Source organism: Elephas maximus, chromosome 22, assembly GCF_024166365.1.
Source record: "Elephas maximus indicus isolate mEleMax1 chromosome 22, mEleMax1 primary haplotype, whole genome shotgun sequence".
NCBI classification, from domain to species: Eukaryota; Metazoa; Chordata; class Mammalia; order Proboscidea; family Elephantidae; genus Elephas; species Elephas maximus.
In genome coordinates, this window is record NC_064840.1 from 55,264,162 (window position 1) to 55,336,250 (window position 72,089).

Below are 72,089 nucleotides of genomic sequence, written 5' to 3' on the forward strand. Positions count from 1 at the left end.
ACACACACGCACGCAAACTATAATTTACAACTTTTTGTTGTTAGCCAGAATGGCAGATACAGAGAAATTGAGTTTGGAGTAGAATGGGATCTTATGATGTATTACCTGGGTGTTACATTATTACTAGACTAACGGATAGTAGTAGGATTTGACTCAATGGCAATTTTTTTTTTTTTTTTTTTAATGGACAGTAGCAGGGAAACCAGAGGGAGATGATCCCAATAATCCAGGCGAGACATGAGGGCTGTAGCTTTGGAAAAGGTAAGAAGGGGTTGGGTTCTGAATCTATTTGAAGCATTGCTGATAGGCTTTCTTAACAGATCAAATATGTATTGTGGAAGAAAGAAATGATTCAAGGATGGATTCCAAGTCTTTCTTCCTGAGAAACTGGAAGAATGAAGTTGTCTTTAATTGGGAGGGAAAACTGGAGAAGGAGTAGATTTTGATATCCGTAGTTAAGTTTTGGACAGGATGGGTTCTAAATACCTATTAAAAAAAAAAAAAAAACTAATTTTTTTTTTTTTTTTTATTAAAAAGCCAAGTGAAAATACTTAACAGGCAATTGGATACATACAGGTCTGGAGTTTAGAAGCAAGGTACAAGCTGGAGATCTAAATTTTAGATTCATCAGCATATAGATGGTCTTTAAAGTCATGGAGTGAAATAGGATCACCTTGTGAATGAATACAGATGAAGGGAAGAGGGCTAAGAATTTTACCGTAAAGCTTCAAGTACTGAGGGAGGCGCCAGGTGTTCTTACTGCAGCAAATGAAGCTTTGCGAAAACCCTCTTCAGTTGTGACTCTTTGGCATCAGGATTAAGGGGATCTTTGTGGAAAACGAATGGACCTGTAATAGGTTCATGGTTAAATATCATCTACCTTCTTATTCTCTTTTATTTTAAAAGCTTGTTGAGGTGTAATTGACATACAATAAATTGTACATATTTAAAGTCTACAACTTAAATCTTCGTGTGTGTGTGCGCGCGTGCGTGCGTGCACCAGTCAAGCCATCACCTCCATCCGGATAATCAACATATCCACCCCTTCCTCACAAATGTTTCCTTGTGTTCTTTTATAATCTCTCCGTTTTGCTCCTCCTGAATCAACAGTGTATTGCTTTTTTATTGCTGAAAAGTATCGATATACCACAATTTGTTTCTCCATCTATATGTCGATGGACATTTGGGTTCTTTCCATTGTTGAGCTATTACAAATGGTGCTGCTATGAACATTCACCTACAAGTCTGTGCGGACATACACTCCTGTTTCTGTTACCTAGGAGTGGAATGGCTGAATCGCATGGTGGGTGTGTGATTAACCTTCTAAGCAACTGTCAACAGTTTTCCAAGGTGATTGTGTCATTTCACTTTCCCACCAGCAGCGTGTAAGTGTGACAGTTGGTCTACATCCTTGTCTACACTTGGTATCGTCAATCTTTTAAATTTTAGAAATCCTGATAGATGTGTGTGATCATTGTTAATTGCTATCAAGTCGATTCTAACTCCTGGAGACCTCACGTGTGCAGGATAGAACTGCCCCATAGGAGTTTCAAGGCTGTGACCTTTCAGAAGCAGAGCACCAGGTCTGTCTTCCAAGGCGCCTTTGGGAGGTTTTGAACTACCAACCTTTTGGCTAGTAGTCAAATGCTTAATGGTTTGTGCCACCCAGGGATTCCTAATAGGTGTGTACTGGTATCTTATTGTGGTTTAAATTTGCAAATGCCTAATGACTATTGATTTTGACCCTCTTTTCTTATACTTATTTGCCATGTTCTTTGAGGAATTTCCTTCTCAAATCTTTTATTTATTGAAGTTTTATTATTATTGTTTTGACACTTTTAAAATACATTCTGGATATGTCTTTTATGAGATATATTTCTGATATATTTTCTCCTAGGTTGTGGCTAGACTTTTCATTTTCCTAACTATCTTTCGAAGGGCAGAAGTTTTTAATTTTGATGATGTCAAATGTATCCATTTAAGGGATCATATTTTTTTGGTCATAGTTATGAAATTTTGCCTAACCCAAGATGACAAAAATTTCTCTTATATTTATAGTCATAGGTTTTACATTTAGGATCGTGGCCCATATTGAGTTTATTTTTTATATGCCACAAGGTATGAATAAAAGTACTTCTTTTTTTTTCTTATTGATATGACTTTCAGCACCATTTATTGAAAAGACTATCATTCTTAACTAAATTGAGTTTGTACCTTTGTTGAAAACCAGTTGTGAATATACACGTGCGTCTATTTCTGGATTCTCTATTCTGCTCCAGTAGTGGCAGAGTTGTTAAGTACTTGGCTGCAAACCAGAAAGTTGGCAGTTTGAATTCACCAGGTGCTCTGGGGGAGAAAGATGTGGCAGCCTGCTTCTATAAAGATGACAGCCCTGGAAACCCTATGCAACAATTCTACTCTGTCCTATGGTGTCGCTATGAGTTGGAATCGACCAGATGGTAATGGGTATACTCCTTCATTACTTATCGTTATAATAATAGTTATCGAAGTGAAGTAGTTTTAATCCTTCAACATTGTTCTTATTCAAAGTTGTTTTGTTTATTCAAGGGCTTCTCATTCTATATAAAATTTCAAATCAGCTTCTCAAATTCTACCTAAGCATTTTGCTGGGATTGTGTTAAACCTACAGATTGATTTGAGAAGAATTAATATCTTAATACTATTGAGTCTTCCAATAGATAAGCGTGATACAGGGTCTCTATGAGTCGGCATCGACTCAACCCCCACAGGTTATTCCCATTTATTTTGGACTTGAATTTCTCTCTACAATGTTTTGTAGTTTTCAGTATACAGGTCTTGCACACTTTTTTTCAGACTTATCCCTAAGTATTTCGTGTTTTTGATCCTATTTTAAATGGTATTATTGGTTTTGAAAATTCAATTTCTGATTGTTGCTAGTATAGAGAATACAACTGAATTTTGAATGTTTATTTTTATCCTGCAACCTGGTTAAATTTTCTTGTTAGTTCTAGTAGCTTATCTATAGGTGCTATCAGAGTTTCGCTTAGAAATGTAGACTTCGTGTGACCTACAAATAAAGATTATTTTACCGATTATTCTAGAATCTAGAAGCCTTTTAATTTCTTTTTCCTTTTCTTGCCTCATTGCACATGGCTAGAAACTCGAGTACAATATCAGATAGAAGTGAGGAGATGAGATATTCTTGTCTTGTTCCTGACCTTAGGGGAAAACTATCAGTCTTTCACCATTAAGTACGATATTAGCTGTAGGTTTATCATCTTGAGGAAGTTTCCTTCTGTTCCTGGATTGCTTAGAGATTTATAAATGCTGGGTTGTGTCAGATGTTTTTTCTATCTAAGGAGATGATCACATGGTTTTTCTTTTTCAGTTTGTTAATATGTAATATTACATTGATTCATTTTTGAATGTTAAATCGACCTTGCATTCCTGAGATACACTTGGTCATGAAGTATCCTTTTTATACACATTTGGATTCAATTTATTAAAATTTTGTTTAAAAGTTTTCCGTCTCTTTTCCCAAGGGATTATGGTCCATAGTTTAATTTTTTGGTAATGTCTTTATCAGGTTTGGGTAATGGTGATCTCATAGAATGAGTTGGGCAGTTCCCTTTTCTTCAATTTTTTGGACTGGTTTGTGTAGAACTGATATTATTACTTCCTTCAGTGTTAGGTGGAATTCCCCAGTGAAGTCACTTGGGACTGGAGCTTTCTTTGTGAGAGCGTTTTAGCAACAAACGCAATTTATTTAATAAATATGTGTCTGTCGTGGACTGCATTATGTCTACCCAAAAATGTATGTATCATTTTGGCTGGGCCATAATTCCCCGTGTTGTGTGGTTGTCCTCTATTTTGTGACTGTAATTTTATGTTAGAGAGGATTAGGGTGGAATTGTAATTTTATGTTAAAAAGGATTAGGGTGGGATTGTAACTCTGATCCAATGTAAAGGGAGTTTCCCTGGGGTGTGGCCTGCACCACCTTTTATCTGTCAAGAGATAAAAGGAAAGGGAAGCAAGCAGAGAGTTGGGATTCTCATACCACCAAGAAAGGAGCAGTGGGAGCAGAGTGCTTCATTTGGACCTGAGGTTCCTATGCTGAGGTGCTCCCAGACCAAGGGAAGATGGATGACAAGGACCTCCCTTCTGAGGCGACAGAGAAAGAAAGAGTTCCTCTGGAGCTGACACCCTGATTTTGGACTTTTCAGCCTGCTTTACTGTGAGGAGTGGTTAAGCATTTGGCTGCTAACCAAAAGGTCGGCAGTTAGATTCCACTAGCTGCTCCTTGGAAACCCTATGGGGCAGTTCTACTCTGTCCTATAGGGCTGTTACGAGTCAGAATCGACTCAGTGGCAATGGGCTTTTTTTTGGTTTTACTATGAGGAAATAAATTTCTCTTTGTTAAATCCTTCCTCTTGTGGTATTCTTTTATAGCAGCACTAGATGGCTAGGAGAGCATCTATTCTAACTATATATTTTTTCTTAAGGTATTTGGTGATTTCTGTCATTCATAGAATTGGACCATTTTGTCTAAGCTGTCATAGAATTTTTAATAATGTTCCCTGATTATCATTGTAATGTCTGTAGGATCTGTAGTAATATTTTTTGTTTTGTTTTGTTTTTTTAATTGTACCTTAGATGAAAGTTTACAGAACTAACTAGTTTCTCATCAAACAGTCAGTACACACATTGTCTTATGACGTTGGTTAACAGCCCCACAGCACATCAACACTCTCCCCTCTCAACTCTGGGTTCCGCATTACCAGCTTTCCTGTTCCCTTCTTCGTTCCAGTCTCTACCCCAGGGCTGGTATGCCCTGCCCCTTCGGTCTTGATTTGTTCCCTGGGCCTGTTCAATTTTTGGCTGAAGGGTGAACCTCAGGAGTGACCTTATTATTGAGCTGAAAGGATGTCTGGGGGCCATATTCTCAGGGTTTCTCCAGTCTCTGTCAGGCCAGCAAGTCTGGTCTTTCTTTTTGAGTTTGAATTTTGTTCTACATTTTTTCTCCAGCTCTGTCCAGGACCCTCTATTGTAATCCCTGTCAGAGCAGTCAGTGGTGGTAGCGGGGCATCATCTCATTGTTCTGGACTCCATCTGGTGGAGGCTGTGGTAGATGTTGGCCATTAGTCCTTTGAACTAATCTTTTCCTTGTATCTTTAGTTTTCTTCATTCTTTCTTGCTCCCAAAGGGGCGAGACAAGTGGAGAATCCTAGATGGCTGCTCACAGGCTTTTAAAACCCCAGATGCTACTAACCAAAGTAGAATGTAAAACATATTCTTTATAAACTATGTTATGCCAATTGAGCTAGATATTCCCCGAGATCATGGTCCCACAGATCTCAGCCCAGCAATTCGGTCCCTCAGGGAATTTGCGTGTGTCTGTGGAGCTGCCATGAGTATGCCTTGTACCGGTTGTGCTGGCTTCCCCCAGTATTGTGTGCCGTCTTACCCTTCACCAAAGTTTCCACTTACCTATTGTCTATTAAGTGTTTTTCCATCCCCACTCTCTCCTCTCTCATAACCATCAAAGATTGTTTCTTTTTGTATGTAAACATTTTCATGAGTATTTACAGTAGTGGTCTCATACAGTATTTGTCATTTCATGATGGACTTATTTCCCTCAGCATAATATCCTCCAGATTTATCCTTGTTATGAGATGCTTCACAGATTCATCATTGTTCTTTATTGTTGCGTAATACTCCATTGTGTGTATGTACCACAGTTTGTTTATCCATTCATATGTTGATGGGCATCTAGGTTGTTTCCATATTTTTGCTATCATGAACAATGCTGCAATGAACATGGATGTGCATATGTCTGTCCGTGTGATGACTCTTATTTCTCTAGGATATATTCCTAGGAATGGGATGGCTGGATCATATGGTATTTCTATTTCTAGCTTTCTAAGGAAGCAGCATATCATTTTCCAAAATGATTACATCATTTTGCATTCCCACCAGCAGTGCTTAAGAGTACCAATCTCACTGCAGCTTCTCCAGCATATTATTTCCTGTTTTATTGATTTGTGCCGGTAATGCTGGGGTGACACGGTTTCTCATTGTGGTTTTGATTTGCATTTCTCTGATGGCTAGAGATTGTGAGCATTTCCTTATACGTCTGTTAGCCACTTGAATGTCTTCTTCGGTGAAGTGTCTGTTCATTTCCTTTGCCCATTTTTTAATTGGATTATTCGTCTTTTTGTTCTAGAAGTGTTGGATTTTCTTGTAGATTTTAGAGAATAGGCTTTTGTCTGATTTGTAATAGCCAAATTTTTTTTCCCAGTCTGTAGGTTCTCTTCTTACTCTTTTGGTGAAGTCTTTTGATGAGCATAACTGTTTAGTTTTTAGAAGATCGCAGTTATCTGATTTATCCTCTGGAGCTTGTGTGTTGTTGGTTGTGGCTTTTATCCTGTTAATGCCCTGTATTAGGACATCTAGTGTTGATCCTATTCTTTCTTATACGAACTTCATGGTTTTTGGCTTTATGTTTAGGTCTTTGATCCATTTTGAGTTAATTTTTGTATATAGTTTGAGATGTGGGTCCTGTTTCATTTTTTTTGCAGATGAACATCCAGTTTTGCCAGCACCAGTCCTTTCCCTATTTGATGGACTTTGGGCACTTGTCGAAGATCAGGTGACCATAGGTGGATGAATTTACACTTGGGTTCTCAGTTCTGTTCCATTGGTCAATGTATCTGACGTTGTACAGCACCAGGCTGTTTTGACTACCGTAGCTGTATAGTAGGTTCTGAGGTCAGGTAGTGTGAGTCCTCCTACTTTATTGTTCTTCTTCAAAAGTGCTTTACTTATCTGTGGCTTCTTCCCTTTCCATATAAAGTTAATGATATTTTTTCCCATCTCTTTAAAGAATGTTGTTGGTATTTGGATCGAGATTGCATTGTATTTGTGAATTGCTTTGGGTAGAATTGCCATTTGCACAATGTTGAGTGTACTTATCCGGGAGCGTGGTATATTTTTCCATTTATGTAGATCTCTTTTGGTTTCTTGCAGCAGCGTCTTGTAGTGTTCTTTGTACGGGTCTTTTAATCCCTGGTTAGATTTATTCCCAAGTATTTTATTTTTTTAGGGGCTATTATAAATGGTGTTGTTTTCCTGCTTTCCTTTTCATCATTCTTTTTATTGGTGTATAGGAATCCAGCTGATTTTTGTATGTTTATCTTGTATTCTGCTGCTCTGCTGAGTCTTTCTATTAGTTCCAGTAGTTTTCTCATGGAGTCTTTTGGGTTTTCTACATGCAGTATCATATCATCCGCAGACAGGGAGAGTTTAACTTCTTCATTACCAATTTTGATGCCCTTTATTTCTGTTTCTTGCTTTATTGCTCTAGCTAGGACTTCAACACAATGTTAAATAGGAGTGGTGATAAAGGGCACCTCTGTCTTGTTCCTGTTCTCAAGGGGAATGTTTTCAGTGTCTTTCCATTAAGAATGATGTTGGTCATTGGTTTTGCATATATGCCCTTAATTATATTGAGAAATTTTCCTTTTATACCTTTTTATTGAAAGTTTTTATCGGGAACGGGTGTTGGACTTTGTTGGATGCCTTTTCTGCATCGATTGAAATGATCATGTGATTCTTTTGTTTCTTTTTATTTATGTGTTGGATTACATTGATTGATTTTCTAATGCATACTTGGTATGAATCCTACTTGATCATGGTGTATTATTTTTTTGATATGTTGCTGAATTCTACTGGCTAGAATTTTGTTGAGAATTTTTGCATCTATATTCATGAGAGACATTGGTCCGTAGTTTTCTTTTTTTGTGGTGTCTTTGCCTGTTTTTGGTATCAAGGTTATGCTGGTTTCACAGAATGAATTCGGAAATATCACTTCTTTTTCTATGCTCTGAAATAGTTTGAGTAGTACTGGTGTAAGCTCTACTCTGAATGTTTGGTAGAATTCTCAGTAAAGCCACCTGGGCCAGGGCTTTTTTGTTGTTGTTTTTGGGAAGTTTTTTTAAATTACCTTTTCAATCTCTTTTCTTGTTATGGGTCTGTTCAGATTTTGAACATCATTTTGTGTTAGTTTGAGTAGGTAGTGTCTTTCTAGAAATTTGTCCATTTCCTCTAGGTTTTCAAATTTGTTGGAGTATAGTTTTTCGTAATAATTTGTTACAATCCTTTTTATTTCAGTTGGGTCTGTTGTAATGTCCCCCATTTCATTTCTCATTTGGGTTATTTGTGTCCTCTCCTATTTTTCTTTTGTCAGTTTGGCCAGTGGTTTGTCGATTTTGTTGACCCTTCCAAAGAACCAGCTTTTGGTTTTGTTGATTCTTTGTATTGTTTTTCTATTTTCTATGTCACTTATTTCTCCTCTGATCTGTATTATTTCCTTTATTCTGGTGGCTGTGGGCTTCTTTTGCTGTTCTCTTTCTATTTGTTCAAGTTGTGTAGCTACTGTTTTGGTTTTGTCCCTTTCTTTTTTGATGTGTTCATCTATTGCTATAAACTGACTTTGGAGGACTGCCTCTACTGTGTCCCAAAGGTTTTGGTATGATGTGTGTTTTCATTCTCGTTTGATTCTAGGAATTTTTTGACTCCATCTCTGTTTTCTTCTATTACCCAGTGGTTTTTAAGCAGAGTGTTATTCAGTTTCCATGTAATTGATTTTTTTCCTTATTCTTCCTGCTGTTAATTTCTGTTTTGATTGCATTGTGGCCAGAGAAGATACTTTGTATTATCTCAGTGTTTTGGGTTTTGTTGAGGGTTGCTCTGTGGCCTAAGCTGTGGTCTATTCTGGAGAACCTTCCATGTTCGTTGGAAAAGAATGTGTAATTTGCAGCTGTTGGGTGAAGTGTTTTATACATGTCTATGAGGTCAAGTTGGCTGATTGTGCTTTTTAGCTCTTTTGTATCTTTGTTGAGTTTCTTTCTAGATGTTCTGTCCTTTACTGAGAGTGGTATGTTGAAGTCTCCTACTATTATTGTGGAACTGTCAATTTCTGTTTTCGGTGCTGTTAGAGTTTGTTTTATGTATTTTGGAGCCCTGTCATTGGGTGTGCAGATGTTTATTATGGTTAAGTCTTCATGATGGATTGTCTCTTTAATCATTATATAGTTCCTTCTTTGTCTTTTATGGTGGATTTTGTTTTAAAGTCTGTTTTATCTGAGTTTAGTATTAACATTCCTGCTCTTTTTTGGTAGCTATTTGCTTGATTTTTTTTCCCCATCCTTTGCTTTTTAATAAATTTGCATCTTTGTTTCTGGGTTGAGTCTCTTGTAGACAGCATGTTGATAGATCCTGTTTTTTTAATCCATTCTGTCACTCTGTGTCTCTTTATGGGTGCATTAGGCCATTTCCATTGAGTGTAATTAATGATAGGTGTGAGTTTATTGCTGTCATTTTGTAGTGATTTTTTCTTTTGTGGCGCTAACATTTTCTTTGTCCCTCTTACTCTCCTGTGCTGAGTTCCTTTTGTCTGTGGATTTCTTTTGTTTTTGTAGATTTTATTTTTATTGAGACTTTATGTTTTTCTTCTTTAATTTGATGAATATGTTTGTTAACTTTCTTTGTGGTTTCCTTGAAATTTACCCTTATCTTACTAGGTTTGAGCCAGTCTATTATTACTTGGTATTGCCCTGCCTTCCTCTCCATTAGAAAGTTCTATACCTATACCGTTTATTCCCTCTTTTATTGTTGTGACATTGTTGTCATTTACAGATTAACCTCTCTGGCTCCCTGTTGCAATTCTTTTGGTTTTTGATAGTCCTTGAGAGTTCATTTCCTACATTGATATCTGGCTGGTACAATCTTCTGTCCTAGATTCAGGATGTGGTCTGATGTTTTTTCTCAGACCAAAGGACTCCCTTTAATAATTCTTGTAGTTTTGGTTTGGTTTTTACATATTCCCTTAATTTCTGTTTATCTGGAAACATCCTAATTTCACCATCATATGTGAACAAAAGCTTTGCAGGATATATTATTCGTGGTTGGCAATGTTTTTCTTTCAAGGTTTTATGTATATCATCCCATTGCCTTCTTGCCTGCATGGTTTCTGCTGGATAATCAGAGTTTAGTCTTATAGTTTCTCATCTGTAAATGACTTTTTTTTTTCTCCATCTGCTCGCTGGATATTTTCTTTGTCTTTGGTTTTAGCGAGTGTGATTTTGATATGCCTTGGTGTTTTTCTTTTGGGGTCTATCCTATATGGGGTTCGTTGAGCCCGGATGGTCAGCTTTTCATCATTTATGGCATTAGGGAAGTTTTCTGTCAGCAATTCTTCAATGGATCCTCTCTGTGTTTTCCATTTTCTTTCCCTGTTCTAGAACTCAGATCACTCACAATTTTTTGCTTTTGATTATATCCCACATAATTCTCAGGGTTTCCTTGTTTTTCTCCATTCTTTTTTTCTGATTTTTCCTCAAACAGAGTTGTATCCAAGTGTTTGTCTTCAATTTCATTGATCCATCATTTCAAACCTCCTCCCCAGTCCTTCTATGACATTGTCCATTTCGGAAATCTTGTTGTTTATCTTTTGGATTTCGAATTGTTGCTTTTGTATGATTTCTAGCTGTGAATTTATGTTGGCATTTTGTTCCTGTATTATTTTACTGGATTCTTCCATTTTTTGTCTCAATTTTCCATAAATTTGTCTGCCTTTTCCATAAATTTGTCTATTTTTTCCTCATTTTTGTCTGCTTTTTGCTTTAACTCTTAGATAGCTCTGAATAGTAAATATTTGAATTCCCTGCCACGTAGTTCTAATGTCTTTTCTTCTACTGGAAACTCATCCAGTGTTTTATTTTTGATGCCTATTGGAGCCATTCTCTCCTTTTTTTTTTTTTTTTTTTTAAATATGTTTTGAAATCGTCTGCTGTCTTTGGGACATTCAGTAGTTATTTTCTTCATATCTTGATTTTAGAGTTGCTTGTTTCATCCTGGTTTTTTGTTTTATTTGGTTATGTTTGAGCAGTCAGGCTGTGTGTTCTTTGTTATTTGCTCATCTGTAGTCATGATACTTTTCACCTCCTTGTGCAATGGGTGGGACCAGTCACTTACCTGTGGTGCAGCAAGGCAGGTCCAGCTGAAGGGGAGGGTCTGGGATGGGTTGTTTGTGGCACGTACTAGGGTCAACACAGTGGGCCAGGAATCAGTGCTGGGCAGGTTCCAGTAGGCTGTGCCTGTGCTGCTTGAAGATGTGATGATTGGCGCTTGGTGCAGGTAGGCAGTAAAGAGGGGGAAGTTGTGATGTATGGAGCTAGTATGGGTATGGGACAGAGAAGAGAGAAACAGGAGCCAAAAACAAAGGAAAAAAATAAAAGAGAGAAACAGGAGCCAAAAACAAAGGAAAAAAAAAATATGCCCCCCCCAAAAAAAAATAAAGTGCAAAGGGAGCTTTCCATTTGAGTGGAGAGAAGAAAGTGCAATAAATTGGGAGAAGAACAACGAAAAAGAAAAAAAAAAAACCTACATAAAAACTTGGGGGAAAAAGTAGAAAAGAAAACCCCCTAGGGGTCCCACCAGTGCAGCAGTGAAGTTCTGGGCAGTCTCCCAGGTTGCGCAGTACAGACTGGCTAGAAGGGGTATAGATGTCACACCGCACCAGGTATTCAGGAGACTGGAAAAGAAGGTAGGCATAGACAGACGAGAACTGAGAAATGAAGAAAGAAAGGGAAAAAGAGAGAAGGAAAAAAGAAGAAGAAAGAAAAAAAAAAAAAGACAAGAAATGCCCCCAGGGATCCTGTCTATGCAGGTGCGCAGGTTGGGGGAGTGGCTCCTAGGCCATGCAGTGCAGCCTGGCTAGAAGGGGCTCCCAAGTGGGAAAAGAGAAAAACAAACGAAACAAAACAGAACAAAGCAAAGGAAAACAAAAGAAGGAAAAAAAAAAAAAGCCCCAGGGATCCCACCAGTGTGGTGTTGCCGGCTGGGGGAGTACATCCCCAGTCAAGCAGGACTTCACAGCCTTTCAAGAAGAAGCATAGATGGCACATGGAACCAGGTGTTTGAGAGAAAGGAGGGGGAGGTGGTGGATGGCATGGAAGAAACCGAAAGAGATGGAAAGAAGCTTCACCAGCTCAGGGCCCCAGCCAGTGTGGATGGTGCGAATTCAAATGGCCTGGGGTGGAAGCACTTGCCTCCTGGCCATGAGACTATGGCTGGCTGGAAGCAGAGGAGGCCGAAGGGTCCAGTGGGGGGAGAAGGGTTGGGGTTAAGAAAGTGTGTATCGCTCATTACCGAGTGCTCTGTCTCCTGCTGGGAGCTTCATGAAGCAGCTTTCCCATACTCCCTGTCCACCCATCTATGATGTGGGTGGGACAAATCCAAGCATGGACACTGCACTTCGCAGCTGGCCAAGCCACTGCAGCCAGCCAGCAAGCTCGGAGGTAGAGTAGCAGGAAGAGGATGGGGGTGGGAAAGCGTGTATCGCTAGTCACTGGGTGCTCTGTCTCCCTCTGGGAGCTCTGTGAAGCTGCTTTCCCGTGCTTCCCATCAGCCAATCTCCAACAGGAGTCCAAGATGGCGAATCTGTGCTGTGTTAGCTGATAAAGAACCTCAGCAAGTATCTCTCTTTGCTCTCAGTCCTTTGTCAGTTTCTTATTCCATTTGGCTGAGTTCTTTATCTCTTTGGTTGACACTTCACCTTCCAGGAATGACGTTTGTCTCTGTTGCGGTTACTTTTTTTGGATCTTTACTGTGGAGGGACAGCATAGTGCTTCTGTCTATGGCATCATGTTGGCTGGAAGTCCCCCTCTCTCTCATTTTTGATATCAGTAATTTATGTTTTTTCTATTTAACAGTCTGGTGATAAATTTATTAATTTTATTGATACACTAAAAACAAACAAATAACAATATGAAACATGTTTTGGTTTTAATGATTTTTCTGCTGTTATTCTGTTCTGTATTTCACTGATTTCCAATTTGGGCTTTATTATTTGTTTCTTCTGCTCACTTTGGATTTTTTTTACTCTTATTTTTTTACTTTCTTAAGGAGTTAACTGATGTTATTGGCTTGAGACCTTTCTTCTTTTTTAAATATAAGTGTATGGTGTTCTGAATGCCTCCAAACTTATATTGTATATTCATTTTATTTGGTTTAAATAATTGCCAATTTTCCTCTTGGTTTCTTCTTTGATCACTAAATTAATTAGAAATATGTCATTGAGGATTTTCTAGATACAGTGTTATTGATTTTTAATTTAATTACACTGTGGTCAGGGACATATTTTATATATCTTGAGTTCTTTGTGTAGATCATAATAAATTACGGATAACATTGCAAAGAATGGGAATTCCAGATCACTTAATTGTGCTCATGAGGACCCTATACATAGATCAAGAGACAGTTGTTTGAACGGAACAAGGGGATACTGTATGGTTTAAAGTCAGGAAAGGTGTGTATCAGGGTTGTATCCTTTCACCATACTTATTCAATCTGTATGCTGAGCAAATAATCTGAGAAGCTGGACTATATGAAGAAGAACGGGGCATCAAGATCAGAGGAAGACTCATTAATAACCTGTGTTATGTAGTTGACACAACCTTGCTTGCTGAAAGTAAAGAGGACTTAAAGCACTTACTGATGAAGGCCAAAGACTACAGCCTTCAGTGCGGATTACACCTCAACATAAAGAAAACAAAACTCCTCAAGACTGGACCAATGGGCAACATCATGATAAACAGAGAAAAGATTGAAGTTGTGAAGAATTTCATTTTACTTGGCTCCACAATCAATGCCTATGAAAGCAGCAGTCAGAAAATCAAACAACGTATTGCATTGGGAAAATTTGATGGAAAAGATCTCTTTCAAAGTGTTAAAAAGTAAAGATGTCACTTTGAGGACTAAGGTGCACCCGACCCAAGCCGTGGTGTTTTCCATCGCCTCACATGCATGCAAAAGCTGAACAATGAATAGGGAAGACCAAAGGAGAATTGATCCCTTTGAATTATGGTGTTGGCAAAGAATATTGAATATACCATGGACTGCCTGAAGAATGAACAAATCTCTCTTGGAAGAAGTACAGCCAGAATGCTCCTTAGAAGCGAAGATGGCAAGACTTTGTCTCATGTCCTTAGGACACGTTATCAAGAGAGACCAGTCCCTGGAAGACATCATGCTTGATAAAGTAGAAAGTCAGCAAAAGGAAGGAAGACCCTTAAGGAGATGGATTGACACAGTTGCTGCAATGGTGAGCTCAAATGTAGCAACAATTGTGAGGATGACACAGGACTAGAAAGGGTTTCCTTCTGTTGCACATACGGTTGTATGAGTCAGGACCGACTCAATGGCACCTAACAACAATACCCCTGAGTTCTTTTCAGTTTGTTGAGACTTGTTTATGGCCCAGTTGTCTACCTTGGTGAATATTCTGTACGTACTTGAAAAGAAAATGTATTATGATGATATTGGATAGAGTATTTTATAAATGTCAATTAGGTCAAATTAATTTATAGTGTTGTTTCAGTCTATTGTATTCTTGCTGGTTTTCTGTCCATATGTTATATATGTATTGGGAGAAGAATATTGAGATCTCCAACCATAATTATGGATTTTTCTATTTCTCTTTGCTTTTCTATCAAATCTTCATGTATTTTGATGCTCTATTATCAGGCATATAAATGTTAAAATTGTTATATCCTCTGGGTGAATTGGCTCCTTTATCATTATAAAATATCTTTATCTTTGGTAATATTCTTTGCTCCGAAATCTATATTTTGGTTAGTGTTAGTATGGTGTATCTATTCCATTTTTTAATTTTTTAAATATTTTTATATCTTTATAAAGGCATTATATAGTTGAGTCTTGCTTTTTTAATTCTATCTAATAATCTCTGACTTTTATTTGTGGGAGGGGATGTGATGTCATTTACAGTAATATGATTACTCTAAACTTAACCTGGTTAAGTTTACATATATCATCTTGTTATTACTTTTCTACTAATCTCATCTGTTGTTTGTCCCTTTTATCCTGCCTTTTTTGGAGTGAGCATTTTTAATGATTATATCTTATCCCTCTTTCTCTCTTTTTGGGTTTATTAGCTCAAATACTTTGTTATTTTAGTTGTTTGCCATTTATGGTATACACCTTTAACTTATTACAGCCTTCATTCTGATACCGTTATGCTACTTCATTTTTATAACATAGGAACCTTACAGTAGAATACTTCCATTTCTGCCTTCCTGGCCTTTGGAATTTGTTGCCATCAATTTTCCATCAATATGTGTTAGAAATCCTGTAATACATTGTTGTTACTTTTGCTTTAAACAGTCAATTATCTTTTAAACAAATTTAAAAATAAAAAAAATCGTATATTTACCCACATTCGCACCATTTCCAGTGTTCTTTGTTACTTTTTGTGAATTCATATTTGCATTTGGTATTGATTTCCTTTCCCTTGAAGGACATCTTTTAACATTTCCTGTAGCGTGCACATGATGGTGATTTATTCTTTCAGTTTTTTTTTTTTTTAATTAACTTTTATTGAGCTTCAAGTGAACACTTACAAATCAAGTCAGTCTGTCACATATAAGTTAATATACATCTTACTCCTTACTCCCACTTGCTCTCCCCCTAATGAGTCAGCCCTTCCAGTCTCTCCTTTCGTGAAAACTTTGGCAGCCTCCAACTCTCTCTATCCTCCCATCCCCCCTCCAGACAGGAGATGCCAACACAGTCTCAAGTGTCCACCTGATATAATTAGCTCACTCTTCATCAGCATTTTTTTTTCATCAGCATCTGTCTCCCACCCACTATCCAGTGCCTTTCACGTCTGATGAATTGTCTTCGGGGATGGTTCCCGTCCTATGCCAACAGAAGGTTTGGGGACCATGACCGCCGGGATTCCTCTAGTCACATCCAGACCATTAAGTATGGTCTTTTTATGAGAATTTGGGGTCTGCATCCCACTGATCTCCTGCTCCCTCAGGTGTTCTGTGTTGTGCTCCCTGTCAGGGCAGCCATCGATTGTGGCCGGGCACCAACTAGTTCTTCTGTTCTCAGGATAATGTAGGTCTCTGGTTCATGTGGCCCTCTCTGTCTCTTGGGCTCTTAGTTGTCGTGTGACCTTGGTGTTCTTCATTCTCCTTTGATCCAGGTGGGTTGAGACCAATTGATGCATCTTAGATGGCCGCTTGTTAGCTTTTAAGACCCCAGATGCCACATTTCAAAGTGGGATGCAGAATGTTTTCATAATAGAATTATTTTGCCAATTGACTTAGAAGTCCCCTTAAACCATGGTTCCCAAACCCCTGCCCTTGCTCCGCTGACCTTTGAAGTATTCCGTTTATCCCGGAAGCTTCTTTGCTTTTGGTCCAGTCCAGTCCAGTTGAGCTGACCTTCCATGTATTGAGTGTTGTCCTTCCCTTCACCTAAAGCAGTTCTTTTCAACTAATTAATCAGTTAAAAAACCCTCTCCCTCCCTCCCTCCCTCCCCCCCTTGTAACCACAAAAGTATGTGCTCTTCTCAGTTTATACTATTTCTCAAGATCTTATAATAGTGGTCTTATACAATATTTGTCCTTTTACCTCTGACTGATTTCGCTCAGCATAATGCCTTCCAGGTTCCTCCATGTTATGAAATGTTTCACAGAGTCGTCACTGTTCTTTATCGCTGCGTAGTATTCCATTGTGTGAATACACCACAATTTATTTACCCATTCATCCGTTGATGGACACCTTGGTTGCTTCCAGCTTTTTGCTATTGTAAACAGAGCTGCAATAAACATGGGTGTGCATATATCTGTTTGTGTGAAGACTCTTGTTTCTCTAGGGTATATTCCGAGGAGTGGAATTTCTGGGTTGTATGGTAGTTCTATTTCTAACTGTTTAAGATAACGCCAGATAGATTTCCAAAGTGGTTGTACCATTTTACATTCCCACCAGCAGTGTATAAGAATTCCAATCTCTCCGCAGCCTCTCCAACATTTATTATTTTGTGTTTCTTGGATTAATGCCAGCCTTGTTGGAGTGAGATGGAATCTCATCGTAGGTTTAATCTGCATTTCTCTAATGGCTAATGATCGAGAGCATTTTCTCATGTATCTGTTAGCTGCCTGAATATCTTCTTTAGTGAAGTGCGTGTTCATATCCTTTGCCCACTTCTTGATTGGGTTGTTTGTCTTTTTGTGGTTGAGTTTTGACAGAATCATGTAGATTTTAGAGATCAGGCGCTGGTCGGAGATGTCATAGCTGAAAATTCTTTCCCAGTCTGTAGGTGGTCTTTTTACTCTTTTGGTGAAGTCTTTAGATGAACATAGGTGTTTTATTTTTAGGAGTTCCCAGTTATCGGGTTTCTCTTCATCATTTTTGGTAATGTTTTGTATTCTGTTTATGCCTTGTATTAGGGCTGCTAAGGTTGTCCCTATTTTTTCTTCCATGATCTTTATCGTTTTAATCTTTATGTTTAGGTCTTTGATCCACTTGGAGTTAGTTTTTGTGCATGGTGTGAGGTATGGGTCCTGTTTCATTTTTTTGCAAATGGATATCCAGTTATGCCAGCACCATTTGTTAAAAAGACTGTTTTCCCCAGTTAGCGGACACTGGGCCTTTGTCAAATATCAGCTGCTCATACGTGGATGGATTTATATCTGGGTTCTCAATTCTGTTCCATTGGTCTATGTGCCTGTTGTTGTACCAGTACCAGGCTGTTTTGACTACTGTGGCTGTATAATAGGTTCTGAAATCAGGTAGAGTGAGGCCTCCCACTTTCTTCTTCTCTTTCCGTAATGCTTTGCTTATTCGAGGCTTCTTTCCCTTCCATATGAAATTGGTGATTTGTTTCTCTATCCCCTTAAAAAATGACATTGGAATTTGGATCAGAAGTGCATTGTATGTATAGATGGCTTTTGGTAGAATAGACATTTTTACTATGTTAATTCTTCCTATCCATGAGCAAGATATGTTTTTCCACTTAAGTAAGTCCTTTTGAATTTCTTGTAGTAGAGCTTTGTAGTTTTCTTTTGAATTTCCTTTTGAATTTCTTGTAGTAGAGCTTTGTAGTTTTCTTTGTATAGGTCTTTTACATCCTTGGTAAGATTTATTCCTAAGTATTTTATCTTCTTGGGAGCTACTGTGAATGGTATTGATTTGGTTATTTCCTCTTTGATGTTCTTTTTGTTGCTGTAGAGGAGTCCAAGTGATTTTTGTATGATTATTTTATAACCTGAGACTCTGCCAAACTCTTCTATTAGTTTCAGTAGTTTTCTGGAGGATTCCTTAGGGTTTTCTGTGTATAAGATCATGTCCTCTGCAAATAGAGAGAATTTTACTTCCTCCTTGCCAATCTGGATGCCTTTTATTTCTTTGTCTAGCCTAATTGCCCTGGCTAGGACTTCTAGCACGATGTTGAATAAGAGCGGTGATAAAGGGCGTCCTTGCCTGGTTCCCATTCTCAAGGGAAATGCTTTCAGGTTCTCTCCATTTAGAGTGATATTGGCTGTTGGCTTTGCATAGATGCCCTTTATTATGTTGAGGAATTTTCCTTCAATTCCTATTTTGGTGAGAGTTTTTATCATAAATGGGTGTTGGACTTTGTCAAATGCCTTTTCTGCATCAATTGATAAGATCATGTGGTTTTTGTCTTTTGTTTTATTTATGTGATGGATTACATTAATGGTTTTTCAGATATTAAACCAGCCTTGCATACCTGGTATAAATTCCACTTGATCGTGGTGAATTATTTTTTTGATATGTTGTTGAATTCTATTGGCTAGAATTTTGTTCAGGATTTTTGCATCTATGTTCATGAGGGATATAGGTCTATAATTTTCTTTTTTTGTAATGTCTTTACCTGGTTTTGGTATCAGGGAGATGGTGGCTTCATAGAATGAGTTGGGTAGTATTCCGTCATTTTCTATGCTTTGAAATACCTTTAGTAGTAGTGGTGTTAACTCTTCTCTGAAAGTTTGGTAGAACTCTGCAGTGAAGCCATCCGGACCAGGGCTTTTTTTTGTTGGGAGTTTTTTGATTACCGTTTCAATCTCTTCTTTTGTTATGGGTCTGTTTAGTTGTTCTACTTCTGAATGTGTTAATTTAGGTAGGTAGTGTTTTTCCAGGAATTCATCCATTTCTTCTAGGTTTTCAAATTTCTTAGAGTACAATTTTTCGTAGTAATCTGAAATGATTCTTTTAATTTCATTTGGTTCTGTTGTGATGTGTTCCTTCTCGTTTCTTATACGGGTTATTTGTTTCCTTTCCTGTATTTCTTTAGTCAGTCTAGCCAATGGTTTATCAATTTTGTTAATTTTTTCAAAGAACCAGCTTTTGGCTTTGTTAATTCTTTCAATTGTTTTTCTGTTCTCTAATTCATTTAGTTCTGCTCTAATTTTTATTATTTGTTTTCTTCTGGTGCCTGATGGATTCTTTTGTTGCTCACTTTCTATTTGTTCAAGTTGTAGGGACAGTTCTCTGATTTTGGCTCTTTCTTCTTTTTGTATGTGTGCATTTATCGATATAAATTGGCCTCTGAGCACTGTTTTTGCTGTGTCCTAGAGGTTTTGATAGGAAGTATTTTCATTCTCGTTGCATTCTATGAATTTCCTTATTCCCTCCCTGATGTCTTCTATAACCCAGTCTTTTTTCAGGAGGGTATTGTTCATTTTCCAAGTATTTGATTTCTTTTCCCTAGTTTTTCTGTTATTGATTTCTAGTTTTATTGCCTTGTGGTCTGAGAAGATGCTTTGTAATATTTCAATGTTTTGGACTCTGCAAAGGTTTGTTTTATGACCTAATATGTGGTCTATTCTAGAGAATGTTCCATGTGCACTAGAAAAAAAAGTATACTTTGCAGCAGTTGGGTGGAGAGTTCTGTATAAGTCAATGAGGTCAAGTTTGTTGATTGTTGTAATTAGGTCTTCCGTGTCTCTATTGAGCTTCTTACTGGATGTCCTGTCCTTCTCCGAAAGTGGTGTGTTGAAGTCTCCTACTATAATTGTGGAGGTGTCTATCTCACTTTTCAGTTCTGTTAAAATTTGATTTATGTATCTTGCAGCCCTGTCATTGGGTGCATAAGTATTTAATATGGTTATGTCTTCCTGATCAATTGTCCCTTTTATCATTATGTAGTGTCCTTCTTTATCCTTTGTGGTGGATTTAAGTCTGAAGTCTATTTTGTCAGAAATTAATATTGCTACTCCTCTTCTTTTTTGCTTACTGTTTGCTTGATATATTTGTTTCCATCCTTTGAGTTTTAGTTTGTTTGTGTCTCTAAGTCTAAGGTGTGTCTCTTTTAGGCAGCATATAGACGGATTGTGTTTCTTTATCCAATCCGAGACTCTCTGTCTCTTTATTGGTGCATTTAGTCCATTTACATTCAGCGTAATTATAGATAATTAAGTGTTTAGTGTTGTCATTTTGATGCCTTTTTATGTGTGTTGTTGACAATTTCATTTTTCCACATACTTTTTTGTGCTGAGACGTTTTTCTTAGTAAATTGTGAGATCCTCATTTTCATAGTGTTTGACTTTATGTTTGTTGAGTCGTTACGTTTTTCTTGGCTTTTATTTTGAGTTATGGAGTTGTTATACCTCTTTGTCGTTACCTTATTATTTACCCCTATTTTTCTAAGTAAAAACCTAACTTGTATTGTTCTATGTCGCCTTGTATCACTCTCCATATGGCAGTTCTATGCCTCCTGTATTTAGTCCCTCTTTTTGATTATTGTGATCTTTTACGTATTGACTTCAGTGATTCCCTGTTATGAGCATTTTTTTTTTTCATTAATCTTAATTTGTTTTTGTGATTTCCCTATCTGAGTTGATATCAGGACGTTCTGTTTTGTGACCTTGTGTTGTGCTGGTACCTAATGTTATTGGTTTTCTGACCAAACAATATCCTTTAGTATTTCTTGTAGCTTTGGTTTGGTTTTTGCAAATTCTCTAAGCTTGTGTTTATCTGTAAATATCTTAATTTCGCCTTCATATTTCAGAGAGAGTTTTGCTGGATATATGATCCTTGGCTGGCAGTTTTTCTCCTTCAGTGCTCTGTATATGTCGTCCCATTCCCTTCTTGCCTGCATGGTTTCTGCTGAGTAGTCTGAACTTATTGTTATTGATTCTCCCTTGAAGGAAACCTTTCTTTTCTCCCTGGCTGCTTTTAAAATTTTCTGTTTATCTTTGGTTTTGGTGAGTTTGATGATAATATGTCTTGGTGTTTTTCTTTTTGGATCAATCTTAAATGGGGTTCGATGAGCATCTTGGATAGATATCCTTTTGTCTTTCATGATGTCAGGGAAGTTTTCTGTCAGGAGATCTTCAACTATTTTCTCTGTGTTTTCTGTCCGCTCTCCCTGTTCTGGGACTCCAGTCACATGCAAGTTATCCATCTTGATAGAGTCCCACATGATTCTTAGGGTTTCTTCATTTTTTTTAATTCTTTTATCCGATTTTTTTTCAGTTATGTTGGTGTTAATTTCCTGGTCCTCCAGATGTCCCAGTCTGCATTCTAGTTGCTTGAGTCTGCTCCTCTGACTTCCTATTGCGTTGTCTAATTCTGTAATTTTATTGTTAATCTTTTGGATTTCTACATGCTGTCTCTCTACGGATTCTTGCAACTTATTAATTTTTCCACTATGTTCTTGAATAATCTTTTTGAGTTCTTCTACTGTTTTATCAATGTCTTCCTTGGCTTTTTCTGCAGTTTGCCTTATTTCGTTTGTGATGTCTTGAAGCATTCTGTAAATTAGTTTTTTATATTCTGTATCTGATAATTCCAGAATTGTATCTTCATTTGGGAAAGATTTTGATTCTTTTGTTTGGGGGGTTGTAGAAGCTGTCATGGTCTGCTTCTTTATGTGGTTTGATATGGACTGCTGTCTCTGAGCCATCACTGGGAAACTAGTTTTTCCAGAAAATCCCCCCCCCAAAAATGTAGTCAGATCCCTATCAGAACTGCCTTTGGATTATAACCGCCACCTTGTTCCCTGTAAGGATGAAAGTCTGAGATTTGGATCATATATGCTTGGCTGTAGCTGGTTCTGTGTTTTTAGTCCAATTAGGGGTGGATTTTTGGTCCCTGGGTTTTTTGTGTTTCCTTCTCTCAGGCCGGAAGAGTGGGTTAGGAAAAGACCAAAAGAAAAAAAAAAAGGGGGGGGGGAAGCAAAGCCACCACGGAGCCGGAGCCGTTCTCCCTCTGGCTCAGGAATTTCCAATGTTAATGAAGCTGCCTGGGGAGGGTGGGGGAGGGATCAGAGAGATAGGAGAGTAGCACCTCAGAATATAGCCAGAGTTGTTTGTCTTGCTTGGAATGACTATTTTATCTGAGATTCCCGAGGGGTGTGTCGCCTATGTGTGCTGGCTGTGTGGAGATTGCCCCCGGGGATCTGGCCCACTGAAGCCACGGTCAGATCCTCCGCTGCCAGTACCACGCCCAACGTCAAGGTTCCCCTGCTGGGACGGTGCACTCCCGACTCCAAAATCAGTCGCTGCCTCCCGGGGACTTCTCCTCCCACCCGCCGCGTCGTCGCGTCACTCCCGTGGACCTGCTGGGCCCCCTCCCAGGGTTAGTTTAGGGGAGTGGAGCAGCACCCTGTGCTTGTGCCATGACAGCGCCCAGTCAAAAGCCCATCGGCAAGTTTCCCCGGCTGGGACGCTGCTCTCCCAGCTCCAAGACCAGTCACTTCCTCCCGGGGACTTCTCCCACCGGCTGCGTCGCCACACCGCCCACGTGGACCGGCTGGGCCCCCCCCCGGGGTGAGTTCAGGGTGGTAGGGCTGTGCCCCTTGTTTGCGCCGTCAGCTCCCCTGGGCCCTGCCCTAAATCGGGCGCCAAAGGTTACCTGGCTGGGACGCTGGCTCCAGGCTCCGAAAACAATTGCTGCTTCCCCCGTATTTGTTTGTTTTCCATCTCTAAATCTGTGTTTGTTGTTCAGGGTTCGTAGATTGTTATGTATGTGATCGATTCACTTGTTTTTCCGAGTCTTTGTTGCAAGAGGGATCCGAGGTAGCGTCTACCTAGTCCACCATCTTGGCCCCCTTCCCCTCTTTCAGTTTTTGTATGTCTAAATGTGTCTTAATTTCACATCTCACAACGTGGATGAATCTGTAGGGCATTATGCTGAGTGAAATAAGTCGATCACAAAAGGACAAATACTGTATAAGACCCCTATTATAAAAACGCATGAAAAGGTTTACACAGAGAAAGAAACAATCTTTGATGGTTACAAGGGAGGGGAGGTGTGGGGATGGAAAAACACTAAATAGACAATAGTTTAGTGGTAACTTTGGTAAAGGAGAAGACAGTACACAATGCTAGGGAAGTCAGCACAACTTGTACAAGGCAAGGTCATGGGAGCTCCATAGATAACATTCAAACTCTGTGAGGGACAAAATATCTGGGCTGAGAGCTGGGAATCATAGCCTGGGGGGACATCTAGCTCAATTGGCAAAACACAGTTTATAAAGAAAATGTTCTACATTCTACTTTGGTGTGTAGTGTTTGGGGTCTTAAAAGCTTGTGAGCTGCCATTAAAGATATATCTACTGATCCCACCCTGTCTGGAGCAAGGGAGAATGAAGAAAACCAAAGACATGAGGGAAAGATTAGTCCAAAAGACTACGGACCACAACTACCACAGCCTTTACCTGTGGCGACTGAGTCCAGCACAACTAGATGGTGCCTGGCTACCACCGCTGAGTGCTCTGAGAGGGATCACAATACAGATAGGGTCCCGGACAGAGCTGGAGAAAAACGTAGAACAAAATTCTAACTCACAAAAAAAGACCAGACTTACTGGTCTGACAGAGACTGGAGACATGGCCCCTAGAGACCCTTTTAACTCAGTGCTGAAGTCACTCCTGAGGTTCCCCCCTCAGCCAAAGATTAGACAGGCCCATGAAACAGAAGGAGTCTAAATGGGCATACCAGCCCAGGGGCAAGGACAAGAAGGCAGGAGGAGACAGGAAAACTGGTAGTGGAAAGTCGAGAAGGGGAGAGTGTTGACATGTTGTGGGGTTGGTGACCAATGTCACAAAACAATATGTGTATTAACTGTTTAATAAGAAGCTAATTTGCTGTATAAACCTTCATCATCTAAAGTACAGTAAAAAAAAGTCTTAATTTCACCTTTGTTTTTAAGAAATTTTTTTCACAGGGCATAGAGTTCTAGGTGACAGTTTTTTCTTTCAGTACTTTAAAGATGTTGCTCACATGCAAGAAATATGCTGCCATCCTTATCTTTCTTCCTTTGGATATGTCTTTTTTTTTTTCTAGATGATTTTAAGAACTTTTTCTTTATCACTTGTTTTGAGCAACTTGAGCACGATGTGCCTTGGTGTAATTTTCTTGTGCTTGGGTTTCACTGAGTTTCTTGGATCTGTTTATAGTTTTCATAAAATTTGAAAAATTTTCCACCATTTTCTCATCGTACATTTTTTTCGATTCCACTGTTTCCATATTTCATTTAAGGGTTAGACCACTTAAATTGTCCCAACAGCCACTGATGCTTTAATTTTTTATCTTCTCCCCTCCCTTTTTTTTCATTTTGTATAATTTCTATTGCTATATCTTCAAATCCACTAATCTTCTGCGATGTATACTTTGCTGTTAATTTCATCCAGTTTATTTTTCATCCCAGACATTATAGTTTTCATCTCTTCAAATCCACTAATCTTCTGCGATGTATACTTTGCTATTAATTTCATCCAGTTTATTTTTCATCCCAGACATTATAGTTTTCATCTCTAGATATTTGAGTATTTTTTAAGTAACTTCCACATTTCCACTTAACATATTAAGTCTTATCTCTAGCTCTTTGAACAGATGGAATGTGGTCATTATAACTGTTTTTAATGTCATAGTACACTAATTCTATAATCTGCGACATTTCTAAATTGATTTTTTTTGTCCTCATTATGGGTCATCTTTTTATACTTTTTTTTTTTTTTTGCACGCCTGTAATTTTCTAACTATGGGGCAGTTCTACTCTGTCCTATAGGGTTGCTATGAGTTGGAATCAACTTGACGGCAGTGGGTTTGGTTTTAATTTTCTAACTGGATACCAATCAATATGAATTTAGCTTTGTTCTGAGCTGTGGTTTCTTAGAAACAGGTTTGTCCTTTTAGGTCTTGCTTTTAAGCTGTGTTTGTTGGGACTAGTGTAGTATTTATTTTGCAGATAAGTTTGCCCCACTGCTGAGGCAGGATCATTATGTGTGTTTTATCTGATGAACCACAAATTATCAGAATTTCTAGTTTGTGAGTTAGGGAAAGGCACTGTTTCAGTCCTGTGTGAGCTACAGCTACTGCTCCTTCTATATTTTAGTTGGTTGTTTTTCTAACCTTGGGTAGTTTTCTCTCTCACACACACAGGCTCAGCCAAAAAACTCCAGGGGACCCTATCCAGAGCTCCAGAGTCTTTTTCTGTCTCTCTCTCTCTCTCCTCCAGTACTCTGCCCGGCAAGCTCTGTCTACCTTGTCTTCTCCAGATTCTCAGCTCTGTCTCTTCAACTCAGGGAGACCGATGAGTTCCATCCGGGTCTGTTGACCTACACCAAGGCCTTAAAGCTCTTTCTAGGCAGTCAGCTTGGGTAATTGCAGGGCTTAAACCATGTCTTCCCTTCTTTCAGGGATCGCGGACCTTTGTTGCCTAATGCCCTTTGTCTTGAAAACCACTGTTCCATATATTTTGCCTTTTTTTTTTTTTTTTTTAGTTATTTTATTTGGAAGGGCAAATCCTGTCCCTGTTACTTCGCCTTGGTTGGAAGTGGAAGTCTCTAGAGCTTCTTTTTATAGCAAGGTCCATGTTTCAAAATTTATTAATGTATTTCTGGTAGTCAAATTTCAGTCCCCTTGAGGAAGATGTTGTCTACAAATTACAGTGGCCTTTCAGGGTCACTAGGGTCACCCTCTCTGAAATCTGATTTCATGGATGAAGAAACTGACCCAGAGGGATTAATTGCCCAACATTATGCAAGTAATAAGGGGCAGGTACTTAATCCAAACCCAGATGTGTCTTTTGCTAAACTGCACATTCTTTTCCACATACTTCTTGGGGGACAAAATTCAAGTCACAACATTCATCATTATTCTCACTACTCCATAATTCTTCTTATATATGAAAGCAAGTTGGTCAGACCAAAGTTAGTATCTAAGACTAAATAAGTGACTACAGTTCTACAAAAACTCTGACATTATAAATTTCAAAGGCCAAAAAGCAGGGAAGTTCCCTCAACTGAGGATAAAATTGACCTCTACAACCCGGAAATGTGACTTTGATGCACTTGAGGTGCCACTTCTACTAACCTAGCTAGCCCCTCCCCCCACCATAACCCAATGCCTAGAATTTTCATGTGAGTGGGAGCAGGCGTGCATGCGCACACACACACACACAAAACACTACTTGAAGTCACCACCAGTTTTTATGCTTCCCCAAAGGCAATGAGAGAGATCTGAAAGGATTTGGAGCCTAAAGACCTAGATTGGAGTCATGACACTGGCCTCTACTGAGATGCAAAAAGACTTGATAATTTACTTCAGGAAACACAGCTGGGAAGTGGTTGAGTTATGTTTCAAGCCCAGGTCTTCTTGTGTCTAAACCCTTTGCAAATATGACTATTTCCAAAGAGAGCTTTTATACCTGGATAAATCTGTGGTGGATGGTTTGCCATTCAAAGCCTTAAGACAACATATTTTCTTGTGAGAAGACTGAAAAGAAAATCAATTGGAAGACAATTTTTGTTGTTGTTGTTGAAAACCTGCTTTGGAGAATATATTATTATCAGGCTTGACCAAATCCCAGTATGCCAGACCAGGATGTATTAGGGTTCCAAAGCAGCCATAAGTGGTTTGAAGAGTGGTGAAGAGAATAGCCAGGCACAGATGCTGCATTTCTTAAATTCAGTGGGCACAGTTTGAATGCTGATAAAATGGGTTAGAGGCTTGGAGAAGCCCAGAAATGCTGATAGAAATGACTTATTAGTTTCATTCAGTTATACTGACTTCCAAAAGTCTTCCCTAATGAACAAGAAGGGGGCTGTTTATAGAAGATTCATAACTAGCTGTCTCTAAATGTCTTAAGGGGTCACTACAGATTTTTAAAAGCCATATTCATTTCAGTTTAAGATAACTAACCCAGTGCCATCGAGTCAATTCTGACTCATAGCGACCTAAGATAACTAGGAAAATAAAGTACATGACCCATAACACTTTAAAGGAAGGAGGTGTGGGCTGGGAAATCAAACCCATGATAAGCTATTCTGAGCCCGAAGGAGGGAAATCACTGGGCTAGAAATTGTTCAGGAGTCAGCAAGCTCTCCCATGCTTGGCAAAGGGGCACATGTTATGATTTGTTTAATGGCACAGAGGCCAGAGCATTGGAGAGTCATGTGCGATCATGTGCATGGGCATGGGCATGGGGGAATTAGCCTGCCCTGACAGTGAACCAATTTTTAAGTTGATTTCTTCTTACTCCTTCCGTTTACATCTCAAATCTTTCAGGTTTCTGGATAGCTGAGAGTCTGAGGCCCAGCTCAGCTTTTCTCTAGGTTGTTCCTGATCTCTGGGGCAACCAGCCTCTAAATATGCCAGAGATTTGCCACATCTAGAATAGTGCCTGGAACACAGGAAGGTATTCAATAGGCACGGCTAGCACTTGTGAGGGAAATGCCGACTGGCTTTTCTGTCGCTTCACTTTGACCTCCTTGTAGAGATCTCAGTGAGAACTCAGGATGCCTCTCAGAAAGCTCTCAGCCCCTGAATGAAAGAGTGTAACAGTACAATTGACTATAAAACCAAAAAACAGTTGTTGTTGAGTCAATTCTGACTTGTAGGGACCCTATGCATGTCAGAGTAGAACTGGGCTCCATAGGGTTTTCAATCGTTGATTTTTTAGAAGTAGATTGCCAGACTTTTCTTTTGAGGAGCCTTTGGGTGGACTTGACCCTCCATTCTTTCAGTTAACAGTGAGCATGTTAATCATTTGCACCACCCAGGGGCTCTACAATTGACTGTGTCCCTTAATAGTAAAACAGGAGCCCTGTCTAGTGACTTGCAATCATGCTACTAGATAAGGCTTGGTATGTTCAGGTGAAGACAGCAAACTCAAACACAAAGAATTTGTAAACCACAGGAAGCTCATGAGATTTTTGTGTGTAACCCCAGTTTCTGGATGGCAGTGCTGTCGGAAGGAAGGAAGGAATTTAATTTGTAAGTTGATCAATTATTCTTAGCCCTAAATCTCATTGACTGTAATTCTAACTCTTTATAAATTCTATTATGTATTATTTGTAAAAACAAAAACAAAACAACAAAAGTAGAAACCAAGAAGCTAATGATCCATTCCTTTCACCTTATAAAAGGCAATGTGGGGAAACTAGGATGGGGTGGGGGGAGAAGTTTCCTTCAAAATGTAGCCTTCCTTGATTCTTTTAAAATATGTTTTTTGAAACATTTAATCTGTAAGAAGACATTGAAGTCTCATCTATCGAGTAAGGCAAACTCTGCTTATAAGTTATCTATCGCTATGTAACCAACTACCCCAAAATTTAGCAGATTAAAACAAGACACATTTACTCTCACAGTTTCTGCGGGTCAAGAATCTGGAAGTGTTTTTAGGGCTGCTGTTTCTGAGGTGTGACAGGGTCTGGAGTGTCCACTTGGCAAGCTCAGTTGTGTGTTTGTTGATAGGAGGCCTCAGTTCCTTACCACACAGGCCTCCCCATTGGCCCTGCACATAACATAGTTTTTCCCAGAATGGGTGACCCAAGAGAGAGATGTCATGAGAGAGCAACCAAAATGGAAGCCGTAATAACCTAATTTTGGAAGTGACATATCATCATCACTTCTGCCACATACAATTGGTCACACAGATCGGTTAGGAGGGGGTTATGCAAGATATGAAGACCAGGAGGCAGGAACCATTGAGGCCAACACGAAGGCTGGTTACTACCCTATCCCATTTGTTCTACATACACGTGGGCCATGCAGACAGGGAGTTCATCTGTCTAGAATACTGTAGTAAAATAAAGATTTGATGTGTAATGGACTGGTTGGTATCCATGGTACAGGGTGCACTTACTGGGAAGCTTTACTGCCTCTGGGATAGACAAGGCTTGTGTTAGAGGATGGATCATGTCTGCAATTTATAACTGTGTCTATCCCCATAGGCCTATGCGTATATATTTATAAGAGCTTTATTGAGGTACAATTCACATACCATAAAACTCACCGATTTTATGCATATAATTCAATGATTTTTAGTAAATTTACAGAGTTGTGCAATCATCACCGTATCTAATATCTATCATACTAAAAAGATCCCTTGTGTCAATCCCTATCCCAACTCCTAGCCCAGATAACCACTAATCTACTTTCTGTCTCTACAGATTTGCCATTTCTGGACATTTCATATAAATGGAACCAGGCAACACTGTGGTCTTTTGAATCTGGCTTCTTTCTCATAACATAAGCTTTTCCAAGTTCATCCATGTTGTAATATACATCTGTAGTTTCTTTTTATTTTGGAAGAATATGGCATCCTATGACGATAAAAAAAAAAAAAAAAATGACGATGCCACGTTTTATTTATCTATTCACCAGTTAATGGACATTTAGGTTGTTTCTACTTTGGGGGCTTTCATGAATAATGCTGATATGAACATTTCAGTACAAATCTTTTCATTTTTCATATGTTCTCATTTCTCTTGGGTAGACACTGAGAAGTGGCAAACGTTTCCAGAGTGGCTGCACCATTTTACATTCCTAACAGTAATGTGTGAGGGTTCACATTTCTCCACATCCCCACCAACACTTGTTATTGTCTATCTTTTTTATTATTTTATTATTCTGACAGGCCTATATTAAGCATTCAGGGCAAGGGGGCAAGGCATAAAATGGGGAGTCCCCTCCTGACAGATAGGTGGGACCCTAGCCCCAGGCCCTATGCTGAACTGACAATCAGTGTTTGGGCCAGTGGGTACTGAGACAACTGTTTTCTGGACTAAATTCCTCTTGACTGAACTAAGGAGCAATGCCTACTTAGTTGCATAAAAGAGCTGTACATTATTCTTTTTAATTTTCAAGCAAACCAAAGTTCTAAAAAACACCCCCTTCATCCCAAATAGTTCATGTTATCAGACAGATGCCACTTACTTAGCACCTAACTAATCGACCCCAGAAACTCCAGAAGACGGTCAAAGATATTTTATATTACCTAACATTTTACTTGTGGAAAGGCACATGAGGAAAATTCTGTATATTTTATTCAGAGAAAATTCTGTATCATTTTCTTCTGTAGTTAGTTTAAAGAATGCAAGATTTCTGCTAGGCTGTATATAGACATTAAACTTTATCTAAGGCTTTGTAATACAACGGGCACTGCAATTTTTAGAAGCTATGTTGTTGTTTAGAAGCTATATTATTTACTAAATAGTTACTCAGTAAATATTTGCTGAATGAATCTGCCCTAAATGGGGGAGGGAGGAGACTAAAATGATACAAAATAATGGCTTAGTGTTGTGATAAAAGTCTGTCAATTTTATTAAAAGCAGATTCCATTTCTTCACATAGTTAAGAAAAAAATTTTTTAAAAAAGATCCCATTTCATCAAATTATTTCATAAGCATTGAGTCAGTGAGACTGTCACTGATAAAGACATGTACAAAGTTAGCACCACACTTGTATAAATGCAGATAGCCACAATGACCTTCCCAGTATGTACATACTCCCTTGACACACACTCACACACACACATACACATATATTTAACGGCTAATAAATAACATTTAAAGCCAAAGCGTCTTTTACATATATAGCGAAGTCTTTAGAAGCCAGAGTTCCCAATGCCACACACTGATCTGATCAGTCTTGTCTCAAATTTATGCATCTTTTGTTAAAACTCAAATGCAAAAGAAATTAATGAATTAACAATAAAGGGGGATGCCAACCACAAATCACACATCATTTTATTTTTTGAGAAAATTCATTCCATGTCAGCTAGTATCGATTATATTTGTCCTACACATTATATAGGCAGGACCATATTTCTCAGATAAAAAGCTGCAGCTCTGGCACCTCGGAAACTATTTCTCCCCCAACGTGTTACAATACATCTCTTGATTGTTTGCCTTCCAAATCATGCAGAACGATGATAAGCATGTGAGAATCTTTATATATGAGTATGGGCTCAGATATCCACCCACTTTCACAGTTCAGGTTCCCAACAATAGCCTCTGAGATATTTGACTTCTTTATCATTTGATATTAACATATAGAAAAACATTCTGAAAATGAGATCTAGTTTATAAATAATTGTTCACTCACTCTCAATTAGTAGTTAAAAACAGTAACAGTCCTTCTGGCACTTTCATGTAGCTATAGCAATTGAGGACTCTGTGAGTTGCACATAATGGTTTATACATGCGGTCTAGGAATATAGCCCAGTAACTTTTCTACCTCTTTATTTTGTAAAAATGGTCCGTGTGTAAAATTTGTCGGAATTGAGACGACACAAAATTTGACTTTGAGCACACATTTTCTTGTTAAAAACCAGAAAAAAAAAAAGACAGGCTTGAAGTATGACTAAAGTAAACCTAACTGAATAATAATTATTGAATATGAAATGCCTTCAAGTTGATAAATACAATTTTAAATGTCTGATAATAAAACTATGGTACCATTTTCCTTCGCTACAGTTCAAATTATATGTCAGCTGAGGGTTACAGGTATGTTTTAAATATCTACCCAGAGAACATGATTAAAGTGTTAAAGCATAATCCTGAGACAAAGAAAAGAAAAGGGGAGGGGGGAGGGATTAGGCAATAAACTGTAAAACCTATTAAGAATTCATTGATCTAAGTGTTACATCTTCTTTAATTGTTAAGGTAATTGCGACATAAGCCAGCTGCAGGGAGTGTTTAAAGGTTCAGTGCTTTATCAACCACGTCCTCAGTCCCTCTCTCCCAGTCACTGGTTAACTGGTTAATTTCTGGAACACATCCCAGTGGCAGGAGGAGGAGAGCCAATCCAAAAAAAAATCAGGTATTTTTACTGGTAAGTAAATGGCCAGTCTCATGGCCATTTCTGACTCATGCCACAGAAAACAATTCTCTGTATCCAGACTTGAAGAAAACTTTGGGAAGGCATCAGTTCAGAAAATCTACAATTCCAATTAAAATATGATGTTCTAATCAATTTTAGGCTTTGTTTAAATATGCCTTGTGAAGGAATCTTATTTTTTCATGGGCCCAAACAATTTTTATTTCTTAATGTAGGAAGATGCGCTATTTGACCACCATATTCCTCAAACTGAATTAACCACCTTTTAGTATTTGAGACTGTCTCCTAAAGAACTAATAAAGGTAGAGCTGGCATTAATACTCAGGAAAATCCACTTTCAAACACCCAAAACACTGCGCATCTTCTGTAAAAGTTACTTCATTCACTTCATTCTTCACAGAATTCATGCTCTGTTCTTCTTTCTGTGGGCTTGCCCAGTTTCTGAGAAAAAGCAGGAGAAGAAGGGCAATTTATTTCCTGCTTATTGTTTTACAATCCCTTCTCCTCCCCCACCACTTTTATGATGAAAAAGTACTCAACTGGAAGTTCAGAACAAAGGTTGTGAGAGTAAGCCCAGGGAGATGGGGATAGTAGGCCAGAGAAAGTGGCAGGTTTCTAGGAATGAGAGACGCGCTAACATCTATACGCTCAAGTCCCAATATGGAGTGCCATTTTCAGAAAAAAAAAAAATTGGATCCAAATGGTTTCAAAATTTAGGAGGGTTTCTTACTTCTAACTTATCAAAATAAATGTTTCTTTTCTCATGGTATGTATAAGACTACTACTAAGGAGATAATAGAAGATGAGAATGAGAACCTTTGATTAATTTACTCTGGTCACAGAGAAGAAAAACTACAGGTTAGTCTGATTCATAATTACCTCCTAGATTATATTCAGATGCATAAAAAAAGGCTGACTTTTTTATGCAAAAAGTACTGTTGTCTCAGTACTGTATTTTTATGCAAGTATTTTTAATGTGTGTTATGCATTTTTTTGCCAACCACACAACCCGTCATGCATTATTCTCCTAGGTGTGTAGGTGCACTGTTTGCAAAAATATGGTAACCTTATGATCAGATCAAGAATGTATCATTAGACTTTCTCAAATGAATTCTTATAACATATAAATAATATGACTAGAAATACTTTAGAAACAGCCACAGTTTTCCCTAATTTTCTGGTTTTGCTTTTACCTTCATATACAGATTTGGTTTTGGGTTTATACAGATTTAAAGGTGTGGATAATTTTGGAAGAATGTTTGTACACGTGTTTGTATATGGTTGTTGTAATGTGAATACATACGTATGAAACTTCATATAGAGGTACTAAAGCGAAGGTGGAACTGCCTCGGATTTGTAATAAGGAAAAACAAAGCAATGGACCTCTTAACAGAAAAGTCTCCACTTAGATAAGAGTTTAATTATTTGGCCTGGCTCAATACCAGTAACAATGCTCCATTTCAATTCTATCTTGAGTGACCTTATATTAATGTATTTTTGTTTTGTTTTGTTTTTGGTCTAGAAGACCTCATCTTGTCATTCAAAGTATATATGCCTTAATTTCCTTTTTTAAAAAAATGAAAAAGATATAAATATTACATATGTATAGATAAAACCTGGAAAGATATAAACCAGAATGTTATTTGTGGTTGTCCCTGGGTGATAGTGTCACAGTAATTTTATTTTCTTTGAGTCTATTTATTTGTCCTAATCTATCCATGCAGCCCTGGTGGCGCAGTGGGTAAAGAGCTTGGCTGCTAACCAGAAGGTCAGCAGTTCAAATCCACCGGCTGCTCCTTGGAAGCCCTATGGGGCAGTTCTACTCTGTCCTGTAGACTAGCTATGAGTTAGAATAGACTTGCCGGTAATGGGTTTTGATATATCCATAGTGGATCTGCACAAATTATATTATAAATAGAAATGAAAAAATTGAGATAGTCCACATAGGGTCTTTAATATACTTTTCCTGAATATGCAGGTTTATAAATATAACTAGGAGAAGAGGACAGGCTTAAAAAAAAAAAAAAAAAAAGGCTTAAAGCAATTGCTTTTTCCATTTCCAGATGATGCTGTGACCAGCCTTCCCCATTGTTCCTTGTGTCACTGGCTTATATTACATGATGTAAGCTCTCTCTCCTTCATACCTATAACCCATTAGCACTTGGCATCTGGCAGAGGAACGAGTGGAGGTATGAAACTGCCATATCCAGGGAATTCAGCAGGGGAGTAGAGAAGGTCACATGCTTAGTCTCCACTTAGTACTGACGCTCTGGAAAGATTCAGCTGCCAGCTGCCATGTGGATTAGCCTTAAAGGTCAGGTAGGAAAGAGCCAAGCAGTTGTTTTGAGATGGAAAAGAGAACAGTTTCCTATACTCTAACTCCGTGAGCTGCCATCTTCGGCAGTTTTGAGATGGGTACTTTGTGGTTGCCCCTTTGGCTTCCTGTCCTGGGATCTACTGACTCTTGGATCATCAATGCTGCTGCAGCTGGTGACATGAGATATTTTACTCCCCTGGATCTATCCTGGGTAGAGTAGCACCCCTGGCCACATGACAATTGCTAAACTTGTGTCATAGCCCAGATGCATCAGTGAAAGGCAAAAATGACGATTTAGTGGTAGTTCAAAAAATAAAATCTAAAAAGTGGACCTGGGATGGAAGGGAGTAGGCTGAGAAAAGAGACAGGAAAAAACAGAAAATAAAAGGAAGCACTGCAAAAAGCAAACGGTGGTTTTGATGGCGCCCATGTGGAAAGACCATCTGCAGGATCTGATCACAAATGACAGTGTAGTGATGAGGCTGGGTCCCCACCCCCTCTAAGCGCAGGCTCAGGATGCCAGGAGAGGTTGGCCCCTGACGCTTACCAGCAGACTTTCTATTCAGAGACCTGTCATAGCATTTCACAAACACCGCTGGTGCCTTTCCTTTTTCCAAATAAGACACTTTGTTCCGGGAACAGAAGATCACCCTGTAGAAGAAACTGGATGTGAGCATCACATGTGGAATCACAGAAATGACTTTTTGAAAATGTGTGCTTCGAGAGGGGAGACAGCGCCTGCCTGGTCTTCTTGGGGCACCGGCTCTTAGGACCCAGCCACCATGCTGAGAGGAGCCCCAGGCCACAGGAAGAGGTCATGTGTCAGGGACTCAGCCACAGCCTCAGCTGGGGTTCCACCTAACAGCCAGCCGCAATTTGTCAGCCAAGCAATTGAGCCAGTTGGGAAGTGGACTCTTGAGCCCCAGTTGAGCCACTTCAGCTGACGCTGCATGGAGTAAGAGGGAACCTTTCCTCCTGAGCTTTGCCCAAATTGTAGATATGTGAGATAAATAAATTTGTATGGTTGCTTCATGGTACTAAAAAAAAAAAAGTGTGGTGGTTTGTTGGGGTGTGTTTAAATCCTACATAATTGTTCTAGTTAATTTTTTCCCCCACGACATTGGTTTCATTCCCCAGAACGTATCCGCACTCTCCCCATTTCTGCCTTAGGTTCACCATTTCCTTTTGTCCTGATTTTCTACCCCTTCCCGCCTTCTTATCTTTGCTTTTGGTCAAATGTTACCTTTTTGATCACATTTGATTGTTCATTCTAAGGAGCGCGTTCCTCTCGGATGTTATTGTTTACTTCCTCGGCTGTTCTATGGTTTGGCTGAAATCTAGCTAATTTTTTGATATCTCCAATAATTAACAGCCAAGCGATTCTGGTCAGCAACACAGCTGAATCAGAAGGGCCATTTGAGGGTCTGACCCATTGCTCAGCAACAGACTTAGTTACTCAAGCTAGACAGGCATAGATAGACAGGCTGAAGCAGCCTGAACATCATAAGGCTTTCACCAAGAGATGTCAAGGATCAAATGTACCAGCTCTTAGTATCTGCATTAGGGAATCAGCCATCAACTGGCCCTGCTACAGGAACAAACGTTCTACGCAGCCTTTCCGTTCACAACATGTCTTTTTGGCCATAAGCAAATGACTAAAGAGATAGTATTTATCAATACTAATTTAAGGAGTCATTTTTATTAACAATGAAGCCATGCTAAAGTTTGCAAAATCCATGTACAGCTAGTATAGAAGTTTTAAGTCCTATAAAGCTCTCTATGAAATTCATTTTATAGATATATGTGGCATGGGCCGGGGGTGGGGTAAGGAGAGACAGGAAGAGATGAGCTTGGTTTTAATATTTGAATGTCAAAATAACACTTCTGAGGTTTGCTCCATAACAGTTTTGTGCATGCAGAAACTGCTCAGTGAGCAACCAGAGAGGCCTGACTTTTAATCCCAGCTCTCCCTCTGAACAACTTCAGAGCTTAGGTTTTCCTTCCATCATATGTAGAAATACTATTATTTCCCAGTATCCTAAGAAAAGAGTAACAAAAAAACAAAACCAAACCCACTGCCGTCAAGTCGATTCCGACTCAGTGACCCTATAGGACAGAGTAGAACAGCCCAATAGTTTCCAAGGAGTGCCTGGAGGATTCAAACTGCTGACTTCTTGGTTAGCAGCTGTAGCACTTAACCACTACACCACCAGGGTTTCCAAGAAAAGAGTAGTCCTAGCAAATTCTAGATGTAATTATCTAGGTCATCTGGTATTAAAGTCAAGACTGACTTCAAATTCCCCCTGAATGTTGAAGGCTCCTGAAATGGCATCCCTCAATACGGCCAGTAATGAGAGTTTAAAGTGAATGGAGACCAAAAAAATGAAATTAATTACTTTTTTTGAGTCTCTCCTGCTTTGACTCTGATCTTGTCAATAGCAAATGTAGGGCTGCTCCACCAGCGTGACCAGCTGAAGTATGAATCACTGTTCCATTTGAGTTTCATCATAAGCAATTCTCCAACATCCACCTCAGTGTAAATCAGGAAGGAGTAGGTCTTATTTGTGGACACTTCAGGCCTGAAAAAACAGTCAACATGTTTGGTTAGTTCTGAAAATCTTTTTTTTTTTCTACCAAGATGTCAAGAGCTTTATTGTTTGGGAGCTATTTAAAAAATGCAAAACATGTCCAACAAAACACTTGAGATGAATGTCAGTGGCATTTAGTGTATTTTACAAGACATTCACCTCCTTTTAATCTACTCCAACTTGCATTCTAACAATGTGAACTATTAAGTACAATTTTTAAAAGAGAAAACAATCCGCAAGCCATCATTCAGAGGCATTATTTTCATTTTTGTGTATTCCTTTTCAATTTGTACCAATATGTGAACATATTTTTACTTGATTGCATGCAGTCCATACTCAGAGTCTCTTATTCTTTGTTTACTTTATATTTTATCTTGCACATTTTGCCAGGCTTTTACCTAAACCAAAAAAACACCAGTGCCATCGAGTCAATTCTGAGTCATAGTGACCCTACAGGACAGGGTAGAACTGCCCCATAGAGTTTCCAAGGAGCTTCTGGCAGATTCGAACTGCCGACCCTTTGGTTAGCAGCCATAGCACTTACCCACTACATCACCAGGGTTTCTGGCTTTTACCTAGCCTTTAATAACTTAAAATAATAATAATAGTATATATATATTTTAATAATTATCACTTTGAAAGGCTAAACTGATTTTATTGGCTTGATAAACCACAGTTTACTATTGCCTTTATTGGATACTTACTTTGTTTATAATTTTTGCTATTACATGTACCACGGCAATGAACATCTGTTGCCACACCGCTTTTTAAAATTTTTTCTGTTCATTAGATTAGCTTATATGTAATAACATTTGATAGTCATTGAAAGCTGTAGCCATATTGCCTTCCTTACCTAGAGGGTTCTGTTAATTCATGATGCCTCTAGTGGTGTGTGAAGGTACCTGCTTCACAGCCTCATTTCAAACCAAAAAATACCCAAACCCCTTGCCTTTGAGTTAATTCCGCCCCATAGCAAATCTGTTGGGCAGGGTAGAGCTCCCCTGTGGGGTTTCCAAGGAACCGCTGGCAGATTTGAACTGCCGACCTTTTGGTTAGCAGCTGAGCTCTTAACAAGTGTGCCACCAGAGCTCCTTAGCACTGGGTATTTTAAAAGGTTTGTTCATTTAGTAATGATAACATGGCATCTTAAAGTTGTCTTAATTTTGTATTCCTGTGATCAACAGTATGCGGCAGTTCCACTCTGTCTTATAGGGTCGCTACGAGTCGGAATCGACTCGACGGCTCTGCTCGACGGCACTGGGTTTGGTTTTTTGATCAACAGTGAAGAGTAACACTTTATCCTGGGCTTTTTACTATTTATATCCTCTATACACATTGCAGGAAACCCTGGTGGCACAGTGGTTAAGAGCTACCGGTGCTAACTGAAAGGTTGGCAGTTCGAATCCACCAGGTGCTCCTTGGAAACTCTATAGGGCAGTTCTACTCTGTCCTATAGGGTCGCTACGAGTCAGAATCGACTCAATGGCAACGGGGTTTTTTATTCACATTGCAAGGAGCTCTGGTGGCACAGTGGTGAGCACTTGGCTGCTAACTGAAAGGTTGGTGGTTCGAACCCACCATCTGCTCCGTGGGAGAAAGCTGTGACAGTTACTTCCATAAAGATCACAGCCTAGGAAACCCTATGGGGCAGTTGTACTGTGTCCTATAGGGTTGCGATAAGCCAGAATTGACTTGATGCTAATGGGTTTCAGGTATACACATTGTGTTTATAACTATAGAGGGATTTCTTATTACTGTTTATTTTTTTAAATGTCAGACTTTTCAGGGAATTGAATTGTTGTTTTGTTTAAAAAGAGGAGCAGTGGTGAAGGCGTTCAGCTGCTAACTGAAAGATTGGTGATTCAAACCCACCCGTTGCTCTGCGGGAGAAAGATATGGCAGTTGGCTTCCGTAAAGCTTTACAGCTTTAGAAACCCTATGGGGCAGTTCTACCCTGTCCCACAGGGCAGCTATGAGTTGGAATCAACTCAATGGCAGTGGGTTTTTGGTTTTGATTTGTTTAAAAACTGTACAAAGGAAATAAGCAGATATAAAATAACGAGAAAAGCAAAATGGATAGCAAGTGAAAATAAAATGAAATTTGAATTTTTTTCTCAATATGAAATATGAAACAGAAATTCCAATTTCTTAAGCTAGAGACTTGTTTTCTAGGTGTCCTCCTCCACTTCTATTCAGACCAGTGGTTAGGCACAAAGCAGTGCCATGATAAGTACCCATGCTAGAAGGGACCCATGCGACTACTCACAGGGTGACAGGGATGTTCTCACTCTCCGCCAGTGTGCCATACAGAGAGATTTCGAATACCTGGTTGGTCTTCGTTGTACTTTCAGTTCCAGAAAAATGTATCTTCATTTGGTAATGGAAGACTGTAGGGGAGGAAATTGGAACAAAGGCTCATCAGTCTTTATGGAAACACTACCGACCCCAAACAATGAGACAGCTCAAAGCCATACTAATAACCAAAGAGGAAGTGCACACACAAGCCTATTGGTGGGCCTCGGAAATATTTCTTCACATCTGTACAGTGTCCACTTTTAGGAAATTAGGACCTTGAATTCCACATTTCAGAAAAGCGTGGCTGTAGTGGATAGAAAACAAACGAGTGTATCTGAATTGCCAAGCAGTCCTAGAAAGCAGCCATCTTTGAAGTGAGAGCAAATTAAGAGGTCAAAACACCCAGACACTTTCTCCATGAACTCGACCCATCCTTGGCCACCTTGTCCCTTAGCATCTGTACCAAGCATATTCAGCATCTGTTATTGTGTATATCTGACCTCCTGAACTGGCCTGTAAACTGCTTCAAGCCCGAGGCTCATGCTCTTTGTCTTTATTTCCCCGTTACCTGACATAGAGCAGAGTAGCCTGTGCACAATAAAATTTGTTGCACTGAGTCACCCGTGAGGCTGGAAGGAGCACCTCTGGAAACAAGTATGTGAAATTCTACGTCTCCTCCCTGCTCTTTCCCCCAGCCCCACCAAAAACCCTGAGTAAATGGGGTTGTGGGGAGGTTAAAGGGATAAGAAAGGCAGCAAGCTTAAGACATCGCTACTAAAGGGCCAAGAGAAATAGGGTTTGGGGTTAAATGGAGCCTTTGCAGGTACCATCACAAGCCAGAGCAGAAGTTAGGACTGCTGAAGCACCAGAATTCAGCTCAGTGTCTGCGGCGTTCCCCCACAAACACTGACCAAGCACTGCGCTGGCACCACACAAGATGCCAGATGACAGGCGAGGCCTATCTCTGTGTACTCTATGCACAAGCTCCCTGGTTCTGAGAGCCAGGGAAACGATGGGTTCCCTCATTGGATAAAAGGTTTCCTTGAGCAATAGGGACTCCAAAACCCCATGCTACCACACGTACCTCTGCAGATACAAACAAACCACCTTATAAATGGGCACCTAGATCAGATATATTTTACCTTGGGAAACTATTCTTTAATATCATCCCATCCCTCAGGCTTCTACTTGGACTCCATGTAAGCTGACTTTTTTAAATAAATCTCACCAGATTTATCTGATTACCTCTTGCCTGTTTCCTCTCCATTCCTGTAAGTCTTGTTCTAAGCCCGATCTCAAGTTTGAAATGCAGCCATGAAACAAATTATGACAAAACGGAAATAGCTTAGAAATATTTTAGAACTCCCCTCCCACGGATAGCTGCATGTTAAAATACAGGTGGTTCTTGCTATCATCTAAAGCAAACTTTGTTGTTGTTGTTAGTTGCTGTTGAGTTCATTCTGAGTCATAGAGATTGGCAAACTATTTTCGCAAAGGGCCAGGTAGTAAATATTTTAGGCTTTGTGGGCCACACAGTCTCTGTGGTAGCTACTCAGCTCTGCCAGGGTAGCGTGAAAGCAGGCATAGGCACATGTAAACAAATGCATGTGATTGTGTTCTAATAAAACTTTACTTACAAAACATTCCATGGGCTGGATTTGGCCCATGGGCCATAGTTTGCTCAGCCTTGACTGAAAGAATTAGCTTCATTTTAACTCTGAGCCTGGTGCTGATGGACTAGTCTATCCTAATGGTCACAAGTAGAGAGGAGGGTAGAAAGGAGGGGCAATAAATAGCATTGTGCAGGCTGTGCATTGGGGCCATGGTGGCAGCGGGAATTAGGAGCTACAGTACAGTGGATCAGCGAAACTCCCTCTCTATCAACACAGGCAAGGGCTTCAGAGTTAGTGACATTATTTCATTATCTCTGTACTGAATAGACAGAATCATTACATGTGATGTCATGTGCACGACAAAAAATAGGACTGAGTTGATTTTCCTTATTTGCAACATTTTTTTTTTACAGCCTACCTTTATAGGGCATCTGAGAACGAGTCTTCAGGTACATTTTGCTGTTTCTCTTGGTTCTGACTTTATTGATCTCATAGCCCAGGTTGTTGCAGCGGTTCTTTCTGCAACTCAAGCAGAGCCCCTTATCAAAGGCTTCTTTTGAATTGCAGCGGTAGGCCTTACTTGGGTTTGCTTCATTCAACAGGGAGTCAATGAAGAGATGAATGGAACGCTCATGGGAGCACTTCACTAGCTGGTCCACGTCTAGGGGAAGGCAGACACCAAGAAAAATTTCAACTCCGCTCAAGTCCACAACGGGCATTTCACTGTGCATGCCTAAAATACTTTAGGTATAGTGTTAGAACGAAAAGACCTCAGGGTCTATTCCTGTGAATCTATGACTATAGGTCCTATTTAAGCAGGTGACAGTTGCTTACCTACCTTCAAGAGTGTCAAATTACAAGTTCACAGGTAAATTTTGATTTTTCTGCTGTCTTATATTTATGAATATGTTCATGAAGCCATAGTAATTGACATCCCAGGTAAAAGCTGATTTCTTCCAGTTTATTTCATCTTTCTCTTATGTAAGGAAAGAAAGCATCTAATGCTTCAAGAAATGCACTTCCAGAAACCACACCATAAAGGACATAATTATTATATGAATAGTGTTTCAGCATAGATACTATATATAATTAAGAGTGTGTCCCTACTATATAAATCACAGGAATAATCAACAAGGTCATAAGAGTGGATCTATTACCGTAAGCTTTTATAACAATTGAAAATAGTAACATTATGCTGTAAGGTCTATGTAACGTGCACAAAAGTCCTGATCATATTGACTGTAGGTAGGTCCCAATGTACTATAAAGTACGCAAAAAAAAAAAAAAAACCTGTTGTGGTCAAGTCGATTCCGACTCATAGCGACCCTATAGGACAGAGTAGAACTGCCCCATAGAATTCCCAAGGAGTGCCTGGTGGATCCGAACTGCTGACCTTTGGTTAGCAGCTGTAGCACTTAACCACTGCCCCACCAGGGTTTCCAAAGTATGCAAAGGCCCTTAAAACAAACAACAAATTGAACACAAGCAACGTGCTTATTAAAATAAATATTAAGCTAATATCAATTTTTTTTTTCTTCTTAAAATTTTGCAAAACTTACTGCTGAGGAATGGAGATTTTTTTCTGATTCGCATGTCTCTTAAGAAGGCCAACTAATTAACACTTCTTTTATGCTCAGTAAAATTTAAAACTCACTCCACTGGCTTTGCAACTACAGATAAAGTTTTTTTTTGCTGTTGTTGAAGGCAGTGGCGTTTTTTTCCTGCCTAAAACTCACCTTTACTTTCTCTTGGTTCTGCAAGTACAATACTGAATGTAGTATGCCAGTTACCAGTTGCCGAATTGACTTCAACTCATGGCAACCTCATGTGTGTCAGAGTAGAACTGTGCTCCATAGGGTTTTCAGTGGCTGATTTTTCACAAGGAGACTGCCAGGCCTCTCTTCTGAAGCACCTTTGGGTGGTGTTGAACCTTGAACCTTTCAGTTAGCAGCTGAATGCGTTAACCATTTGTATTACCCATGGTATGCTGTTGGCTGCCATCAAGTTGATTTCAATTCATAGAGTCCCCCATGTGTGCAGAGTAGAACTGCTCCAAAGGGTTTTCAAGGCTCTGACTTCAGAAACAGATTACCAGGCCCGTCTTCTGAGGCCCCTCTGGGTGGGTTCGAATCACCAAGCTTTCGGTTAGTAGTTGAGCATTTAAATAAAAGATACAATGGTTTTCTGTCTGAACACAGAAGGTACTAAGACTCTGCCCATGTTGATTGTGATGGAATTCTTCTGAAACATACCTTGGCCAAATGTGTAGATTAACAGTACATCCTCTGTGGGTAATGGATAGGGCAGTGGGTCAATAAGAGTCAAGAACAAAATTCATGTTTCATTCAGTTCAGATCATATTTACCTGCAAGACCTTTCTCTGCAATCACTCGGATAGCTTCCCCAATGTTACAGCCTGGTTGAAAAGCGCCTCCATTAGGGTAGATGTCAACATGCCCTATTGGTTTCTGGATTCCAATGCTTCGGTCAGGTGATCCTCTGGTGAATGTGTGTAACACATCTACAAAATCTGCATCATCTGGAGATAGGCGACTTGGAGCTTCAGCATACTCGAAATTAGGTCCAGCTGGGTCTAGGCCTTAATGGGAAAAAAACAAGGCCCCACAGCTTTTACACCCATTTTTAGTCCCCATTAATATCACGTTAGCAACCCATTGCTCTTCATTTGAATGCAATTGGCAGACATTTAGATTTTATTAGTTCCTATTATACTAATTGGATATTTAAATCACTAAGAGAGCCATAAAAGTAGACTAGAATCCATCTAAAATGGATTTATGCCTCTTAAACTAGCCACGAAATAGCAATCTTCACTTGGGATAGCTTGATTTCCTTTTGTAAATTATTTCTGACTTGGTGGGAAGATCTTTAAACAGTGGTGACTTTCTTCTCTTTCTCTACACATGCCAAAGCATCTATCTACTACAACTGGCATAGATGACTATCTTCCTTTTTCCATACTGCGTCTGGTGTTGGCTTTTCTTCATTTCTCCCAGGATCCATGTGAGAGGTGACATATGCGTAACACACTACCAAAGCACAGTGAAGACGGAGGAGGAGGGAAACAGGGTTCTTCTCAGAGAAATCTGTGGGTTTTCTCTGCTTAACTCCATGCTCTATTTCTGTGCTAATGCCAGGAGATAGTAAGCCCATGAAAGCAAAAAAAACCCAAAAAACAAAAAAACTGAAACCTGTTGCCATCGAGTCCATTCCAACTCATAGTGACCCTACAGGACCGAATAGAACTGCCCCACAGGGTTTCCAATGAGTAGATGGTGGATTCGAATTGCCGACCTTTTGGTTAGCAGCCGAGCTCTTAACCACTGCTCTACCAGGGCTGAGAGCAAGGACCTACCTATATTTTATCTTACTCCTGAAAAGCAGCCCTATTAGGAGATATCTCCTAGAAGACCACCATACACATGCGGGTATTTAACAAACACAGCCCTGATTCTCTTTGGGAATGGCAGCCATCTTGATCGACTCTTCAATAAGATGAATCACACTGTTTTCTTACCAGTAATTCTGTTGACCTTCTTATTGGTCAGGCTTCCTGCAATGCCAGCAGCATGGGCTCCGAGGCTATAGCCCAAGAGGTGAACATTGTTTGGAGGATAGTTAAGTTCATCCTTAGGAACAGAAAAAAAAAAAAAAAAAGTTCTTACAGACCTTTGCAAAAGATCAAAACTAAAAAAAATAAAATTTTTATAAATAGGGTTTTCAAAATGTAGATAATACCAAAAATTATGTTTATTTTCATTTTGTGTTACAGATAAGAAAGAAAAACATATACTCTATGCAGAGATTTTTCTCTTTCTTTCAGAATGGATTTAAATTAGAAACTTTCCCCAGGTATCTGAAATTATACAGTATGTATATTTAACTTTATCCCATTATTTCCTATTCTAAATGCTCTGTATCACTTTACCATAGCCAAGCAACAATTTATAATCAGAAAATATTACAGTGGGAAAGGACCACACACACGTGGTCCATCCACCTCATTTTACGTGAAAGTCTGAGGCCCAGGGAGGTGATCTGATTTGTCCAAGTTCGCTTGCCTGGTTAGAGAAAGAGTCAGGAAAAGAACCTTTGTCATCTGATGGCCAGTTCCATGAACACAGTTTATTTTTTACCTCCAATGATTTGGTTTAAATAATTTGGCCTTGTCAGAGTATTAGCTTCCTTTCAGCCCTAAGACACTTTCCAAAAGTAATTTTTCAGAGGATGGTCTCAGAGAGCCAAAGGGGATAAAACCACCAGCCAAGGTCAAAACACCAGGCCCTTCGTCACTTCCTAACCTACACACCACCCTTGCAGTTTTCTTCCTTCCTTAATTCCCTCAATCTCCCAGACCTCAACAAAAATCTGGATCCTTAGTCCACATGAAACGGTAAATACCGTTATTATTTTTGCTGCAGGAGCCCTACTGGCACAATGGTTAAGCACTTTGGCTGGTAACCAAAAGGTCAGTGGTTCAAACCCACCAGCTGCTCCTTGGGAGAAAAGACCTGGCGATCTGCTCCTGTAAGGATTTCAGCCTAGGAAACCCTATGGGGCAGTTCTACTCTGCCCTATAGGATCACTATGAGTCGAAATCGACTCGATGACACACAACAACAGCACCGTTTTTGTCAAAGAGATTGGTATTCTAACAGGGGTCAAAGTCAGGATAAAATTTCCATGTGGCAGCCAACTGGGGAAAAAGGATTTGGCTGATTATGGCATCTTCCCTCTGTCCTGAAATAACAACCTTTTGTCTGTTCTGCCCACGTAGTTTCTGACTTTAGCAGATCCATTCACTGTGAAAATATCAAAGGACAAGGCAGGGCAAGACTATGCCTTGGTATTATTATCTTGTATTCATACTGCTTTTGGCCAAAAATGTCCATGCTGACCTTCTGAAGATTTGAACTATCCTGGAAAATGTCTATAAAAATGTCTATAGTTATATTGAAAAGGAAAAAAGACCAGCCACCTACCTAGGTTTAGCCAAGAGATCTGTTTTGGACACATCCATCCAGTCTTACCTCCATCCAGTTGATAAACTGGGCCACGTCCTTTCCCACCAGCTTGGTGTGGCCCGCAGACACAGGGTAATGATGCTGGGCCCGTGACAGCCAGTCTACCACAATGACATTGGAGTCTGGTTCTCTCTTGTACAGGGCCGCCACAAGCTTGGGCACCCAACTCTCATACATTCCTGTCACCTGAAAAAAGATGATACAAGGGTTCTTAAAATGCCCAGCTACAACTTGTTATAGATACTCTGGCCCAATATACCTGTGTTAAGTGGAAAAAAATTCACCAGGGAGCCCAATGGCTCAGATGAAAAATCAGACCTCAGAAGAGTGGCCCGAGACTGGTGCCTGCCCATCTGAGGCAAATTTGAGTGATGAGCTTGGGAATGGCAGATGGGGGCTTACCACATTATCAATTTAAAAGGCATGTTTTATAAGTTCAGAAAAACATCAATAATTTGACTACTAGGAGGGAAGATCAGTCTGAATGAGTTAAACATCTCAGAAGAATTATGGACTATTTTGAAAGATTTTAGTTTAATTACTTTCAATTAGGCTAATGAATGTTTCTCAACAGAACTGTTTTGGGGACTGTGAATGTATTCTTTTTTTTTAATGAAGAGTCTTTTACTACAACATTTTATGTGCTAATGGAAAAAAATAGTTTTAAACATATTAATCAATCCTAACAGAAAGTTTGTTTAGCAATTTCTTTCTTAATAGATAAGAAAATGATTAGCTTTAGCTCATACTTCTTCACAATTCTTTCAGATTCTTAATTATCAGAGTGCAAATTAATGAGGTTTAACTGCAAGGTTGGCAGTTCGAACTGACCAGCCACTTCACAGGAGAAAAATGGGGCAGTCTGCTTCCCTAAAGTTTTATAGCCTAGGAAACCCTATGGGGCAGTTCTACTTCGTCCTACAGGGTTGCTATGAGTCATAGTCAACTAGAGGGCACACAACCACAACACTGATAGTCACATTTCTCAAATGATTAGGCTGGTCCTATTTGGAGATAAGCAGCCTGCCAAGTGTAAGTCTTTGCTCCTTGTTAATAAGGACCCCAGAAGTCAAAGTTAAAAGAACTACGGGGCCCTCATATTAACTCTATTCAAGTAGAATTTTAACTTAGGCTGTCAAAGAAGAGACATTGGACACCTTTGCAAAGGTGCATCCTTTAAAATAATCAAAACGCAATAAAACAAAACTGCAGGTTGAAATTCCAGACCATTCTGCCACGAACTTGTTCAAGGTAACAACCTGAGCTAAAACCCCAAATCCACCCACCACCAATATGACCTGACAACAAGTCATACTGTAACCACAGTAAAGGTGACGCAACTATGTCCTCCCTAGACAAAAAAAATTTGGAAATTCATGCTTAAGGCAGCTTTTCAGGGAAGACTTGTATAAGCCAGATTCTTCTCAGTGCAATTCCAATAGAAAAGCAGAAGTCTTCGATTCCCAAACCAAGGGACTTCATTTGGATCTTTGATCTTAGATGGTGGTTTCTTGCAGAGTTATGCTTCTGTTTCGTTGGATCTATCTTCTAAATGAAAATCATCAAAACACTGCTTTTAACTTCACTCCCAACACTAACAAACTGCACAAATTTTCACCAACTTTATATTTTCTTTGGTGGAAAAAAAAAAAAAAAAAAGCAAAGCTGAGACTTGGGAGAACTTGATTCCCGTCCTAGTTTTTCCACCAATTATATCTATGAACCTAGTTGTTGCTTTAACCTTATCAGGCCAGCTATAAAACAAAGGAGCCAGATTTAGATGACCTAGAAGTTACCTTTTATCTCATAAATTGCTGCTTGTGGCCATTCTCAAGCTACTTGCAGTGATAAAATGCCAGCTCTCCAGCTATTCCAAGCATGAAGAGAAAACAATGGTGAAAAGATACAAAGATGATGCTAACCCATTCGAAAGTTATTAAAACCTCCTTTGAACATACGTCAGTAGGCTGCTTCACGTCTGGATACAGCAGAGTTTTTGAGGGAATCAGGTGGTAGACCCACCTAGAGCAAAGCCCTGAGGAATTGGTCCTGCCTCCCTTCTCCACTCTTCAGGGTTGGTGTGCAGACCACCCTTTGCAACTGCCTTTCAAGCAGAGGTGTATCTACAGAAAATTGTGCCTATGGCAAGCACTAAAACTGTGTCTGTGCAGGGCCCTAGTGAGGGTAACAAGCCACCAGGGTCAATCTCTATTTTGCACCCACCCTCACACCCAAGATGAATAGATGTTGATAGCCAAGACAGATCAGAAGAAATGCCTTCCTTCCTCTTGTCTGGCTGTCTCAGCCAGGCACCTTTCATATTTATGGCACCTGGGAATGTCATTCTCTCTGGCACCCCCTTGGACTTGTGCCTGGGGATAAGCATCCCACCCCCTGCCCCCATGCCTCTGTGTCTACCACTGGGTCCTATGGGTTTAATAGAAACTGCTCAGTGGTGTTCTCACCCCACCAAGTGGCACCCAGGGCACATGGCATACCTGCCATACCTTAGATCCATCTCTATAATTTTCATTCTTCCACATTTCAGCCATGGGTGAGGACCTTCTACTTCAAATCCAGCAGAAAAACCTTGCTTGTTCTAGGCCCCCACTGTTAGTTCTCACCAGATGTTTCCTAATGAGGCAATTGTTAAAAGGGCAAGTAACCCAACTTACTTCTTCAGTGAGACTTTTATCAACTGCATGACAATGACTCGAATCCTTTCTTTTATAATTCGACATAAAATACTTGTGTAAGTAACCTCAAATAAAGGAGTGGAGAATCCAAGTACCACCTTCCTTAACTATGAAAAGTTCTTATTTCTCCTAAGTGTTTCTTCTGTGCTTCCCTCAAACAGGGCTATTTTTTAAAAAAAAAATGTTGATTCTCAAACACGCAGTTGAACTGAAGCCCCACCCTGCCACCTGCATCATGTGCTGAGACCCGCAGGGCTGGGTTAGTTATTACATTGACTAACCAGCTCTGTGCAATGAAAACTCAGTCCCACAGCCTGCGGCCTAGCCTCTGAGCCTAGGCAGTCAATGGCACCTTTTCATAATGTGGGTTGGTGGTGTCAAGGGGAAGTACTCAGGAACCTGTGACTTCAGATTCCAGGATCCCCCACCCTGGGCCAGAATTGCCTTTATTGAAGTTGAAAGCAAAGCCATTGGAGAATAAGCAGAGGTACAAGACATAGAAACCCATCAATGAGCTCCCAAAAGCCAGAGTCAGCCCCTCTGGATGCCTGGTCTACCCCAACCCTCTCGTTCCTAAAACACCTCTCTTACCGTCCAGCCGTGGATCACCATGAAAGTTTTGCTGCTATAGTTGAAGTGGCAGTTAGCCGCAGATTCTGTCACTCCAGGAATAAGGTGGCAAGTGTCCTCAACTGTATCTTCAGGGGTCCTAAGGGCAAATTTACTTTCGATGTCTCTAAAATCTTTTCCTCCTGTAATTTCTGAAAAGGAAAAATTGAATAGGAGGTTAATTAGAGGGTTGTTTGCTTTTATTTTCTTGAATGTTGTGTTTTAGGTTCACAAGCAACCATCACCAATGATATATTTTTTTTTATTTTGTCGTTGTTGCTGTTGAGAATATACACAGAAAAACACCAATTCAACAGTTTCTACATGTACAATTTAGTGACATTGATTGTGTTCTTTGACTTGTGCAAACCCTCCTTTTCTGAGTTGTTCCTCCGTCATTAACATAAACTCACAGCTCCCTTAGGTTCCTATCTAATCTTTTGAGTTGCTGTTGTCAGTTTGATCCCATATAGATAGATCTTAAGAGAACACAATGCTCAAGGCAGACATTCTGTACTGCTTAAAGTATTGTTTGGTTTTAAGAAGACTTCAGGAGATCGCCAATGGTATTTTTGTTTCTTAGGTGTTTTAAAAAAGTGCATGTGGATTGAAAAAGAACAACTGATCCTCCAGGGGTGACCACAGTTGGCTGAGTGGGTTCAAACTGCCAACCTTTCAGTTAGGAGTCCACAACAAACAGTTTGTGCCACCCAGAGATCTCCATATAGTAAAGCTGCACTCAGTCTATCCACCAGAATATGGTCTGCCACTGATCTTATTTAAAGGCGCAGGTCTGCCTCCCTTTGCCCTCCTAACCAGAAAGTACTCTGGTGGTCTTACTATTTATCTGATAATACAAATAAATATTGCAGAATTCTAACCTGATTCTGTTTCCAGTGACCAAGAAGTTTTTATTTTTATTATTAGAAAGTGCTTTAGGAAGTTTAAAATGAAATGAGTTTCACCTTCTCCCACTCTTCCCCACCTCAAATAACTCACACCTCTTCCTAACAACCTTATTTTAACATGTTCAGTTACCAGTCTTTTTAAAGCAGTAATAATCTGGACAACCCAGCAAACAGAATTTGCCCACCACCTATCTGCTTAGTTGGTATTTAGGACAACTGCATCGTACAACTCCAGAGGGTACTGTTCATGTTTACTCTATTTTTCCCTAGAATTATGCAACGTGATTTTGAAGTGGCTAAGAATATTCTTTGAAATTACTAAAGCTGGCTTTGTATGGTTCCACGAGGTGAGGAGGGAGGAGTTTATTCAACTCATAGATCCCCTATCCAATTATAGGTATGGCTCACTAAGAGCTCCAATTTTCCACAACTAACATTATATACTTCCTCATAGTAAAGTAGGCTAGAAGTCCAAATTTAGGGCATCAGCTCCAGGGGAAGGCTTTCTCTCTCTGTGGGCTCTGGAGGAAGGTCCTTCTCCTCAACCTTCCCCTGGACTAGGAGCTTCTCCTTGCAGGAATCCCAGGCCCAAAGGACATGCTTTGTTGGGTCCATAGTTTGTAAAGAAAAATAATAGGAAATTCTTACGTTCTCATATAAGTTTGTACTTGCAGATTTCCTTTTTTTTTTTAAATGTCACTTTATAATGGAAATGATTTTCTCATTTTAAGCTACAGGTAGCATAATGCAGCCTTTTGACAGGAATATAGTGCCACTCTAGTGGCATAGTGGTTCAAGTGGTTAATTGCTATGGCTGCTAACCAAAAGGTTGGCAGTTCGAATCCACCAGGCACTCCTTGGAAACTCTACGGGGCAGTTCTACTCTGTGCTATAGGGTCACTATGAGTAGGAATCGACTAGACAGCAATGGGTTTGGTTTCTTTGGTTCTATGTGCTAGTGGCATGACAGATAGGCACTCTGCTGACTGAGAGGCTGGAGGTTCCAACCCACCCAGAGGCTCTGTGGGAGAAAGACCTGGTGATCTGCTCGTGTAAAGACTATAGCCAAGAAAACCCTATTGGGCAGTTCTACTCTGTCACACGGGGTCACTAAGAGTTGGAATTGACTCAACGGTATCCAACAGCAGTACCATGTGCTATGTAATGCTATGTGAAGGTTTTAATTCAATACTGGTTCTATATATGAAATCATAAATTTGCACTTAGTCAATCTTTCCCTTCTCTTTGGTGTTCTGACAGGACTTTTCACACTACCAACGTTGCAACACCTCAAGGATGCCTCAGCATCCTAAACATGAAGTGCTTCACCTTTACGGTTAACTCTGTCTATTATTAAGGTTAAATTTCCACCCTCTTGAATCGACTCGATGGCAGTGGGTTTTTTAGTGGGTTTGAAAAGATGGATTAAGTAAAAGGTTGGGAGATGTGTGTTAAAAGCGCCCAGTTGAACTAGACCATCAAGTCTCAAACTAACACCACAAAAGTCAACGATTATCTAGCTAACAAGTGCTTTATTTGTGTGAAGGCTAGATAAAGATGGGGACTCTAGTTTGTCTGTTACTTAAAATGGTGGTGCTAACTCTCAGGCTATTTTTTTTACCATAGCTAACTCTGAAAACCATTTTTTTTTTAATCAAAAGGTTGGCAGTTCAAATCCACCAGGTACACCTTGGAAACTCTATGGGTCAGTTCTACTCTGTCCTACAGGGTTCCTATGAATCGGAATCGACTCAACGGCAGTGAGTTTGGTTTTTGGTTTGGTATATCTTGACGGCACTGGAAATATCTCCAATGAAAGGCTATTGAGAAGCTCTAGATTCAAACCCATTTACCTATATTTGCCAGTCCTTCCAAAAAGTATGATTTTTCCATACTATTTTCAAAGCTTCTGTAAACTTTTATATGAACTCACATTAATCTCAGCCAGAGTAGCGTTGTCCCTACTTGTCTGCCTAGAAACAGCCTTAATGATCCAAGAAAAACATATAGATGAGCCTATGTGTGTGTGCCATGAACATGGTGGCTGAATTAGATCAAGTGTGGCCACACCAACCCATTTTATCTTCTTTGTTTCTCTGTTCCATTCCACTGACAATTAGTAGAACCTTGTTCTTTTATTCAGTAAAAAAGTCAAAATCACCAAACTACCTGGGGTTCAGTTTGATCATTCTAACAGAATAGACAGAGAAAAGCAAAAAGAATAAGTAGCACAAGTTTAAGTATTCATTTCCAGTAGAAGCACACACACACACGTGAGTGTGTGTGTGTGTGTGTATATATATATATACACACACATATATACACCAACCAACCACTGCTGTCAAGTCCATTCCAACTCATAGCAACCCTACAGGACAGAGTAGAACTGCCCCACAGAGTTTTCAAGGAGCGCCTGGTGGATTTGAACTGCCAACCTTTTGGTTAGCAGCCGTAGCTCTTAACCACTATGCCACCAGGGTTTCCATATATATATATATATATATATATATATATATATATATATATACCCAAGGTGATCCATTTCTTCTTTCCTAGTATTTTATTTCCCTTACTAGTACCAACTAATGCTTGTTGAGCGCATAGATGGCATCCTTACACACATTCTTAAGATGACCACAAGAAATCAATATACAGCTATAGAGTCAAGGGAACAATGGCTGCTCAAAATAAATCTCAAACCCTTAGTCTCTATGTAAGCTGGAATCAATCATATTCCTCCTTCAGAAACGAATAGAGCCTCCAACTTTTCAGTGGGAAAATGTGACAAAAACTACTTGTGACAAAGATTCCCTCCCAGGTTAAAAAGCCTCTGTTGATAAAAGTAACTAGTTCACTCAGGTCGTTGTTAGGTGCAGTCTAGTCGATCACGTTTCCTAGTGATCCCACGTGACAGAGTAGAACTAGGCTGTAATTTTTATGGGTGCAAGACCCATGGAGCAGCTAGGTGGGTCTGAACCATCAACCTTTTGATTAGCAGCTGAACATTTAATCATTGTGCCACCAGGACTCCTTGTTCACTCAGGTAACAAACTATAATTAGTGACTAGAACTGTCTGGAAACTCTACACCAACAAGTTTTCAAAAAGTTTTACACTTGGAATATTTGCTGTCTTGAAAGTTGAAAAATGCATTATGAGTAAACTCCCTAACGGTATCTCTATTCAGACCTGGAAAATGATACTCGTGTCTTGAACAGTTTTCTTACAGTGTGTGATCCGAAGTCCTCATCAGCTACCATCTTGATTGCAAGAACGTCCTTATTTTCAATGGAATGGAATGCAGCTTTTGTGGTAATAATGTGGGACCAGGTGGTGATCAGAGAAGAAACTAACAGCAAAACATTGTATGTTTCAAGACCCTTACTTGAACAGTCTGACATAAGAAGTCAGTAAACTGGATAGCCCTATTCTCCTTAGGAATAAAGTAAGAACGGAAGACTGAGCTAAAAATAGGCTGTTTGATAGACAGTGAACATTTTTCACTATAACTCTTCCCCGTGCCTGCCACCTTTCTATTCAGCTATTAGTCAATCACTCCCTAGCTGAGCTCTAATAGAAGGTGACATCTGCTATTTTGTTCTCATTACCCATCATGCTTAACTCAGACGTCACCCTGGAAATTCACTGTGGCCAGTCAAAGGGAACTGCAGCTATTGAGCACTGACCCTTCTGCTCCCTCTCCCAGTTCTTCAAGTTTCCTAACTGGGTCCCTGAAGAGATTGTGGTGGCTCCCAGAGCAAAGAGCCTGAGGGCAGGGCCTCATATCCTCATATTCTTCTTGGAAAGAAATAGAAAATGAATAAATACAGTCAGAGCCCAGAGAAAGTGCTGCCTACCATTGCCCACACATGTGTCTTTCTCACTCTGAAATTCTTACATTCCTAGGTGAATTCATTTAGAGGAGAAAAGCAGAGTGAAGCAGCTATGATGGGAGAGGTGGATGTACAGGGAGAGTGAAGGGTGGGAGTAATTTAACATCTACTTACACATCAGGAAACCCTGGTGGCACAGTGGTTAAGAGTCCAGCTGCTAATCAAAAGGATGGTTATCCACCAGGCGCTCCTTGGAAACTCTATGGGGCAGTTCTACTCTGTCCTCTAGTGACAGATTCAAAGGCAAAGGGCTGACTTAACAAGCAATGCCTCCTTTAGTAATACATTTTCAGCCAGGGAAGGCACGTGTTGGTTAAAATCCAATTTAATTACTTAAGTGTCCACTTGAATCAAAGATTGAGAATTAGAGAGGCCTCAAAGAACTTCCATTCTGGTCCATACTCCTCATTTAGGGTTGAAGCAGCTAAATCCAGAGAGGCTGCAGTGACCTGCCCCAAAATTTAGGCTCGTGAACCTCTAATGCAGGATAGCAAAAACTTAAAATGTGGATGGCATAGGTTTGCGTGTGTTTTCCGGCAAGCGTAACCTTGTACTACGTATATACGTTCTGAAATGAGAGCTTGGAGTTCATTCCTTCCATCTTCGCGGACCCTGGGAACGCTACTGAGAGGAACAGACCACTACATATGACGTTTAAGACTTCCTAACTGAACCTGCAGTGTTTTCAAACCCATCTGACAGAAAGATAATGGTAAATTTTTCCATCAAATGTAGCTTTCATGAAATCTCCTTTTAAAAAAAAATCTAACAATAATTTTATTTCACAAGTCGGTGCCGATATAAAACCACCTTTCAGCTGCAAAGTCGTGGGTAAACTCGACTATGACTTGAACATCTGCGGACGACGTGCCATTTGAGAGTACATCCAACAGACACTGACCCAACTGGAATTCCACGACGGAAGAGAAAAGAAAATGCTGACTCTTTTATTACTTGCTAAAAAAAAAAAATTTTTTTTTTTTTTTTCAGTTGCCTTCAGAGTTGCTATTGTACTTCAGCTGAACCAAGGTTCAAGTTACTCAGACTGCCTTTACCGTGGGCAAGGCTTGGGCTGGACACTCCTGTTCCTTGCGATAAAGAAATTCGCATCTCGCTCTAAATGTCTTAAAAGGCGTGCGAGCCCGCGGCGGTAACGGGGGTTCAGCCCGCTGCCTCCCCGCGGTGGCCAGGAGCTCCATGAGTTCGCGGCCGCAACGCCAGGCTCGGCGCCCAGAGCTAGCCCCAACTCGCACACGAGGGGAAGGAAACTGAGTGCAGATTTAGCCAGAGGCTGCTTGTCGCTACGCTACGTTTTCAGGAGGGTCAGCCCTTGGCTAGATTTTCTCGGCGCTAAGCAAAGCGTGGGTGCATGGAAGCTGGAGAGCTTCCCGGGCGTCCTAACGCGTGCGGGACGCAGCGTCCCCAGGACACCGCGCCACGTGTTCCCCTCACTCATTCCAGAGCACAAGGGTGCCTTGCGCTTTTAAGATGCAGACTATGCATTTACCCCCTCCCGGGGCCGGCTTCTCCAAAATAAGGGGCCACTTTCTGCCCGCGCTCCCACAGGAGCGGGCTGAACCTCTGCCGCGGCCAAGCCGGGGTCACCTTGGCCCGCGTGCCTTTCATTCCAGGGCCCCCAGAGCGAGGAAGTTACTGCCAGTCACCCCATCCGGGCCCTTCCCTTCCTGGTCCCGCCCTCACATTCCCCACACCCTCCCCGGCTCTGCGCGCGCGCCCCGGAATACCGCCGCTGCAGCCGCCCAAGTGCAGGGAACAGCGCGGGAAACCAGGAGAGAAGGAAAGCGGGAGCTGAGAGCCCCCCAGCGAAATCGGAGGGAAAATTTCCCCTCTACCCCTCCTGGGCCCCACCCAGGTGGTCCTACCCGGGTACCAGAGCTCGGACGGGGGAGTCGCCGGTGTTCCTTCTCAGCCCCTTCCAACTTCCTCTTTCCCATCCTTAGAGCGTGTGCTAGTGGCCAAGGAGCAGCATCTGCAGGTGTAGGACGAGGCTGCGCGCAAAACTTACCTTGGGCGGCGGTCACCCCTCTGTGAGAGGCGGGCAGACTCTGGAGCCACACGCCCAGGGCCACCAGGAGCACTGCTTTGCTCTTCATCTCGGGACGCGTGCCTCTGTAGTAGCCTCACGGCACAGGGGGGCGCGCGGGCGGACCAATGTACTGGTTGAATCCGAGGCCAGAGAGGGCTGGAGCCGCGGTGCGGCGTGGGGCAAGTCGCCCTTTAAAGAGATGGGCTGGACAGCTAGAAGTGGCAGATTTCCTCGGAGGAGGAGGAGGAATTGAGTCTGACACTGTCTCCACTCCAGGGCTGCTTATGTGACTGGAAATATGCAAATAAACCTCATCACCTATTGGCTATAAAATCATAAGTTGGGGGGAGGGCCCTAAACTCACTTCCAAATATTTAAGCAAACTAATGAAGATCAAGCCTGCCAGCAAGAAGAGGGGGAAAGGGCAGAACGGAAAATTTGATTTTTCTGTGAGGTTCCTATTTGCTTTCCTTCAGGAGTGGCTCTCCAGGGTCCTGTCCCGGCACCCAACACAGATTTCTATCGATTTATTAAAAAAATAATAAATTAATTAAAAAAAATTTTTTTTATTACATACTCTGTGACCACCAGTTTTCCCAAGAGGGAAGTTAAGTATTGACATTGGTCAATGTGTTCATTTTTTTCTTTCCTTCCTTCCTTTCTGAATTCTGGGGCACATAGTGTCATTTAGGTACCCATGGACACACATTGCTTTGCAGTTTATATTTGCACACTCTGGTATTTTTTAACATTGGCAAGATGGATTAGTTTATGTGATGGAGAAAAGTCTACTGGCTCTGACTAGCTTATTAATTTCGTCTCCTACCAGTTATACCCAATCCTCAAACTAATGAAAAATGCGAGGATACTGTCTTATCTTCAGAGGCAGAAGGTCGAGGTCAAAAGTTTATTGAGTTAATGCTAAGTGAAAGACACCTATCACAAAAGACACATATTGTACGATCTCATTTATATGAAATGTCCAGAACAGGCAAATCTATCCAGAGAGAAAATAGGTTAGTGGTTGCCTGGGGCTGGGAAAGAGGGGTGGAAGGAGAATGTGGAGAGACTGCTATTGACTACAGGTTTTTTTTTGGGGGGGGGGAGGAATAATGAAAAAATGTTCTAAAATTAGATTATGGCAGATGGTTGCACAGCTCTGTAAATATACTAAAAACCATTGGATTGTACATTTTAAAAGGTGAATTTTATGGTATGTAAATTATATCCCAGTAAAGCTGTTAAAAAAAATATATGGAGGTGTGGAAGTAAAATAATAATAAAAATAAAACCACATTGGATATTGTGCTTTTCTGCCTAATTGCTCAGACTACTTTCAGATATCTTTCTATATGTAAGGGGTTTGCATTAGCCAGGAAAGGCAGTTACCTCTATATGTCCTACTTTACAGCTGAGAAACTGGGTGATAAAGTCAGAACCCCCCCCATACACTGTTTACACTGGATTATTTCTCTAAATATCTTTAATATTCGCCCACCTCACATAAGCACACACACACATAGGCACACACACAAAATAGGCATTTGTAGCTTAGAAGGGTCAAAGGCCCTACAGCTTTAATTAGGCTCACATTTTAAGTTTTTCTCAAGAAATAAAATAAAATCTGCTAATACCCAAATAATTCAAGGTTTGCTCTTTTGTAGAATAGAGTTCTATTTTTAAGTTGATATATTCAATTTCACAGCCCAATATATTGCCTCGGACTGTAATTATTAAACAATATACCGTACACACCATTCAACCATATAAGGGATGTAGAGAAATCTTGAAACCTGCTAAGAATCAAGCCCGTCAGAAGAACTTTAGAAATGGGACCAGAGACCATGCAGAGGATGAAGAGCTATGATGTAACAGTTCACCAAAAACTTCATGTAGTAAATTCTAACTTTAAAAATGACATAATAACTGAAGCGTGGAAATACCTATCGTCTTCTATGGAATATACTCAAGCAAACTGTTTTTATACATAGCTGTCATTTGCTAAGACAACCATACCAATCTACATTTCTCTGCCTTTCAGAGAACTGCAAGAGTTTATGGTCATTGCTAAAGGAAAGTCTGATGCTTATAACTCATTTTAAGAAATGATTTTCCAGGTTAACATAGAATCAAACCACATCAGCGTTGGAGTAATTTTTTTTTTTTTAATGTGCAACTGGTTTTGGAATGGCCTGTGCTGTCGCTCTGCTTGTCCATTAGAGTTGCAGAGATTTCCAGGAAGAATTTAACTCGCAGCATCTCAGCCCAGTAGAAAAGCAGCCGGGCTGGCTTCTCTCCAGGTGAAAGGGGTGGACAGGTGGGTGTGGTGGCAACGCCTTCTCCTGATTGGCTGTCTCAGTGGCGGTCGTGGTGCTTGCGTTCTCAAATACAGGCTTACGTGCTTTCCCAGTCAGGACTGCGTGTGCCTTAGGGAAGCATCCCTTCCGACTTCAGTAAGGATATTTGGTCACGGATAGCTTGAGGGCTTGACTTCTGTAACTGACATTTCCTTTGTGACAGCCGGAAAAAAACTTCAGATTAAAAGAAGCTGAGCTTTTTATAAACGTTTAACAAAATTGTACCCTTAAGGCAGGACGCTTCCTCCTGGTGTAAATTTAAAATCAGTGAGGAAAAATTTAAATGTGCATACCTAATGAAAGAACTGGAATCTACGGATGTAGGGAAGGTTTACCTTATTCTGTCTTTTTCTTCCTTTCGCTCTTTATTTCTTCTCTGTTACTCTCCTTTTCTCTCCCTCCCTCCCTCCCTCCCTCCCTCCCTCCCTCCCTCCCTCCCTCCCTCCCTCCCTCCCTATCATCTATCATCACATAAATTGAGGGCCTGGTGTTTAACCACACTTTCCATCCCTACCTGCATTTAATTATTACAAAAATACCCTGAAATAAATAGTACCCCCGCTGTACAGATGAGGGAAGATGAAACCCAGGGAAGGTTAAGTCACAGTAACCGCAGATCATGAAGTGTTTTTTCTTTGGTGATCCCAGGGGAGAAGGCAAAGGTAACTGATGTGCTATATATTGTAACATTGCTGTAATTGCAAACTTGAAGTGACTGGGAGGCAGATGTTTTTTGTACCTACACATTTTATCCTTGCGCCTTCTTTGCTGAAGTTTACTTATACAAAATATGATGAAATGTCTAAGTGATGCCCAAAGAATGTCAGCGCTGAAATGGACCTAGCCTCCATCGGCAAAATTATATTTAATCTAGGAAAATGGCAAAGTTCATACAAAAAAAAATTTACGAATATGACATCAGAGATTTCAAAGTATTGAAAATCACTTATTTTTTTAAATATGCAAAAACAAAACCTAGACCTTTAACTAAAAATGATCATAAAGGGTTTTTCTAGCACTACCAACACATACTGACATTAAGTTGTCTGCAAGAAGGAGCACAAGCTGGATCTAAACGAGATGGGGTATGATGGTGGCAGCTCTGGGTTGCCTGCAGAACGCGCTGGTGCCTAAAACTGGCTGGCTGACGAATGGCGATGCTGGTCCTGCAGACCACATTTATTTCGACAAAGCTATATGGGAAAAATTTTAGGTAGATTAGTTCCGGGAAGATTATACTCGCACAGAATATAGCTCTCCTTTGGCAAAGTTGGGTGTTGTGTTCTGGAGAAGTTAAAGAACAAATAAATATTGTATTTAGCCAATTTCCTATCTCGCCCCCCCATTAGCAATTAGTAAGTAAATGATCAAGGATACTAGGTTTGTTTGGATTTGGAGGGGTGGGCGGATGTGGGGCGAGAACTGCTTCAAATAAAAAAGGTATGCCGTCAAATAATCCAGACATGTATTAAGGATTTGAGATTTCATAGAGTTGGGATATCCATCCCCTTCTCTGACCCTCTTCTGAAAACAAAAGAAAACAAACAACAAAGAAAGAAATCACATTTTTATATAAGCATTAAAAGATTTGTTTAATTAAAGTTAAGAATAGAAATAAAAGAGAGTTTTAAAAAAGAGAGAAAGAAAGGAAAAAGTCAATGCCGTGCAACGGCGAATCCTGGAGCAAGCCACAGCAAACCCGCGACGGCTGGAACCTGTGTAAGGTGGAAACGCGTCAGAGAAGGAAAGCACAAATATTTTTCCAGTAAAACTAGTGATAGAAAAGTGGTAAGACAGCACTCTGTTAAAGGCGGAAAACTTTTGAGACCTAGAAAAGCAAGGCCCAGTACCCAGTGCCGTCGAGTCGATTCTGACTCATAGCGACCCTATAGAAAAGCAAGGCAGGTCTGTAGATTTCCGGCTCTCACAGGTTTCACTGTATATAGTGAAGGGGGAAGGACAGAACATATCAGAGACAGTCGTTGTCACAAAGGAGTTACAATAAGGCCAAGGTAGAAGGATGCAGTCCTTTATTAGAGGACAGCTCATAAAAACAAAAAAGAATGTCCCACTAATAACCCATGATCAATATAACCCATGCTCATTACAAGAAAATTTCCCTCTTTTTCTAAAAAAAACCAAAATCCAATAAAAAGCTTAAGTCCACATAGGAAATAAATGAGATCTAGTTAATGAACTAAATAGGGAAAGGCATGAATGTTTTTTGCTGATGACCTCCTATTTCCAAAGAACCAGAGAACCCAACAGGGAGGCCTTAGCCTTACTTCCCAGAGGACGTGGCTGAGGTGCCCCCTGCTGACTTTCTGGTCACATCGTAACATCTCAAAAAAGCCATTTTAAGTGGCTTGAAACAATTGACTGGATTTGTTATTAAAGTCTTGTGTTGTTATTTGATCTTCACTTATTTCCCTTGTTAGATTATAAGCAACTTGAAAAAAAGGTATTTTTTTTTTTTTACCCCTATGCGGCTCCCCACAGCATCTAACCATGCTGGGAAGTTAGGCGGTATTTAGGCAATAGATGAATTAATAGCACTGAGTGAAATACGACCCAGGGCAAAATGGGGAGAAAGCTGGATTCTGTGAAGTTTTATTTTAATTTTTCACTGGATTTATTAATTATGAAATGTGAACCATAGACCCACAAAATGCGAGTGTGCATGCACGCGCTCGCGCACACAAACACACATCCTTCCTGCCATAATCTAGTCTATTCAATATAAATTTGATTGGAACGTTTTTGCTGGCCTGATGCTGTTCTCTCCTAATTACTATTTAACTCTTTGGTTAAAAAGTAACATTCTCTTGACAAAAAAAAAAAAAAAAGATAGTGCAAAAGTGCTTCCTCTACCCTCAGACTTGTAATCTCCTGTTCCTTCTCCAGGTTAAGTACTATTCCCTTTCTTGTGTATCCTTCCAAAAAAGTCTGTGCATATACTAGCGGAAATTTGTGTCTACAAATGTGTGGGTATCTATGTATGTATAGCCACCCACATATATACAACTTAGTTTTTACAGTAATGTCAGCAGAACGTAATTGTTGAGCACTTCACTTTTTTTCACCTAGCAATGTTTCTTAGAGATAAGCTCATGTAGCAAGGACCACTTTTATGCCCTGGGTGGTACAAATGGTTTCAAACGACCAGTAACCTAGAAGTTAGCAGAATTTGTCACCATCTCCTGGTGTGGCAAAGAAGTGTTCATTCTTTGACGATGGCACTTATAATATTTTATTACTTACTGTCTATTGCATGAGACTGTGACCTCCCCAGAGTTGGGGCTGAAATCTCATTCACAGTTTCTGTATTCTTAGCACCAAATTCAGAGTTGAGGGCCAGTGTAGCTACTCAAAGATTTATGTGAATAAATGACTGAATAAAAGAGAGAAGGAAGGAAGGAAGGAAGGAAGGAAGGAAGGAAGGAAGGAAGGAAGGAAGGAAGGAAGGAAGGAAGGAAGGAAGGAAGGAAGGAAGGAAGGAAGGAAGGAAGGAAGGAAGGAAGGAAGGAAGGAAGGAAGGAAGGAAGGAAGGAAGGAAGGAAGGAAGGAGCAAGGAAGCAAGGAGCAAGGAAGGAAGGAAGGAAGGAAGCAAGGAAGAAAGGAGCGAGGAAGAAAGGAGCGAGGAAGCAAGGAGCGAGGAAGCAAGGAGTGAGGAAGGAAGCAAGGAAGGAAGGAAGCAAGGAAGAAAGGAGCGAGGAAGCAAGGAGCAAGGAAGGAAGGAAGGAAGCGAGGAAGGAAGCAAAGGGTTTGAAAGGCGAAACTCAGTATATAATGGTAAGATATTTATATTTAGTTTAATGGTAAATGCCAGAAGTCAGAACCTAATCAAGAGGCTACAAATCTGAGCTTGCATTGTCATAAATATTTGAGCTTATTATGGTAGTGCTTCTTGCTTGTATTATGTGACTTAAGTGTGTTATAGCAACTGATAGAATTTCATAGGGGATTTTTTCCTCCTATTTTAGTTGATATTCTATGGCAAAAATAATTGCATTTTTATAAATGATATATGAATTTTTGTCACCACTAGTAAAGGTAGAGTACCATTTTATCAAGCAGTTATTTGAGATGTTGTCCAGTACCAATTTCAATAACTTTCCTTCATGATATTTAGACGGTCTAATAACAATGAAGTGGGTCACCTACTAAGAGGCTGCGTGGTTTTAAAGGCAAAGACATCAGAGTCTAAATTAAGAATTTGCCTGGGTCTGGCCTTGATTCTTAAAGAACCACCTGGCAAAGTCAGCACAGAAGTTGATCTGCAGAGGTATGTCAAAAACTTATCTCTAATTCCTCACTTTAATCCTCGTATTTCCTTTCAGTGCAAAGGACTTGACTGACCCTTGTCCCCATTCTGCACAGCCATCTCAAGTCTACAGTACATTCTCCACCCTGGATGCACTCTTTGGATCACTTTGCACTGCAGAAGGTCAACCCAGTTGACTTATTACCTAATTGTGTTATAAGAGGGGCAGAAGTCTGCCAGGACCTTGAGCCTAAATTATTAAGGGCTCTCTCTAAAGGCCTTGAACCCAATTTGTCTCCATGTCTGGCCAGGAGTAAATAGGAGTCTCATTAGTTCCGTCCTAACTGGATGAGGGAGGCTTTTTCTTCTCAGACTTCAGCTATGGCAGCTTCATCGAAAAGTTCCAAGGAAAGCAAATCACATTAGAAGAACTTGATGGAGAAGAAAATTGAGTACAGGGGACAAGGTTCACAAAATAAGAGTGGGAGACCATAAATGTTGGAGGTCTGGGCTTATTCCTGACTGTTAGGGCCCTACTTGCAGGGATCGCTTTGCCATCAGCAATCTCAGGTACCTGAGAAGAGACGTCCTGTTCACTCAAACACTGTAAATCCCTACCTGTGGTATGCTAGAGCTGGCTCATATAGGCTGTTGAGAGATGACTGTTAAATCTTCAGGAATTTTGTAAGCAGACTGATAGCATTTGTACCTTGAAATAAGTCATTGAGAGAGCGTGTACACAATAGAAATTGGCAAACATTACAAACTAGAGATTTTCCCCCCGAAAGATAGTAGTTAATTCGACATTTAACAACACAACACACCACTACTTCCTATACTATAAAACTCTACATATAAACCAATGGTCCTCAACTAGGAGTGATTTTGGTACCCAGGGACTGACTGTAAGCAATGTTTGGAGACATTTTTTGGCTATCAAATTGGGAGGGGGAAAGGGCATTCTACTGGCATTTACCTACTGGCGACATCCAATGGGTATAAGCCAGGGATGCTGCTGAACATCCTACAATATACAGGACAAGCCTCCCATAAATTATTACCTGGCCCCTAACGTCAGTAGTAGTAAGGCTGAGAGACCCTGGTGTAAATCCTGAGGAAGTAGAGCTTTCTGATAGGTCATACTCATTAAGACTAAAATATATTCCTCAGAGGTGGAACTGCTTAGGCTATCCCTCTACACTCTGTTGTTGTTGTTAGGTGCCATCGAGTTTGTTCCAACTCATAGCGACCTTATGTACAACAAAATGAAACACTGCCCAATCCTCTGCCATTCTCACAATCATTGTTATGCTTGAACCCATTGTTGCAGCCACTGTGCCAATCCATCTCATTGAAGGTCTTCCTCTTTTTTCACTGACCCTCTACTTTACCAAGCTCGTGATGTCTTTCTCCAGGGACCAATCCGTCCTGATATAATTATCCTTTACTTCCCTATTAAAAGGCTCATTTGACCACTTTAGACCATTGCAAAAGCTCTTACCATCAGAAGCCTTGCCATTGCTTCAGACTTAAATCGTTGCTGCTTCTCTGCACCATTCATTTCTACTCAGATTTTTAGTCCTGCCATCCCTCAATGTATTGTATCTCAGGGACCCTTCTTCCTACCTGCTCCAGTGATATTACGCTACCCCAAGTCAGCCCCTACTCACCTATCCAAGAATATTTTTAAAACGAATTTATTGCAATATAATTTTCATGCCATACATTCACACATTTCAAGTGTACAATCAAATGGATTTTAACATGTTCACAGTGGTCCAGCTATCACCACAGTCAATTTTATAACATTTTCGTCACATCAAAAAGACCAGTCACTTCCCATTTTCTCCCAAGCCTCCAGTCCTAGGCAACCAATAATATATTTATTTCTCTATTCTGGACATTTCATTGAATGAAATCATACGTATATGCTTCTCTGTGGATGGCTTCTTTCATTTAGCGTACAATTTTCAAGGTTCATCCATGTTGTAATGCTTTTGTTGTTAGGTGCCATCAAGTCAGTTCCGACTTACAGCGACTTTATGTACAACAGAACAAAACACTGTCTGGTCTTGTCCTACCCTCACAATCATTGTTATGCTTAAGCCCATTGTTGCAGACACTGTATCATCCCATCTTCCTCTTTTTCGCTGGTCCTCTACTTTACCAAGCATGATGGCCTTCTTCAGAGACTGATTCCTCCTAATAACATGTCTAAAGTACGCGAGACAAAGCCTTGCCATCCTTGCTTCTAAGGAGCATTCTGGCTGTACTTCTTCCAAGACAGAGTTGTTCATTCTTCTGGCAGTCCATGGTATATTCAATATTCTTCACCAACACCATAATTCAAAGATGTCAACTCTTCTTCGGTCTTCCTTATTCATTATTCAGCTTTCATGTGCATATGAGGTGATTGAAAACACCATGGCTTGAGTCAGGGGCTCCTTAGTCTTCAAGGTGACATCTTTGCTTTTCAACACTTTAAAGAGATCTTTTGCAGCAGAGTTACCCAATGCAATGCGCCATTTGACTTCTTGACTTCTGCTTCTGTGGATGTTGATGGTGGTTTCAAGTAAAAGGAAATCCTTGACAACTTCCATCTTTTCTTCATTTATCATGATGTTGCTTATTGGTCCAGTTGTAAGGATTTTTGTTGCCTTTATGTTGAGGTGTAATCCATACTGAAGGCTGTGTGGTCTTCGATCTTCATCAGTAAGTGCATCAAGCCCTCTTCACTTTCAGCAAGCAAGGTCGTGTTGTCTGCATAACGTAGGTTGTTAATGAGTCTTCCTCCAATCCTGATGCCCCATTCTTATTCGTATAGTCCAGCTTCTCAGCACACAGATTGCATAAGTATGGCGAAAGGATACAACCTTGAAGCATACCTTTCTTGACTTTAATCTACGAATTATCCACCCCCTCATTCTGTTTGAACGACTCCCTTTTGATCTATGTACAGGTTCCTCAAGAGAAAAACTAAGTGTTCTGGAATTCCTGTTCCTGGCAATATTATCCATAATTTGTTATGATTCATATAGTTGAATGCCTTTGCATAGTCAATAAAACACAGGCAAACATCTTTCTGGTATTCACTGCTTTCAGCCAGGATCCATCTGACATTAGCAATGATATCCCTGGTTACAAGTCCACTTCTGAATCCAGCTTGAATTTCTGGCAGTTCCCTGTCGATGTACTGCTGCAGCTGTTTTGGAATGATCTTCAACAAAATTTTACTTGCGTGTGATACTAATTTTCGCACTCTGGTGGATCACCTTTCTTTGGAATAGGCATAAATGTGGATCTCTTCCAGTTGCTGGCCAGGTAGCTGTCTTCCAAATTTCTTGGCATAAATGAGTGAGTACTTCCAGTGCTGCATCTGTTTGTTAAAACATCTCAATTGGTATTCCTTCAATTCCTGAAAACTTTTTACACCAATATCTTCAGTGCAGCTTGGACCTCTTCCTTAAGAACCGTCAGTTCCTGATCATATGCTACCTCTTAAAATGTTTGAATGTTGACCAATTCTTTTTTTTGTGATGACTCCGTGTATTTCCTCCATTTGCTTTTGATGCTTCCTATGTCATTTAATATTTTCCCCGTAGAATCCTTCAATATTGCAACTCAAGGCTTGAATTTTTTCTTCACATTTTTTCAGCTTGATGAATGTTGAGGATGTTCTTCCCTTTCGGTTTTCTAACTCCTGGTCTTTGCACATTTCTTTATAACACTTTGTCTTCTCAAGCAGCCCTTTGAAATCTCTTCAGCTCCTTGACTTCATCATTTCTTCCTTTTGCTTTAGCACTTGACACTAAAGGGCAAATTCCAGAGCCTCCTCTGACATCCATTTTGGTCTTTTCTTTCTTTTCTGTCTTGACCTCTTGCTTTCTTCATGTATCATGTCCTTGATGTCATTCCACAACTTGTCTGGTCTTCATTCATTAGTGTTTAATGCCTCAAATCTATTCTTCAGATGGTCTCTACATTCAGGTGGGATATACTAAAGATCATACTTTGGCTCTTGTGGACTTGTTCTAATTTTCTTCAGCTTCAGTTTGAACTTGCATATGAGCAATTGATAGTCTGTTCTGCAATTGGCCCCTGACCTTGTTCTGACTGATGATATTGAGGTTCTCCACCGTTTCTTTCCATGGATGTAGTTGATTTGATTCCTGTGTTTTCCATCTGGGGAGGTTCACATGTATCGTCACAGTTTAAGTTTTTGAAAAAAGGTATTTGCAATGAAGAAGTCATTGGTCTTGAGAAATTCTACCACATGATCTCCAGCATCATTTCTATCATCAAGGCCATATTTTCCAACTACTGATCCTTCTTCTTTGTTCCTAACTTTTGCATTCCAATCACCAGTAATTATCGATGCATCCTGATTGCATGTTCAATCAATTTCAGACTGCAGAAGTTGGTAAAAATCTTCAATTTCTTCACCTTTGGCCTTAGTAGTTGGTGTGTAAATTTGAATAATAGTTGTATCAGCTGGTCTTCCTTGTAGGCATGTGGATATATCCTATCACTGATAGCATTGTACTTCAGGATAGATCTTGAGATGTTCTTTTTGACAATGAATGCAATGCCATTCCTCTTCAAGTTGTCATTCCCAGGATAGTAGACCGCATGATCGTCCAGTTCAAAATGGGCAATACCAGTCCATTTCAGCGCAGTAATGCCTAGGATATCGATGTTTATTCATTCTATTTCATTTTGATGACTTCCAGTTTTGCTAGATTCATACATCGTACGTTTCATGTTCCTATTGTTAACTGATGTTTGCAGCTGTTTCTTCTCATTTTAAGTTGTGCCACATCAGCAAATGAAGGTCCCAAAAGCTTGAATCCATCCACCTCATTAAGGTCAACTCACTTTGAGGTGGCAACTCTTCCCCAGTTGTCTTTTGAATGACTTCTAACCTGAGGGGCTCATCTTTCGGCACTATATCAGACAATGTTCCACTGCTATTCATAAGGTTTCCACTGGCAAATTTCTTTCAGAAGTAGACTGCCAGGCCCTTCTTCCTAGTCTGTGTTAGTCTGGAAGCTCAGCAAAACCTCTCCGCAATGGGTGACTCTGTTGGTATTTGAATACTGGTGGCATAGCTTCCAGCATCACAGCAACACACAAGCCCCCACAGTACAACAAACTGACAGACTTATGGGAGATCTAGTATGGTAGAATCATAACATGCTTCATGTATGTATATTACATCTACCAAAAACCCTGTTGCTATCAAGTTGATTTTGACTCATGGTGACCCCATGTGTGTCAGAGTAGAACTGTGCTCCACAGATTTTCAATGGCTGATTTTTCTGATGTAGATTGCCAGGCCTCTCTTCCAAAGGTGCCTCTAGGTGGACTTGAGGCTCCACCTTTAGGTTGATAGCTGAGCACTTTAACAGTTTCCATCACCCAGGGGATCTGGGCCCACGTATATACAAATTTATGAGCAACATTTTTTTTTTTTATTACTGAAGGAGCCATGGAATATGTCAAAAAAGTTAAATAACACAAAATGTTCCTCAGCCTCCGTGAGTAAAACTAATATGTTCTATGCTAAATTGTGAGTAGTTCTGGAACTTTGGAACAGTTAACACAAAGAGAAGCAAGACAGCGGACACTCAGAATTACTGGGAAACAGTATTTCCGTATGAAAGAATCTATTGCCTTTATGCTTTTGAGAGGGAGGGTTTGAGCATGTTCATTGATATTTTCACCTATTTAAGTCTTCTCCAACTCAGCTCCTCCTTCACGCCAGCACAGTGGCTGCCTCCGATATCAGCACCAGCATGTTCCACCAACCTTCTAAGCATTCTGATATAGTTAGCTTTTATTTCAAGGCCAAGAGAAGTGGAAAAGTCATTCCCTGAGACCTGAAGACTGTTAGTTCCCAAGCTGAATGTTAAGGGTTGTATGTTGTCCTGTGTCAGGACAGAATGCTAGATCTTGGGTGTCAGCGATGCTCAAGGGCCCTTTAATATATTTATTATTTTGTTTGTGTTTGTGACATGCAGAACCTTGTAAAACAGTGTGCACAGGGCAGGGTTCCCTCTTGACTGAGTTCACCAGCCGTACTGTTCTGAGGCTAGAGTTAAAGAATATCTTATTCTGATCTCAGACCGGCAACTCCATAGAGCTAGGAACCAAAAGCAAACCTTAAATTATAATTTGGATCCGATTTTGCCCATTCTCTTCTCTTGATAAAACTCTTTTTTAAAAAAATAATTTTTATTGTGCTTTAAGTGAAAGTTTACAAATCAAGTCAGTCTCTCACCCAAAAACCCATATACACCTTGCTACACACTCCCAATTACTCTCCCTCTAATGACACAGCCCACTCTCTCCCTCCACTCTCTCTTTTCATGTCCATTTCACCAGCTTCTAACCCCCTCCATCCTCTCATCTCCCCTCCAGGCAGGAGATGCCAACATAGTCTCAAGTGCCCACCTGATCCAAGAAGCTCACTCCTCACCAGCACCCTTGATAAAACTTTTATCATCAACAGTTAGTATTTAGTTTCCATCATGTGCAAGGCACTGTACTAGATGCTATTGACATACAAAGATTAAGAAAAAAATGTCTGGCTTCACTCAAGAACTTTGCTTACAAATTGAAGGACGCAAGAACAGCGCAAACACCACACACACACTAATAGGAGTTATTCAAGGTATGTAATAGTTCAATTCAAGGAGTGTTTAGGTTGATCTTCTGTTTTCTGTGCTTGGAGTTCAGTTCCCCAGGAGAGACTAAAGGACCCCTAGTGTCACAATGGATTAGCCCGTGGCTGCGAAGTGAAAGGTCAGTGGTTTGAACCCACCAGCCACTCTGCAGGAGAAAGATGTGGCTGTCTGCTTCTGTAAAGATTTACAGCCTTGGAAACCCTATGGGGCAGTTCTACGCTGTTCTATAGGGTCACTATAACTCAAGATTGACTCAATGGTGACAAGTTTGGTTTGGTTTTTGATTGAGAGAAACTAATCTTCCTCCTACAAAAAAAAAAAAAAATCTTCCTCCTACAGCATATATTATTTGTACTGGGTATTTATAGTGTGTGGAATTTCAAAAGCATATTGGTTTGTTCAGTGGTTCTCAGATGAAGGACTGTGAAGCAGTGCTTGTCTATCAAAGACTTTTTACTGCCCCAAAAAGAACTTAAAAAATGAAAATAATAAAGTGAATTTTTCAGAAACCTGGATTTACTCAATTTAAAGAATTATTCTTTATAGTGATATTATGGGTGTGTGTGTGCGCGCGTGTGTGTGTGTATAACTTAGCTTTAATGAAATAGTGGCAGTGGTAATTGATATTATTTTATTTTCTCATCACAATATTGGTTACCTACATTTTTGGAGGTAAATCCAAAAGTATTGGTTCTAGATTTCTCCTTTGAAATAGTAGGGAGTGAAGCTTCAAGAATCTGAAGACTAAGTGAGAGGCCCATTCAGATGGCCTTGTCTAGGTCTGTGTGCTAAATGTCTCAGTCACTAGTACTCTGAAAATGGACCATGAGCCTCCTTGGTATCCCAGGCCAGAAATAAGCAGCATTTCTTTAGGGATCTAGGAGATTTCAACTAGGAAAGGAGTTGGCATTTGTCCTTAAGCAGAGGAGATACGGAGGCAGGCTAGGTCCCAGATGGCAGTAGACGAGAGGGCATCCAGAGGCCAACTGGCTGAGAGGCAGGGAAGCAAACAAAGGCAGAAACCCAGTCCAAGTGCCTGCAAATTGCTGCCTATGCACATATAACTAGAAGACTTTTATCCTGGAATGAGTGAATTTTGCAACAAAAAAGGACACAAAACAAACAAACAACAAAAATCTCTGCTTCAAATGAGATTTTTGGTTTAGACACTGCTTTGATTACTTCATTATTTTTAAATTTATTTCTTGTTTTCTTGAATGAATATTTTATTTGCAATTTTAGTGATTAAAGTGTTTCTTTGTTAATTTTATACTAAGATTTTAAAATCGAGGTATGATTTACATAAAACAAAATATACATCTTTAGGTGTACAGGCTGACGAGCTGTAACCACCATAATCAAGATACAGAATATTTTCATTATACCAGAACGTTTCCTTATGCCTCTTCTCCAACTCAAGGAACAACCGTTCAAATTTCTATCAGCATGGCTTAATTTTTCCTGTTCTTGAATTTATATGAAGTAATCAAACAGCATGTGCTCCTTTATGTCTGCCTTCCTTCAATCAACTTAAATTTTTTGAGATTCACACATGTTCTTTTGTGTATCAGTGGCTCTTTTTTATTGCTGAGTAATGTTTCATTGTACAAACACAAGTTGTTTATCTACTCACCTGTTGATAAGCATTTGGGTTGTTTCCATTTGGGGCTATCATGCATAAATCTTTGATGAACATTCTGTAAGTCTTTTTGTGTACATATATTTTAATTTCTCCTGGGTAAATACATAGGAGTAGAATACTAGGTCATAGGAAAGCTATATGTTTAACTTTATAAGAAACTGCCAAACCATTTTCCGAAGTGGTTATACCATTTTGTACTCTCAATGGCATGGTATGACAATTCCGGTTGCACTACATCCTTGTCCACGCTTACTATTGCCAGTATTTTCAATTTCAGCTATTCTATGGTACATAGGGAACCCTGATGGCTCAGTGTTTAAGCGCTTGGCTGCTAAACAAAAGGGGTTGTCAGTTCAAACCCACCACTGCTCCACAAGAGAAAGATGTAGCAGTCTGATTCCATAAAGATTTATAGCCTTGGAAACACTGAGGGTTAATTCTATTCTGTTGGATAGGGTTGTTATGAGTTGGAATCAACTCCATGGCAATTTTTTTTTTTTTAAATGGTACATAGGGATATCTCATGATTTTATTTGTATTCTTTGATAACTTATGACGTTGAACATTTTTGCATGTGCTTATTGGCCACTGCTGTATCTTCTTTTGTGAAGTCTCTGTTCATGTACTTGGCCTATTGTTAAATTGTGCTATCTTTTTATTATCAAGTTGAATGAGTTTGCGTATTCTGAATATATCTTTTGTCAGATGTATGTACTGTGCCTATTTTCTCCCAGTCTGTGGTTGGTCCCCTTATTTTCATAATAGTCTTTTATGAAGAGAAGAAAGTTTTAATTTTTATGACATCCAATTCATTTTCCTTTTATGGTTGCTCGTTTTTTGAAGAACTCTTTGTCAACTTCCACATTATGAAGATATTCTACTATACATTCTTCTAGAGGTTTTATATTTCTAGCTTTTTCGTTGAAGCCTATGACCCTTAATTCTTACAGGGTGAGGGTCAAACTTTATTATTTTCCATATGGATTTTAAGTTGTTTCAGCATCATTTGTTAAAAAGACCACCCTTTCATCATTGAAATACCTCGTCATCTGTGTTCAAAAACAATTGACCAGATATGTCTGGACCCTTTATTCTGTTTCATAAATCTATTTATCTCTCCTTAAGCCATTAAGCCACTACTGCTGTTGTTGTTTGTTGTATATAATTGATTCCTACTCATGGCGAT

At 40.0% G+C, this 72,089-nt stretch overlaps 1 protein-coding gene across 2 annotated transcripts; it reads right to left on the reverse strand.

The window, feature by feature from the left end:
* Positions 1 to 30,438: 30,438 nt before the first annotated feature.
* On the reverse strand, positions 30,439 to 56,218 carry LPL (lipoprotein lipase). Of its 2 annotated transcripts, none has more exons than XM_049866471.1 (10): positions 55,934 to 56,218; positions 49,090 to 49,259; positions 45,809 to 45,988; positions 44,296 to 44,407; positions 43,123 to 43,356; positions 41,176 to 41,418; positions 39,116 to 39,236; positions 36,658 to 36,840; positions 34,809 to 34,912; positions 30,439 to 32,385 (listed from the first exon to the last, which is right to left on the reverse strand). In XM_049866471.1, the coding sequence occupies exons 1-10, from the start codon at positions 56,019 to 56,021 to the stop codon at positions 32,348 to 32,350; spliced, it is 1,473 nt and encodes a 490-aa protein (XP_049722428.1). In that variant the 5' UTR covers positions 56,022 to 56,218; the 3' UTR covers positions 30,439 to 32,347. The 2 variants fall into 2 exon arrangements, with proteins under 2 accessions (XP_049722428.1, XP_049722429.1); XM_049866472.1 differs by lacking the exon at positions 55,934 to 56,218 and adding an exon at positions 55,791 to 55,922.
* Positions 56,219 to 72,089: the final 15,871 nt, after the last annotated feature.

Bases quoted from the DNA above. Each gene is read 5' to 3' on its own strand.
- LPL (XM_049866471.1), bottom strand. From the start codon at position 56,021: ATGAAGAGCAAAGCAGTGCTCCTGGTGGCCCTGGGCGTGTGGCTCCAG. The intron at 41,419-43,122 runs GTAAATATGATC...GCCTTCCCCTAG, and splicing joins TGCAGAGAAAGGTCTTGCAG to ACGTGGACCAGCTAGTGAAG. The intron at 34,913-36,657 runs GTAATTAATTTC...TTTCTTCTACAG, and splicing joins GCAGGAGAGACTCAAAAAAA to GGTGATCTTCTGTTCCCGGA.